The sequence below is a fragment of the Nelumbo nucifera genome, chromosome 2 (genome assembly GCF_055504915.1).
Source record: "Nelumbo nucifera cultivar China Antique chromosome 2, China Antique-T2T, whole genome shotgun sequence".
NCBI classification, from domain to species: domain Eukaryota; kingdom Viridiplantae; phylum Streptophyta; class Magnoliopsida; order Proteales; family Nelumbonaceae; genus Nelumbo; species Nelumbo nucifera.
In genome coordinates this window covers 68,694,976-68,767,064 of record NC_142650.1, presented here as the reverse complement: position 1 = coordinate 68,767,064, position 72,089 = coordinate 68,694,976, and the positions used below count along the sequence as shown (strand labels likewise).

At 39.1% G+C, this 72,089-nt stretch overlaps 2 protein-coding genes across 9 annotated transcripts; both read left to right on the top strand.

Moving 5' to 3' along the window:
• The first annotated feature begins 12,827 nt into the window (after nucleotides 1-12,827).
• Nucleotides 12,828-28,611, top strand: LOC104601456 (polyketide cyclase/dehydrase/lipid transport superfamily protein). 8 transcript variants are annotated; one of them, XM_088898264.1, is made up of 12 exons: nucleotides 12,828-13,407; nucleotides 14,664-14,896; nucleotides 15,058-15,155; nucleotides 15,405-15,513; nucleotides 15,642-15,681; nucleotides 15,883-16,003; nucleotides 16,087-16,179; nucleotides 16,307-16,446; nucleotides 25,512-25,614; nucleotides 26,236-26,903; nucleotides 27,892-27,931; nucleotides 28,333-28,611. In XM_088898264.1, the coding sequence occupies exons 2-12, from the start codon at nucleotides 14,740-14,742 to the stop codon at nucleotides 28,489-28,491; spliced, it is 1,728 nt and encodes a 575-aa protein (XP_088754390.1). In that variant the 5' UTR covers nucleotides 12,828-13,407; nucleotides 14,664-14,739; the 3' UTR covers nucleotides 28,492-28,611. The 8 variants fall into 8 exon arrangements, with proteins under 8 accessions (XP_088754390.1, XP_010263091.1, XP_088754391.1 ...); XM_010264789.3 differs by having other exon boundaries at nucleotides 12,829-13,407; nucleotides 15,883-15,972; nucleotides 16,080-16,179; XM_088898261.1 differs by adding an exon at nucleotides 14,122-14,234 and having other exon boundaries at nucleotides 12,833-13,407; nucleotides 27,892-28,611.
• Nucleotides 28,612-40,725: 12,114 nt separating this feature from the next.
• Nucleotides 40,726-50,404, top strand: LOC104601455 (DNAJ heat shock N-terminal domain-containing protein). Its single transcript, XM_010264784.3, has 6 exons — nucleotides 40,726-41,234; nucleotides 41,493-41,589; nucleotides 41,684-41,773; nucleotides 48,926-48,991; nucleotides 49,480-49,548; nucleotides 49,931-50,404. The coding sequence occupies exons 1-6, from the start codon at nucleotides 40,885-40,887 to the stop codon at nucleotides 50,066-50,068; spliced, it is 810 nt and encodes a 269-aa protein (XP_010263086.1). The 5' UTR covers nucleotides 40,726-40,884; the 3' UTR covers nucleotides 50,069-50,404.
• The last annotated feature ends 21,685 nt before the right edge of the window (nucleotides 50,405-72,089 follow it).

The window sequence follows — 72,089 nt, the reverse complement described above, 5'->3', positions numbered from 1 at the left end:
AAACCAATAATAATACGGGTGATTTTATTTTGGATTGGCCCAACCCAATAATTGATAAGATTTGGATTGGTTTAGATCCAACCCAAAATCGTCCAATTGACAGCCCTACATGTAGTAAAGCCATCAATTCAGCCTTTATGGAATTTGCCACAAAATAAAGAGCCAATAATCGGGTTACCCAAGGAGCTTCCATCAAACAACTTAACTTTATTTCCTTGTGGGGTTCTTTGTCTCTAGAGGACTGTGCTACCTCCTTCCAAGCCCTTAGAATGTCATTAACTATGAAGCTCTGAAAGCAATCCAAAGTTTTAATCCATATATTGCTACCTTCGCTTTTATAATCTCTATTATCTCCTCCACAGTTCTACTCTTGCCATTAAAATCTCTGTTATTCCTTTCCTCCCAAACCACCTAAATGGTCGGGGCCTTAGTAATTCTCCACATCAATCTCCCTCTTTCTTTGGTTGTCTTAGGAAATTTTGGTTGAAAATGTCTACCACCTCTTGGGGAGAGTCCCACCTACAGCCAAAGAGATAACAAAAAAACTCAGAAATACAAAGAACAAAGGAACAGGAGATTAATAATTATAGGGTTTCTCCACTTCTCCTATGAGGAGAGAGGCATGAAATAGGCCTCCTTTTATGCAATTTACCTTTCAAATGAAAGATTGACAACAAAAAGCTTGAACTTTTGGTGGGATAGGCGTAGTCCACACTTCTTTCATTGGGAAGTCCACCCCTCGTGAAGTCTATCAAGTGAGGAAACTCAGATTGTAGAGTCATCCAAGGTAGGATCCAAAAAAGTTTCCTCCAGGATGTCAAGAAGGTTAATCATAGAAAAGCACTCAGTCTCCCTTATACCTCTTCTATTCTAAAACCAAGGTCCTAGCTGATGACCGAGGGAGAAGAAGTTCCCACTCTGGACAGAAATTCACCTTTGAAGTTAGAGAGGGCAAAAAGATCAAGGAAAGGAGTTTCCCCTAACCAAAGGGCTTCCTAGAACCAAATTTTGTCACCCCTTCCCAAATCATAGCAGATAGAACTAAAGAATGGAGGGTATGCCTCGTGAATTTCTTTACAAAGGGAAGTTGAAGTTGAGTGAGGACAGAGTTTAGCATCCCAACCATTACCCTCCAAACCATGAATGCTTGCTATTACCTTGTGCCAGATGTCTCTTTCAAAGGGAAATCTCCATAACCATTTAGATAATAAAGTAGTGTTTCTATTAGTAATGTTTCCTAACTCTAGGCCCCGTAGTTCCTTTAGTTTGCAAACCAGTTGCCACTTAACCAAATGATCCTTACTTTTCTACTTTAAGAATTCTTTTAAATTTATTAAATAATTTCGTTATTTTAACTATTTAAAATTTTGTCATGTTAAATGTTTTGTTATTTAAATATTTAAAAATTTTCTTTATTTTAATTTTATTATGTAATATTAAATATTTTGTTATATTATTTATCTATTTTTAATGTTTTTATTTAAGATTTTTATTTATTGAAATATTTAAACAAATATTTTATATTTTAATTTTTAATTTTTATTATTTGAATAACATTTAAATTGAATAATTCATAAAATTATAATTTATATTGTTACTACATAATTTCATGATGAATTTTGTAAAAAATATTGAATTATTAATAATATGAATATTATTAAATTTATTAATTCACTATGTTTTTAATAAATATTTTAAATTTAGTATATAATTTCATTATAACATTTAAATAGTTTTGAATTTTTTTAATTGAAACTTTCTTTAGATAGATATAGATAAAAAGTGGGGGAGAGGATAAATAGGAATTAGAGATAGTTTAGGAGAGAATCTCTCTACTAAATTAGAGATAATTTAAGAGATAAATAAAAGATAGAGATAATTTAGGAGATAAATAGGAATTAGAGACAATTTAGGAGGAAGTAGGAGAAAGTGATACCACTTGGCTAAATATTAGACAAGCAAATCCCTCTTTCTTTATGGTTGGTAGAAATAGTTAAGCATATGTGATTTCCTTATTGGTTTAATAGGTGATTATGTGGAATTAAAAAATTAAAAAAAATAAAAAATCAGAAAATTAGGAAATAGAGTTTGAAACAAGGAGAGGTATGGTGACATGAATGGACCAATTTTAATATATATATAGATAGATAGATAGATGGGAGAAAGTGTACGATAGACAACCGTGGCAAATGCTTCCCACCAGTAGCATTGAGGGATAGATGTGTGGGCAAGTACGATTCCAGAGATCGAGTGAAACATGTTCTCCAACTAGAGCAAATCTTGAAGTAGACCATAGCTGAACTAGGAGGCGGTATAGGCCACGATCACTATCTCCTCGAAGAAGAACCTGCCCCGTGTATTGATGAATTCGGCTTCAGTCCAAGCACATTTTGTTTGTGCACTGTTAGCACATTTGGAGGACACGCCACGAGTCCTTCGAATCGTGTGAGGTCTAAAGCATGCGAATGGGCTTAAACCCTGTTAATGGTGTTTGGCTTGTTGAATAGTGCTTCAAACTTAGTGGGTACTTAGTGGGTGATTTACTTCCTAATTGTTAGGCATTATTTTGAGTTAGTGGACCATGTTTACCCACTTTCTAGTTTAATTGCTTATTTTTAGCTAAGGTTAGTTTTGCTGTAAGTCTATTTATTTGGACCCCTGACGTTGCTTTTTATGTGAATAGAATTGGTAGTGGCTATGTTTTCAACATAAAAAAAAATTCAATTTCCCAACAATTTCTTTGGTATCAGAGCCAAGTTGGGTCTTTATCTGAGCAAAGGGTAAAGAAGAGAGAAATTATGCTATGGCAAGCAACGGAACCAATTCATCAGCTCTGCCCCAAATTCCAGTCTTTAAAGGGGAAAATTATCACTTCTGGAGCCTCAAAATGAAGACCATGTTCAAGTCTCAAGAGTTGTGGGACTTCGTGGAGAAGGGATTTGAAGACACAAATCCGATCGAGCCCAATCAACGGTTGCGAGAAACCCGTAAGAAGGATGCAAAGGCTATGTTTCTCATTCAACAGGCCCTTGATGAAGAAATTTTTTCAAGAATTGCAGCAGCTAGCACCTCCACTCAAGCATGGGATATTCTAAAGCAAGAATTTTTGGGTGACAAAAAGGTAATTACTGAAACGTTGGCCATGAAAGAAAAAGAATCTATGCAAGTATTTTTATCTAAGGTGTCTGGGATTGTTAATCATATGAAGTCATATGGTGAAAGTGTTAGTAATGAAACTGTTGTGAGTAAGGTTTTGAGGAGCTTAACTTCAAAATTCAATCATGTAGTTGATGCAATTGAAGAGTCTAAGGACTTGCCTACTTATACTTTTGATGAATTAATGAGTTCTCTATTAGCCCATGAAGTTAGGCTGAGTAGATCCAATGAAAAGGTTGAGGAGAAGGCTTTTCATGTTAAGGGGGAGTCTTCTTACAAGGGAAAATCAGAAAATTCAGGAGGCCGGGGACAAAGCAGAGGTGGTTTTTGTGGTCGAGGTCGCGGTGGCGGTAGAGGAAGAGGCCAATTTGGAGATCAACACCAACACAAAAGCACCATCCAATGCCGATATTGCAAGAAATTGGGTCACAAAGAAGTAGATTGTTGGACCAAGCAAAGAGATGAGCAGAAACAAGCAAATTTTACAGAGAAAGTTGAAAAGGAGAGCAAGCTATTAATGGCTCATTCTTCTATTGATAATGTTTTCAATGGAGTGTGGTTTCTGGACAGTGGATGCTCCAACCATATGTCCGGAACAAAGTCTCTTTTTAAAGAACTTGACGAGTCACAAAAAAGTGAAGTTCGACTCGGAGACAACAAGCAGATGCAAGTTGAAGGCAAAGGTACAATTGCCATCAAAACCTCACAAAGTAATGTAAAACTCCTCCATGATGTGCAATATGTTCCTAATTTAGGTCATAATTTGTTGAGTGTTGAGCAATTGATGGATGGTGGATACTCTATTTTGTTTGATGATGATTGTTGTTCTGTCCAAGATAAGAAAACAGGGCATATAATAGTTAGCATTCCTATGGCACAAAATAAAATGTTTCCGTTAGAAGTCTCTGAAGTAAGAAATTGTGCCTTGATTGCTAGATCTAGTGATGCAAAAATATGGTATTTGCGTTATGGGCATTTAAATGTGAAAGGGATGAAATTGTTAGCTCAAAAAAATATGGTTGTTGGGTTGCCAAAAATTGATGGTCTTGATTTTTGTGAAGGCAGTGTCTATGGGAAACAAAGTAGAAATTCATTTCCTGTAGACAAGTCATGGAGGGCTTCTGATTGTCTTGAATTGGTACATGTTAATGTGTGTGGTCCAATGAGTATTGAATCATTTGGTGGAAGTAGATATTTTTTGTTATTTACTAATGATTACAGCCGCATGAGTTGGGTGTATTTCTTGAAATTCAAATCAGAAACTTTTGAAACTTTCAAGAAATTCAAAGCATTAGTGGAGAAGCAAAGTGGGCGTTGTATAAAGGCGCTCCGTTTCGATAGGGGTGGTGAATTTACCTCTAATGAATTTAATGTTTTCTGTGAGGAAAATGGCATTCACAAGGAGTTGACGGCACTGTACACATCGGAGCAAAATGGTGTGGTTGAGCGGAAGAATCGAACGGTGGTTGAAATGGCAAGAAGCATGATGAAAGCAAGTGGTGTTCCTAATCAGTTCTGGGTAGAAACAGTGACAATAGTAGTATACCTTCTCAATATCACACCTACAAAGGATGTCATGAACCGGACCCCATATGAAACTTGGAAGGGCAGGAAGCCACGGGTAAGCCACTTAAAATTTTTTGTTGTATAGCCTATGCCTTGGTTACTTCTCCAACCCGCAACAAACTTGATGAAAAATCAAAAAAATGCATTTTTGTTGGCTATAGCCCTCAATCCAAAGCATATAGATTGTATAACACTGTGAGTGGCAAAGTAATTATAAGCAGAGATGTTAAGTTCAACAAAGAAGAAACTTGGGCCTAGAACAACGACAACGCAATACCTACAGCACCTCAAGTTACAGAAGATGCTAGTATAACCCCTTTGACAGAACCTCCAGAACCAGCTAGTTCATATGCTGGTAGCAGCAGCTCAACCATTCACTCATCTCCCTCCAGCAACAGTAGCGCATCTATACAGAAAGACAAAGCTCGGTTGGTGGCGAAAGGGTACTCTCAGTAACAAGGTGTTGACTTCGGATAAACATTTTCTCCGGTTGGTCGCTTTGAAACGGTGAGAACCTTTCTAGCCTTGGCTGCACAATTAAATTGGGTTGTGTACCAGTTTGATGTTAAATCCGCCTTTTTGAATGGAGAACTAGATGAAGAGGTGTATGTTTCTCAACCTGAAGGTTTTGTTAGTGGCGATGACAGCAAAGTTTACTAGTTAAAGAAGGCATTATATGGCCTAAAGCAAGCCCCACGAGCATGGTATAGCAAGATCGACTCCTACTTTCAGGAGAATGGATTTGAAAGGAGTAAAAATGAGCCAACGCTTTATGTGAAGAAGCGAGCTAACTCTGAATTTTTGGTGGTGTCTTTATGTTGATGGCATAATTTATATGGGGTCTTGTGAGTCTCTTGTTGAGGAATTTAAGTCTTGCATGATGAAAAAATTCGAGATGTCAGATTTGGGTTTGTTGCATTATTTTCTTGGTTTCAAGGTGAACCAAAGTGTAGATTGGATTTTTATTTCTCAAAGAAAATATGCTAATGATTTGTTGAAAAGGTTCAATATGTTAAAGTGTAAAACAGCTCCAACTCCCATGAATGTGAATGAGACACTCATAGCTAATGATGGCACCGGAATGGTGAGTGCAAGGTATTTTAGAAGTATGGTTGGCGGTTTGAACTATTTGTCTAACACAAGGCCCGATATAGCATTCCCTGTCAGCGTTGTTTCTAAATTTATGCATAGCCCAACAATGCATCACTTCGGGGCAGCAAAGAGGATCCTTCGTTATGTTGCTGGAACTGTTGATTTTGGAATTTGGTACTCAAAAGTATCAGATTTCAAACTTTTGGGTTTTACTGATAATGACTGGGCAGGTTGTTTGGATGATAGAAAAAACACTTCCGGCTATGTTTTCTCCCTTGGTTTGGGTGCTATTTCATGGAGTTCAAAGAAGCAAGAGATCGTGGCCTTGTCATCATCAGAAGCAGAATATGTCACTGCAACGGCATCAGTTTGTCAGGCAGTTTGGCTAAGGAGATTGTTAGCTGATTTTTGCCAAGGTCAAGAAGGTGCAACTCAAGTGTTTTGTGACAACAATGCAACAATCGCTATGGCAAAAAATCCAGCTTTTCACAATAGAACAAAGCACATTAACATCCGCTATCATTTCATCCAAAATCTAGTTGCTGAAGGAACAATAGTAATGAAGCATTATGGGACCAATGAACAAGTAGCTGATATTCTTACCAAGTCACTGCCGTGTGCCAAGCACGAATACTTCAAACTCCAGATGGGAGTAACAAGTTTTGAAGCAAGGGGGAGTGTTGAATAGTGCTTCAAACTTGGTGGGTGATTTAATTCCTAATTGTTAAGCATTATTTTGAGTTAGTGGACCATGTTTACCCACTTTCTAGTTTAATTGTTTATTTTTAATTTTGCTCTAAGTCTATTTATTTGGACGCTGACGTTGCTTTTTATGCGAATAGAATTGGTAGTGGCTTTGTTTTCTAACATAAAAAAATTTCAATTTCCAACATGGCTGTCTGTCGTGAGTGGTGTCGCGCATTCGGCTCCTCTCCATTCCTCTCCTATGCTCTCCTCTCCTCTCGTAGATTCACGCTCTCTCCTCTCCTCCGGCGGTGACTGCAAAATCATCACCGCCGGCAACAAACAATCATCACCGGCGGCGAATGACATTAATTGGAACAATAAAACAAGATAAAACTCAAATTGTGCTGGAAACGCTTTAAATCAATCTTAAAACAACCAAGCATGTTCTTATTCACAGGAGAGTCTCAAGGTACATTCTTCGTTTTCTCTTTCAGACATTGGAGCTTCTTGCAGAAGTAGCTGTTTTAGAAGAGGAGGTTGTTCGGCTTGAAGAACAGGTTGTGAATTTCAGACAAGGTCTCTATCAGGAAGCTGTATACATCTCATCCTCGAAGAGGAACACAGAGAGTCCAAAAGATTTATACGAGCCATACCCATGTAGAAACCCGAAAACAGAACAAGACAAGGCTTCATCCACCGCAAGGATTCTACCTTCTATTCCTGGCAAATCTTCGGCTTCGACCCAGTTGGCCTCTGAGCCTATTTCCGATCGAACAGCGCATTGTTCTATTCGGCCCTCAAATGGGAAATAGCCCTCGAAGAAAGCTCATCCCTCATCGACTTTTTCAGAAGATGCGCGGGGAAAAGAGAATCAGTCCTGCACTAATTCGTCAAAGAACAACAAGCAATCCCAAAAGATAGAGACACAAAAATCAGAACCCCAGTGAAGAAGCCCCCCATTGAGAATAGATCAGTAGAGAAGCGTTTGGATCCTCTGAAGCTATAGGTATGTATTTGCCATTTCCAGTGCAGAAACACTTCCCAGATGTCTTCTAGTGCCACAGTAAATTTGAGCATGAGTTTCTAAATGTCTAGCTAGAATGTGGAGCCATAGAACAAGACACAGAAGAACAGAGCGCATCAGTTGTTCTTGAAGAAACAGCACCAGAAGGAGAGAGCGTGAATCTGCGACAGGAGAGGAGAGGAATGGAGAGGAGCCGAATGCGCGACACCACTAACGGCAGACATCACTAACGAGGTTTAAGCCCATTCGCATGCTTCAGCACCTCACACGATTCGGAGGACACGCGCGCGCAAACGGTGCGCGGACAAAACGTGCATGGACTGAAGCCGATCTCTGTACTGATCCTTCACAAGAAACAATGTCGGATGAAATTCAAAAATCACATTATTATCTTTGGTAAAACGAGAGACAGACAGCAAGTTCTTAGTAATCGCAGGTACATGAAGAATATCTTTGAGCAATATTAGTGTTGAAGAAGAAGAAGATTTAATAAAAGTATGATCAGTGTTTGTAATGTTTAGACTTGTACCATCTCTAATGTGAACTTGAAGTTTGCTGAGGTCGTGACTTCAACAATGGCGGCAAGTTTGTTTGGCAATCCCTTTATTTCCTGCAGAAAGGATGGCATGGTTCTGTCACCTTTCTTGAGTACAGCAAGATCATCCCTTATGCTAACAGCCCGAGCAGTAGATTTGGGAGAATAGATTCGTTCAAGAGTAGTCCAGACCAGTTTGCTAGTGGTAGAACCGACAACCTGGGACAAAATAGGCTCTGTGAGTGATGCCAATAACCAGCTTAGCAACAAATGATCCTGTTTAACCCAAGTCGTGTAGGTGATAGGAACAAGCTAAAGTCGGCAGTCTTGGCAGTTACTGGCAGGCAGTTTTGACTGCTATTGGTAGTGCAGGGCTGTTGGGAGCTTAACAAGATGCCAGGTCAATCTGGTTGAGTCACCAGTCCAGCTAGCTAATATGTTTCCATTTTTAGTAAGTTGTTACCATACAGTTGTACTTATAACTACCTTCTGTTACTTCTGTTACTGCTTTTTGTTACTCATGTAAAGAACAGTATACAAGCCTCACTAGGGGCAGAATAAAGACAGCAGATTTGTTACTTTCTCTCGACTCTTTTCTTCCTCAAATTCTTCTTCATCTTCTTCTCTATTTCTTCTCATCCTCTACTTCTCTTCTTCTCATTTTCATTCTCAATTCTTCTGTTCTCTAAAGATTTTGGAATTGATACACAAGTCTGTATCAAGTGGTATTAGAGCTTGATTAGAGGTGTAAATCGGGCCAGGCAGCCTGCAGCCCGGCTCGATGGTCTGTGTCATGCTGGGCTAGGGTTCGAGGTCCATGGGCCGGCACGGCACGACTTAGTGCCATGTCGCCCGCGGGGCCTATAGCAAGCCGAGTGTGGCCCATCCAAAAACTAGCCGTTCCCCCCCCCCCCCCCCCCCCAATGGCTAGTTTAAGCTTTTTTAGGGGTTTTTTTACATAAATACCCCCCTAACAACTATAAACAGTCATATTAGGGGGTATTTATGTATTTTACTTGTGTGGGGGGAGAAAAAATGACATAAATGCCCCCTAACAACTATATAACAACTAGTTTAGGGGGTCTTTTGGGTAAAGTTATAAGTAACTTTACAATAACCAAAATACCCCTCCCAACAACTAAATAACAACTAGTTTTTAGGGTATTTTGGGCAATTGAATTATGATCAATTCCTATAAATTATTCTATCTTCCACCATTCTCATCAAACCATTCTCATACTCGTACACTCTCAATTCTCTGCAATTTGTGTAATTCTGATTGGCTGATTGTCTGATTCTCCATTATCCAATTCTTAAGTCTCAACTTTATTGAAGTTTCAACTTTCAAGAAAAAGGCTTTCTCAACCAGCTCAAGTATCTCGATTTGGGAGGTTTAGAAGTTGAAAGGCTTCAACCGTTGAAATCAAGTTGGGATTCTGAACCGACAACCCAAATAAGTCCAATTAAATTAATTTTTATCTTTTTATAATTAAAAAAAATGGTCGGCTCTTCTAAAAACCGATTCCCTAACATGTTCACCACTGATGATATTCAATCGCATCATGATAATGTTAGCACTGATGCGATTGATATTGATGGAAGTGGAACTTTCACCCCTAGTACCGATACTATGGGAAAAAGGAGGGTCTCTAAATTGAGTAGCCCGGTTTGGAAAGTTTTCAAAGTAGAGGATATTGAGAGGAAGGAAAAAAGGGTAGTTTGCCAAAAATGTATAAAATAATTTAGTTATTGTAGCAAAGGTAGTACGAGTCATTTGAGCAAACATTTGCTCACACATGAGAAGGAAGAAGATGAAGGGGGAGAAACAACACAAACACAAATTGGGAGGGGGAGTAGTTTTGGTACATTTAAATATTCACATGAAAAAATGAGACAAGAATTAGCTAAGTATATTGTACATGCAGTACAACCATTTATATTAGTTGAAGATCCAAAACTTGAAAAATGGTTGCATAATTCTGTAAACCCACAATATAAAAAAGTTTATAGGAATACTATTAGATTGGATGCTTTAAAAAAAATTTATTCATATAAACAAAATTTAATTTCTTTGTTATCAAATCTTAATTCTAAAGTTACAATTACTTCTGATGTTTGGACATTTAAATTTAATATAAGTTACATTTGTGTTACCTACCATTTCATTGAAAAAAATTGGCTTTTAAATAAAAGAATTTTAAGTTTTACTAGGCTTGAATGGCCACATACTGGCCCAGATATTGGTACAAGTATTTTAAATATCTTGCATGCTTATGAAATATGAAATAAATTATTTTCTATAAGTTTTGATAATGCCAGCAATAATGATTCTGCAATAAATATTTTAAAATCTCAATTAAGACCATGTTTAAATGGTAAATTATTTCATATCAGATATGCATGTCACATCTTAAATTTATGTATTCAAAATGCCTTGAATATTATTTCTACTCATATTTCTAAAATTAGAAATTGTATTATACATATTAAAAGTTCAGGGGCAAGAAAACAAGAATTTAAATATTTATGTCAAAATTATGGTTTAAAATATAAACATTTTATATTAGATGCAAAACGTAGGTGGAATTCTACTTATGATGTGTTAGAAAGTTGTATTTCTCATAAACAAATTCTTACTGATTTTTATAATTCAAAAATGCCTAATGATATGATATTTATGGAAGACAGATTTTTTAAAACATTTTTATGATGCAACTAATGAATTATCATGAATTTATTATCCAACTAGTTGTAATTTACCTTATCAATTAATGGTAATTAGTGATTATTTTGCAAAATATAGAAATAATCCACAATTTCAATGTATTGTTGAAATAATGGAAAATAAATTTAAAAAAATATTGGGAGAACATTTCTCCCCTTTATTGTTTAGCTACAATATTAGACCCTAGGATTAGGAAAGATGGTTTAGATATTTTACTTGAATCATATTGTGAAAATATGAATATTGAAATAGGAAATAAAAAAGAAGAAATTAATAATCTGTTATTTGAAATGTACAGTTTATATGAATCTAAAAGTGTAGGAAATATTCCTACGACTTGTACATCATCTTCTACTTCTTATCTTGAGCCCAGTATTAGAAGAGAAAAACTTTTTTATTTAATAAGTAGAAGGTAGAAATCTGCTACTTGTACAATAAGTTCATTTACTAAACTTAATTTTTATTTACAAGGAAATTTTTCTAATTTAGGTGAGGGTACAAATAATTTTGATATTTTAGCCTGGTGGAATGAACATTCAAAAAATTATCTAGTTCTCGTTGCCATGGCATGTGATCTACTAACCCCTCTGGTGTCTACAGTTCCATCGGAGTCTTATTTTAGTACAAGTACCAGGGTATTGGATGACAAGAGAAGCTGCATGAACGATGAAAGCATAGAAATGTGCATCTACTTCAAGGATTGGCTAGATGAAAAAGATAGATTACAAACAAAGGAGGGCTTGATACTACACCTGATATTTCACCTGAAGCATATGATGAAAGTCATGATTCATGAAGTTGACTAGTTGTATGGAATTTTTTATTTTTTCAAATTATTGTAAATTTTTTTAATTTTATTTAATTTACTTGATATATTTTTTTAATTTTTTAACAATGTAATTTTGTATTTTCAATTTGTAACTATATTGTATTTTTTATATTTTATTTCCATTTTCATATTTCATTTATCCAAGTATCCAATGATCCAATCATTGTATTTGTAATTTGTATCATTCAAATTTAAATGAAATAAAATTCCTATTTTTCTTCCAATTTGTTATTCCATCATTCTTATTTCAATTTGGTTAAGTATTTTTTTTCATTTATGTGTTAAATAACTTAGACTTCTTATTTCTTAAATTTTCAAATAGTTCTCAAAGTTCAAAGGAAAGTTAAATATTTTAGTTTTACATTTTTACTTAGAAAAGAAATAAAAAATTAAAAAAATCAGTCTAGCTCAGTTCGGCCTGTAGCCTGGCCCGGCCAAGGCCCGTAGCACGGCACGGCACGGTACGGGCCCACACGGGCCCAGGCCGTGGGCTGTGTCAAGCCGACCCCCAAAATTTTCACCAGGGAGGGCAGCATGACCCACAGGCCGTGCCACAACCCCGTGTTTTGGTCTTTTCCCATTTGGTTGGGAAAAGATCTAGCCACTAAAAGCCATAACCCCAAAAGACGTGAAAAGCCCATCAAGCTATTTTCGAAAAGCTCTAAATAGAGCTTTTCACCTTTTTCTTAACTCCTCTTCGTGCAGAAATACACATGGATAAACACACCTTAACCAAATGGTCTTCAAACTGCTAAAATCTTCATGCAAAAATTCACATCGTCTTTTAACTATCAGAGCTTCGAGAAGATTTTTCAAACAAGACTTACCAAACAGCCCCAATAATTTAATACCAGTTGCGATCTGAATTCAATTTGTATCTTATATAAATGATCTAATTCAATTCCACTATAAACAAATCAAATTTGGATCTACCTATATTCAATTCAATTGGATCCATTTACAGCCCTAGAAGAAAGTGAGGGAAGGATTTAGGTAATTTCCCTCCCTAATTAATATATCAGTTTCGGTTTTGGTAATTTTGACAATAAAATAATTATTTGAAAACACAATAAAGCAGTTATCTGCCCGTTTGTGAGTGAAAGCCCAGAAGCTCAACATGCTTTCATTCAGCCTAGAAATCGACTTTTCTATAAAGTTAGTTTTGGTAGTTTCTTAAAGGCCGCTCAGTGAAAGCCTCCCAATCCTCCCAAACGTGCTCGGACTTCGGAAAACACTGGGAGGAGAAAACTCTGGGCAGATCAACGTTCAACAGCTTCGGCTGTTCTGTCTACAGAGTTGTCACCACGTGAAACGTAGTCCGTACTCTGTACATTCGTGCCTTAACGTGTCGTATCAGGTAGAGACTAAAGACCAGAGAAAGTCCTTTGAACAGCAGAGGCTGTCGAACGTATAGACAGCCAATTATTTACCGGGCGAGTTCATTTGTTCTGCGACCGTGAGTCACAGCCTCACAGAGCTGCTTTGACCCAAGAGTCAAAAGTTTTGAGCTCCCTCGAGCTAGACTGTAAGTTGTAAAGTAGTTTTCTAGGTGAGCCACCGGATGAGACTTGAGTCTGCAATTATTCCAATTGCAATAAAGTTATAAAGGAGCTCTTCTCTCGTAGTTTCCAGTTATACATATTCTTTTTTCCGATCCGTATACAACTGTTTTGCAGCTGGGTTTTGGGAATTTTTTATGCTGGGTCCTAACTTTCATTGTAATCGTGCCTGAAATTCGTTACGGCCGAGACAATTGCATGTTCCGTCTCCGTCTCGGCGTGCCTCTGTACCAGGTGAATTATAATCTCTTCTTTTGATGAATTCTGTGAGATCTGTATCTGGGTTGTGAAGAACTGGATCGCTACGATATTGCTTTCATACGTGGAGAGTTGAAACGGGAGATTTTGAGAGAGCTTTTTTTGAGTTGCGTGTTGGAGATTTTTGCATCTGGGTGGCGGTGGATTTTAACTTTCTAAATTGTCTTTTGTTTAAAATGCTAAAAGATTAAATGGGTAATCTCGAGGGAACTCAACCGTGGTATGTTTCTGGACTCAGAAACGAGTCTTGTTTGGTGCTTCCTGATACATGATCAGATTATCAAAAGGGTCTCCTAAGGACTTCCCTAGGAGGAGAAATCATCATCTGTTCGATGTGCTTTAGTATTTTCTGTGATAGCTGCATCTTATAAAAAAGAATTTTGAGATTTTACCCTCCTTTCTTTATATTGTAGTTTTATATGCTAAAAGCACTCAAGATGGGGCTTTCTGATTTTGAATTTCGGTGCTTTATGTGAAATCTTCCGCTGGGTGTTGATGAATTTTGAGACATTATGGGTATATATATACTAAGAGGTAAGTTATGGTCAATTGTACAGGGGATGGCAATTTGTGACACTTCTAGTTTAAAGAATTTTCTTGTTTTATATTTTGAGAATGCCAACTGCTAAGGAATGAGTTCTTAATGGATTTTTTGTGGGGTGTTTACACTAGTTTCTGTGAAATGTTCAGGGATCAGTGGAGAGAAAGCTTGTTTTGGAGTGTTGGTGTATTTTGAATTTTGACTGCACAAAAGAAACTTCTGGAGCGTGCAGCTTTTGTAGCTAATCTATGATGGGCATTATGTGGGTTTATATTTCAATTATGGCTCACTATCACTACATATATAAACATGCATGGGATATGTCATGAGGTTGTTTCTGTCAGAGTCACTCCTCCCATTTGATGAAATGGGTGGCATTCTTCCTTTGACTTTTGGAGACAACTTTGAATATATCTTTATGATGTTTGGAAGGTCTTATAGTTCTAGTACTAAATTTTCTAGCCTCACATATCTATGATAGTGTATCAGTTAAATTGTTCATCGGGTTTGTAGTTAGCATTTGTTAAAAATGAATATTTTTAGTTTCAACCTCTGTTCTGTTCCTATTGTATGTGTAAATGTGTGTCTTGAAGTCTCTGGTTTTTTTATGTCTATTTCATTGTTTTCTGTTTATCGTTTACATTCATGAAAATCTTTTTTGTTAACATAATGGTTTTCACCTCAAATTCAGGAGATATTCACACTGACTCTAAGAAGGTGCATATTTGCTGTCTGACTTTTTAAGAAGACAAGGAACTCCTTTTGGCATGTCTAGAGATGAAAAAATGAAGACAAAAAGAAAGATCTCAGCGTACCGAGAACAACTGGATAATGCTCTGTCATCATCCAATCTTGCAAATCGGGAATATGTTAAGAATGTCATTAGGAATAAACTCCTATGCTCATCATATTCTGAGAACCAGGGTTGGTTATTGTGTCCTGTTGAACTTTGTTTTTCCTTATTCTGACAAAGGATATACATTGAGGGGCTCTAGTTTAAATATGAGATACTACTTGCAATTCATAATGTAGTCCAAAATCCAAATGTGTAAGCGCATGGTAATTGTCTGTAACTGTGTTTTCAGGAAACACTGAAAATGTTGTGGAAAGGAGAACCATTGAAGTGTCAAATTTTCTTGACATGGTCAAGAGTGCCAGTGAACCACCACATGCTGATTGGAAGGTATATATGCTATTGAGTCTGAGAAATGTTCTTTATATTTCAGTTTACTATCATATCCATTTGTATTCTTTTATGGTTGATTGGTGGACCCATAAAAAGTGATAGGTCCAATGGTTAAACCCATGTACCATTGACCATGTTGATTGACTATTGATATATTAAGTCCTTACATATGTTTATGATGAAATGTTAACACCCCCTCCCCCTAAAATAAGCAAAAAAATAATAAACAGTGGTTTGGGTTGACAGATGAAGGAGGATAGTGAACAGTTCCGTGTTATGTATCGAGAAGGTCCTCAAGGCACTCCATTCCATACACTTCTTGTTGAAGGCTACATGGATGCACCTGTTGATGTCTGTAAGTTGATATTGATTAAGAAGAGCTTGAGTTATATTCTGCATTAAGTTAATTAATTACATAGGTCTATTTGCTTTCTTATTTGGTTACCTGAGAAAATTTTTAAGATTGGTATTAGTGTCTTGCAGGTTTATGTGTTGGATGGGAGTCAGATCTATATGATAGATGGTGAGGATTCTTTTCATCCCTCTCAATGCTTTGTTTTCACCTTTACTAGTTCCTGCATTCACTGTATTCTCTTTTTCCTTCCATTGACCAATAGCTATTTCGCTACTTTCACTAATTAATTAATATTCCTGTTTCTGCTCAAGTATTAAAAGGCACTCTCAGATATGTTGGTGTTTGATCTTCTTTTTGTATTTGCTTTAGGTGGCCTCAGTACACCATTCCAACTTTCAAAATTATAACAACTAAATGTTTGCAAAAGGTCCGAATTGGTGAACAAATATCTTTAGTGAGGTTCGTCCTACAGTTGTTTATTATTTACTTGGTGAGTTATTCCTCTTTAGTGTTTGGCATTTCATTAGTTTGGGATGTTGAACTTTTGTTAACTGTTTGGAAGAAAGGATGAAGGTTTCTTGGCCACTATCAGATAGAGAGGCAATTGTGCACTTCTTCGAGTTGGAGTTCTTTGAAGATGATCTCATCATTGTGCTTCTAAACTCGGTAGTGACTCAAGAATTTTATTGGATATTTTTTATTCACTATAGATTCTGTTTATTCTTTACCGGAGTTCAGTATTTCCAAATAAAAACTTAGGCAGGAGCATTCTGTTTTGAAAATTTTCTTTCAGATCTCTGATTTGGAAAGTATAAATAGAAGCACTCATGGCTTCACCAATGAAGGAATACCCAAACCAGAGGATATAGTAAGGATAGATTTGGTGGGGGGCTTTGTATTGAAAAAGCTTACCTCAGAAACAAGCTATTTTCGGTGAGTTAATTTACCTGTTTGTGAAATCATTAAACCACATCTAATGGATGTTATTGCATCTGGTATCATTTTATTTTAATTTCAAAAGATTGCAAAGGAAGTTTTATTGTGTAGAGGATAGATTTAATTTATTCATTCAAGTTACAGAAGCCTTATCCTTAAATGACTTTTGTTAAGTTTCTCATTGTATGGATTTGATGGGGTTCCAATTGGGTTCCCTTGTAATTTTTTTGAAACCTTAATCATATATACTTCACCTTTTTCTCTCAAGAAAATATGAGGAACAAAAATGACTCTAGAAACTCCAAGACAGCTCTGATCAACCTGATTCACTTCTAGCATCTTCACAAATATGATATGATCAACCCATGTGCAGAAACATCTCTTTAACACTATCTACAATGAACTACATCCATAAACGTCAGACTAATTTTTTCCTATTTTTCTTAAGAATTATTAAAATATGGTGTACTTTCATAAAATTCATGTATCATCACCATAAGTCCTCTTCTATTAGGCGGTTAGATCCTCTTCCCTTCTCAGGAGTGGTAACTGTTATGGCATCTTACTCACCTGTAAGGCATGGTAATGTCAGATCTATAACTCAATGAAGCTAAAAGGTAATATGATTGGAAATGTTCAATAGTTTATGCCCAATAACTTTCATTGATACGAAGTAGTAAACCTACTAGGGCTTTCCAAGGGAGAATGAAGAGAAGAGATGGTGTGAGAAAGAATGAAGAAGAGAAAGATTGGGGAGAAAAAGTGAGACCCATGTCTTGAAAACACATTTTATTGAGGAGTATCTAATAGAATAGTGAAATTATAAGGCTGTCTGTGCTAGAATTACGTGTTAGAAGGACTACAATAATAATATAAAAGACATGGTTGTTAACAGCCACCTATTGTGGATGTGACAGAGTTGTGTCAATATTGGTGTTCACACATGTCTAGCATGTTTGAGGCACTCATTTTGAAGTATCCATGTAACATAGTTGCACAAGTGATGCATGCTTCTTTGAGGTATTTTGGCATTGAGCCCTTCCTTTATGGATGCATGATTATTTTACACCCTTAGGTTGATAAAAAATTAGAGAGAAAAATAAAGTTGAGGAAAAGTTCTTAACGGATATTGTGAAATTCCTTGAGAACTTTCCCTTAACTTTCTGTTTCTCTTATTTTCTATGAAACCAAACACAGACATAGCTTATCTCGTTTTATTTTAATATATCTTACTCATTGTCTATATAAAAAAATCATAGGTCTTCTATAGATCAAGAAAGTGGTAATGATTGAAGACAATGGGTATATGCATATTAGGACTTGCCTGCACAAAAGGTCCATACCATATTGACATGTTGGTACTATTATGTCTTTCATGGTCAAGTTTCAAAAAATGCATAGTCCCTTGACAGAATAAAAACGATAACTTATGATAAATAAAAATTTCCTCTTTCTGGTAATTTAGGAGGAGATGTGAAAATGTTAGTTGTAAATCTCTGGTGTACCACAGTTCAAAATGTGTATTGTCCATCAAGTTAACATGGAGTTCCATTCGGTTTTACATTAGTTTTATTTGGGTGCTTAAATGTTCAAAATTTGCATGTTAATCAAGTTAATGTTGAGTTCCATTCAGTTTTACGTTATTCTAGTTTTATTTTGGGTGCTTTTTAAGGCACATCCTTTTTTTGATAAATTGCATGAATTCTTAGTGAAAAGGCAAAGATTACCCTATTTATAAACTTATATAAATGATGCATAGAAGTACTTTTGTCTTCTAAAACAAGTATTCTTTTATCACTAATTGGGGGTGTGCCTAGTTGATTACAATTACAGTTTTCCCAGTTTTTTTTATAATATAAGAAAAATTATATCATAAAAAGGGAGAACAATGCGAAGAAAGCAAAATAACAGAAAGATAGAGAATTATGCATCTCAACTCTCAAGCAAAAGGCCCCATAGATATGTACAAAATCTGCCCAAGCATGTTTTTAAAGGATAGTAATGTATGGTATTGTATTAAAGAAATAACAAAGTCATGTACAACAAGTTACTATACTCAGGGATTTACAAAAGTTGCCCTTGCTGCACTATATCCCCAACTCCTTTTCAATTGAGAGATATAAGGCTTGTTTGATAGCCAATGACTATATTCAAGCCTATGGCATAGACTATTAAGAGACATTTGCTCCAATGGCTAAAATGAATTCTATCCAAGTAATTATGTCTCTAGTCGCCCACTACTCTGGGCCTCTATATCAGATGGATGTGAAGAATGCCTTTCTTAATGGAAACCTACAAGAAGAAGTTTATATGGAATTGCCTCCAAGGGTGAACCTCCGTAATAGTGAAGGGAAAGTTTGTCGTCTAAAGAAGGCTTTGTATGAACTCAAATAATCTCTTAGAACATGGTTTGACAGATTTAAAAGGGTTATTTTGAAGATTGGTTTTTTGCAATCACAAGTTGATCATACTCTATTCATAAGAAGAGTAAATGGACGTGTGACTATGTTGATTGTGTATGTTGATGATATTGTTGTTACTGGGGATGATATTTCTGGAATCACTCAATTAAAATCCTTCCTTGCTTCTAAATTTGAAATTAAGGATCTTGGTGATCCCAAATGTTTTCATGGGATTGAAGTTGTAAGATCAAAGAAATGGATTTTCATTTCTCAGAGAAAATATATTTCGGATTTACTCAACGAGGTTGGAAAATTGGGGTGCAACGTGCAAGCTTGCTAAGACCCCAATTGATCCTAATCAGAAGTCGTGTGCTATTGATGGAAATGTTCTCCCAAACAAAGGGGTTTATCAAAGATTGGTCGGTCAGCTCTTGTACCTCTGTTTGACTAGACCTAACATATCATATTCAATTGGTGTGGTAAGCCAATATATGCATGAGCCAAAGACTTCTCACATTCAGGTTGTCAATAGAATTCTTGCATATTTGAAGGGATGCCCTAACAAATGGATGTTGTACTCTGACCATGGACATTTGAAGGTTGAGGCTTATACAAATGTAGACTAGGTAAGATCTATTGATGACAAGGATATCTACCTCTGGATACTGTACTTTAGTAGGAGGTAATGTGGTTTAATGGAGAAGAAAGAAACAATCTATTGTTTATCGTTCTAGTGCAGAGGCAAAATACAGGGCAATGGCTCATGGAGTGTCTGAGTTGCTTTGGTTAAAGTCCTTATTGATAGAGATGGGAATTTAGACAAATACTCCAACGAAACTCTACTGTAACAACCAAGCAACTATAAACATTGCTTATAACATTGTGCAACATGACTATACAAAGCATATTGAAGTAGACCAGCATTTCATAAGATAAAAGGTAGCCAGTGGAGAGACTTGTCTACCCTTTGTTAGATGAGAAGACCAACTTGTTGATTGTCTCACCAAGGTAGTTCACAAGACAAAGTTTGACAGTAATTTAGGCAAGCTGGTCATGATAGATATCTATGCTTAGTTTGAGGGGGAGTATTGAGAGTCTATTGTATTATTAGGGGCATTTTAGTCTTTGCCTTATTTTGTATTTGGGCACCCAAATAAGGGCACTATTTTAATTTATTCTCGTATAACAAATATTATGTTTTGTAGGTGTGAACAGTAACTAACACACCATATTAAACTTCTAATCTAACAGCTTTTTGGATAGTAGATGTTTTACAACTAATGGTTTTTAGAACAATTCACATGGATTAGATCAACCCTGAACCATGTTTTTTCAAGTTTTGAACTACTATTTTTGACCTTATCTAGCATGTTATGTTACATGTCTTCCTAATTAGATGAAGTAAGGAAGACCACTAATTCGCATATACTTCTTTCACTTGAGTAGGGGTGAATTTGAGCCGAGCCGAGCCGAGCCGAGCCAAATAGTACGAGGCTCGAGCTCGGCTGAAGACTATTCTACAAGGCTCGAGCTCAGCTCGAGTAAAAAATTCATAAGCTCGAGCTTGATTTTGAGAAAAAAATATTTTATAAAAATAAAAATTATATATAAAAATATTTTTTATTTGATATTTAAATAATTAAGAATTATAACAATTAATAATTATAATAATTTTATTATATATTAAATATCAAATATATATATATATATATATATATTCGAGCCGGCTCGCGAGCCGAGCTCTAGTAGGCTCAAGCTCGGCTCGTTTCGTAATTGAGCCAGTGAATTGGGCTCGAGCTCGGTTGAAACTGAGTCGAGCTCGAGTAGCTCGTGAAAAGCTCGGCTCGTTGCCACCCCTACTACACTTCGGGAATCTTACGGGTATCTGAACCATCATCTAGATTATTGATTATATCTTCACTTCCCCATCATATATCCACATGCCCTATACCCATCTTATACTGTGTTTTCCCCCAATCATAGGAATCATCTACAGCTTTATGGTTTAATTGAAATTTTCCTTCCAAATAAAGGCTTATTTTGGTAATGTGGCTACAAGTTCCAAACTGAAAATTGCCCCATGAATAGAGGGTACTGAGGCAATTTGTGGTGCTCCTGATCCTCAAAATTCCATTTCCATATGGATGATTCCTAGGTTGGGGCAACATGGGTTGTTTCGAGTTTGAGAGTAGCCACTTTGTGCAAAATTGCCAAATGTTAGGTCTTATCTAGTCTATTTCTCCAAAGACCCCAGATAGCTTGGACCAACATTGGGTAACCTTTAAAAATGATTCCTGGGTTATCTTTTAGAATTTAGACTCCTCTAGGCAACTCTGCAAGCAGTCCATGTCTACATATACACAGGCAAATACGGACAAAGAAAGAGGTACAAAGACATAAATATCTATATTTCAGTACAGCATACTTAGGCATCTTTTATAGAGATAACAAATGGACAAAGCAATATCTATGAAATAGGTTGTTAAATATCTTTGTCACCCCATTTCTGTTTCATAAACCATGTTCCAGAGAATTTTAAGTTATAACAGATAACACCCTTTAAAGCTATCAAAGTCACCCATGATGTCATAAACCATTCTGCATTGTCAAAACAAACTAATGTATCATTTTGGACATGTTTTAGGGATAATTTTAAGTTGTTACAGAAAACACCCTTTAAGGTTATCAGAAGAACTCACGATGTCATAAACCATTCCACCTTGTCAAGCCGATATATCATTTTGAACATGTGCTCCTTTGAATCACCAAAACCAACATTGTAGGTCTTTGTCTAAGTAAAATGTACAATTCTTTTTTCTTTTTGAGGTAAATCTTGAAGATTCAAAGAATAATGGTTCTCAGCTAATCTGTATTATGTTCATTAATTAAGCTGTCTTGGTAAAAACTTGGGAAATTGAAACTTAGACTGATTAGTTAGTGTAGATGTTCAAGACTGCTATCAGTCTTGAGCACTAATAAATTTCAGGTTCAAAAAATGAGAGAAAGTATAGAGGAAAGAGGAGAAAGAGTAGAGAGAGAGCAGTAGAACACAAGATTTGAAAGGAATGACAGAATCTCAATGTTCTGCCGCCGCCACTTCTATTTAATATTTATAGGTTATGCTAGTTACATGAAAGGACACATCTGCCATTGGTATTTACATAACACATAAAACAATATAAAACTGAAATATAAATAACAACTAGAATAACAGATTGACCATCAGCTAACCCTAGAATGACTAGGTACATTCTACCCTACGGACAGAGTAGGACCACAGCTGTGGGGCCCACATCAGTGTTCTCTACACTCCCCCTCAAGTTGGGAGTAAATGTTTATCATTCCCAACTTGGATAGATCCGCCTCTAGCTTCTTTCTTGATACGGCTTTAGTGAGGATATCTGCTAGTTGCATACTGGGTGTGATGTAAGGGAGGCATATACTTCTTGAGATGAGACCCTCTCTCGTACAAAATGTCGATCAACTTCAATGTGTTTGGTTCTGTCATGCTGCACTGGATTATGTGCTATATTAATAGCTGCTTGATTATCACAATACAGCATCAGGGGCTTCTCATACTCAATACCCAACTTCTCAAGTAGAGATCTTAGCCATAGGATCTGCTTCAGCACTAGACCGGGAGACAACACTTTGTTTCTTACTTCTCCAAGAGACAAGGTTACCTCTCACAAGGGCACAATATCCTGAGGTAGACCTTCTGTCATCAACACTCCCAGCCCAATCGGCATCCGTATAGACCTCCACCTTCATGTGGTTATTGTTTTTGAACAGTATACCCCTACCCGGGCATCTCTTCAAGTATGCTAAAATTCTTTCTGCCGCAAGAAGATGTGTGGTTCTAGGAGAATGCATGTACTGGCTGACAACACTAACAGCATAAGTAATATCTGGCCGAGTGAGGCAGAGATATAGGAGCTTTCCTACCAATCGCTAGAACATAACCTTGCCTTCGAGAAGCTCCCCACTCTCTGCACTAATCCTGTGGTTCTGTTCAATGGGTGTATCCACAGGCTTGACACCTAACTTTCCAGTTTCTGCCAACAGGTCTAGGACATATTTCCTCTGAAAGATAAAGATCCCCGGTTTGGATTTAGCAACCTCAATACCCAAAAAATAACGGAGTACACCAAGGTCTTTCACCTCAAATTCTTAATGAAGGAGCTGTTTAAGGGACTCAACCTCATGGCTATCATTCCCTATCACCACAATATCATCAACATATACTGCAAGTAGTGTCAAGGAGGACTCTACCCTCTTGATGAATAGAGTATGATCTAACAGGGCCTGTACGTAACCAAACTTCACAAGGGCTAGTCTGAATCTATCGAACCAAGCCCTAGGTGACTGCTTCAAACCATACAAAGCCTTGTTGAGCCGGAAGACCTTCTTACCTGTTTCTGCATCATAGAATCCAGGAGGCAAACGCATGTAAACCTCTTCCTGCAAGTCTCCATTCAAAAAAGCATTTTTCACGTCCATTTGGTATAAAAGCCAAGTGTGACTTGCTGCAAGGGATAATAGGACTCGAATGGTGGTCATCTTGGCTACCGAGGCAAAGGTCTCCAAGTAATCTATGCCATAAGTTTGGGTGAACCCTTTTGCAACTAACCGAGCTTTATACCTCTCAATAGATCCATCTGCATTATGCTTCACAGTAAATACCCATCTGCAGCCAACTGGTTTCTTTCCTTTGGGTAGATCAACTACCTCCCAGGTGTTATTTTTCAACAGGGCATCCATCTCAACCTGCATTGCATCTTTCCATTCTGGGACGGATAGGGCTTCTTGCACTGTTCTTGGAATAGGGACATTGGAAACGAAACTAAGATAGGACCTGTAGGTAGGAGATAGGCGATCATAGGATAAAAACTGGGAAATACAGTGGGATGTAGATGTGGTCCAATGTCGTTTCCCTTTACGGACGGCAATCGGAAGGTCAAGATCATCTGTAGGAGGTGAAATGGCAACAATAGAGGAAGTCTCTGTGGGCCCTGGGACTGTAATACCTGGACTTGGAGCTACAGATGAGATTGGAGCTAGCCTGGACTGCTGATGACCGGGTTCAACATGCCTGCACCGCCTGTGATAGACCCTCAACTCTTGATCCCTCTGGCCACTCTCACCATTGCAGCTCTCATCACCCAATGGAATAGGTAAAGGAACTACCCCACTCTCACTACTCTCCCCCTGAGGAGAAACCCGAGGATAATAGGGTGTCTCCTCAAAGAAAGTGACATCCATGGAGACAAACTTCCTCCCTGAGACAGGATCATAGCAGCAATAACCCTTTTGAGTTTGTGCATAACCAAGGAAGATGCATTTGAAGGCCTTGGGTTCGAACTTGGAGTGATGGGGTCCGAGAAGCTGAACAAAGCAGGTACAACCGAATGTTTTAAGGGGAATAGAAAACAACTCCTCACTTGGGTATAGAAGGGAAAAAGGAGATCTCATATCAAGGACCCGGGAAGGAACCCGATTAATAAGATATACCGCTGTGAGGATAGCATCACCCCAGAAGCGAATAGGGACATTGGAGGTAAACATGAGACTTCTAGCCACCTCCAAGATGTGCCTATTCTTCCTTTCTGCAACTCCATTCTGCTGAGGTGTATGAGGGCAAGAGCTCTGGTGTATAACCCCATGATTAAGAAGGTAAGATTTCAATGGTTTAGCAAAGTATTCCTTTGCGTTATCAGATCTAAGAACTTTGATCTTGGCATCAAATTGGGTTAGGATCATTTGGTGAAAGTTTTGGGTCAGGGCAGGGACCTTATCTCGTGAACACATGAGATAAACCCAAGAAAAACGGGTATGGTCATCAACAAATAACAAGAAATATCTGTACCCACCTCATCTCGTGATACCATGTAGATGTTCAAGACTGCTATCAGTCTTGAGCACTAATAAATTTCAGGTTTGAAAAAGGAGAGAAAGTATAGAGTAAAGAGGAGAAGGAGTAGAGAGAGAGCAGTAGAACACAAGATTTGAAAGGAAGGACAGAATCTCAATGTTCTGCCGCCACCACTTCTATTTAATATTTATAGGTTATGCTAGTTACATGAAAGGACACATCTGCCCTTGGTATTTACATAACACATAAAACAATATAAAACTGAAATCTAAATAACAACTAGAATAACAGATTGACCATCAGCTAACCCTAGAATGACTAGGTACATTCTACCCTACGGACAGAGTGGGACCACAGCTGTGGGGCCCACATCAGTGTTCTCTACAGTTAGTTGAGCACAAGTGAAAGGTTAGTTGACCTATCTTTCCACCATATATATCAAACTTACTATAATGTAAGTGATAATATTTTCCATGGTTATGTAAATTTCTGGACAAAAATACCCCTAACTAAAAAGGCAGACAATTAAACATAAACCTTGAAAACAATTTAGGTTCAGCAGACATGGACTACAGATTGGAAGAGAGTCATAATTGAAGGACTATTGTTGTGCTTGATTCAAGAACCGTGATGATATTGAGATAATCATGGACAAATAATGTCAAGAGACAACTTATTTACCATATATACATATCAATATGTATCACCATAGTATACATATATTTTTTAGTTGTTGTATTGGTTCTTATTGAACATGCCTTTCATCTGGATGTTTTCTAATTTTGCAGGACATTAGCAACCATGGATATCAAGTTGGACTTTGTTCCGCCATCATTTATTAATTTTGTATCAAGGCAGCTAATAGGAAGTGCTTGCAAACTCTACAAGAAGGTTGCATTTTCATTTATGGGATAAAATTTCTTTGAATGGTCAATCCACAAGACCTTGGCATATTCTTTTCTTTTATGAAAATACACAAAGAAGAACCATGTTCCATGATTATTGTTTCATGTTGTTCATACTGTTGCATAGAGAACATTCCTATGCCAACCTCCATAAGAATACCATCTTCGATCCGTGTCAAAGTAGGGGTGCAATTTAGGCGGGCTTAGGTTGAGTTTTTGTCAAAATTTGAATGGGTCGGCCTGAAGCCCGAGCCCAAAACAGTGCAAAATGCTAACTCGAGCCAACCTGAATTGCACCTTCAACAATCTCATCTGATTGATTATCACACTACAAAACAAGGAAACAAAACAAAGGATGCAGGGTCCATTTTGGGCTAGAAAATCTTATAACCAGAAAACTAATTTAGTATATAGTCCCCCTTACTGATTGAGTCATTAAGACTGCTTTCAGACATTCCAATCAAACAGGTGGGACCAATGGATTGGATATTCCAGGTGGAACCATTGTACTCTGGTTTCTGGTTAATAATTTAGTTAAGTTAGATCATTATGTGGTCATTTGACTGCCATTTTTGTAATAATACTTTCCAAATTGTTGATGTTCCAGGTAGTTTCTTCTGCAAAAGTTGACGAGAAATTTTCCAAAGCCTTGGAGGATCCACTCTATATTTGGGTGCGTCAAGGTCTATATTCTGAGAATAAATTGCAGAAGGCTCCGGAAATAGAAGCCATGAAGAATGAGAAACCTCTATGTCTCATCCCTGAAGAACATAGCAACAGTACTTCCCAGGCTCATGAACAAGTTTTAGACCGGATGTTTCTTAATGATGATCATACAATGAAAACTCCACAAGATGATAAATTAGTTATAGACGAGACATCTATGGATGAGATCACTGAAGAGATTGAGCAAGACAGACAAGTAGTGGATAATAGCAGAGGCAAAGATTTTTCTCCAACAAATTTGATTCCAGAAAAATGCCTTGTCAACAAGAAAAAGAAGGGTTTTATAAGTACAGAGGTGGAACAAGCTCTTGGTATATTAGATCAAGCAATTTCTATGGTTCGGAGTGGTGGATTTAGCAACCAAAATCGCTCCAGTTCTGGCTCCCCAACCCAAGAATTTCTAGATTTGGAAGAGGATCAAGTGGCAGATGTAATTTCTTCACAACATGGAGTCAACTCAAGTGTAGTTTCTGTTGAGGCACCAAAAATGGATAACATGAATAAGTGCATAGAGGAAATGACTGCCAGTTCTGATGTCCAGAATTTCAGGTAGTAGTTCTGTACCAAGTGTTTATAAGAGTTACTCCATTGCTAATTGACAATTAGACATTGTTGCAAAAACTAATCAAGTGAGAAAATAAGCTCTTATTAATCCATATTTTGTGGAAAAACATCAGTTGCTCCAATTGTATCCAAATACAAATTCTAGGAAAAAGAATATCACATATAGATTTTTGGTATCTATAATTCTATATTTCTATCTATGATGCTATATATGGGTACCTAGTTACCTACATGGACAAGGACATGAAAAACAGAGATATGACTTTCCATTTCCTAAAATCATGAAACTCTCCATGTGCTAAGCGTCATTTTTCAACATTTGTGTCTTGCCAAATTTAATGCTCTAGAGTACATCTAGATGCATCCGTCCACTGTAATATTGGGTGCATATCATGTCCAATGCTGGTAGGCAGGCATGTGTAGGTATCAAGGGAATGACTAAGTTTTTCTGTCTTGTAATTGGCAGTTTGCATAATGATGCTGTCACATTTTTTTAATCACTCTTTTTATGTTCAATTTCTTCATCCTTGTTTTTTGTGGATTGGGTGCAGCAAATGTCCTCTGCCTGACCAATGGCATGGAAGTGCACTTGTTATAAATTAAGAGGGATTTTACACCAATCAAAAAAAAGAGGGGTGTTATGTTATTTCATGTTTATCAATGGGGAGATCATTAGGCCATATGCAACTTTAATTAGATAGCATAGCTACCTGATTTTAATTGCATTAGTTTCTTAATATTTTCTGGTGAACACCCAGAGTTCAATAGACTTCAATAGTTGGCATCATTTAACTGGGTTGTTTCTTTCTTCTTCCTCTGCATTACCTTCCGTGTGCCTTGCTGAACTTGTGGAATTTTACTGCTGATTTGTTGTTTGAATTTCTTCAAGCATATACTAAATTTCATTTAATATGATAAGTACACAAAATATTGATTATATTTTCTCTTGTTTGTCTACTCTTCCAATTTGCAGGCCTTTAGGACCAGATTCTCCCAAAGTAAATCATAATCGGGTAGCTCCATTATCTCCAGAGAAAAGTTTCTCAGTTTTAGTAAATAATCAACAAGTTGCTTTGAATTCCTCTCATGATGGGAAAACAGAGCCACCATTGTTAGATCATATAAATAAAGATTTTAAAGAAGGTAGTGCCAAGGTAAATGGCATCCACAAAAGTAATTTTAATGGTGAAACAGAGAAAATAAAGCATCAAAAGGTCTGTTGTTTACCCTTCATTTTAAGGCATAGTGGGTAGTTTGGCAGTACACTTGTAACAATTTATAATTACCCTTAATATTAAATTTCAGTTTCTCTTCTACCCAGTGTTGTAAATACAATTTCTCCTGAATAAAGGAAGGTTATAATTCTATCCTTTCATAGGATTACAATTTTCTCATAAGATTAAATGGTTTTCAGGTAAAGATGCAACAAATTGATGGTTGGGCTGCTTTGCCACTACAAAAGATTTTTTTTTCATTTATTTTTTCTCAGACTTTTTTGGTGAACATTCTCGGACTGTTTAGTGTAATTGATTTAACATGTATTTCTTTTATGTTCTTACTGTACTTAATGTAAATATACATATTCACAAACAAATACTTCAGGTACAGAGTCAGGTATTATGCTTCTGTTGTAATGTAGAACCATGTGGTTTTTTTGTAAGTTTGATTCACAGGCAGGGATCATTTTGGACTACCACTTTTATATCTAGCATTTATCAGGTATTATTTTCTATTGCAATCTTTCTATACATAGAAACTGGGATTTGTTTCTCAGGCATTAAGGTTGAGAATTCCAGACACGCATATGTGAATATGCATGTGCACATTCAATCAGCAGTTCAACAGGAACTTACGTGAGATTTATACTCTTGGGGACAGAAATCCTTTGATCTGAGATGCTTGCTGTCCTTGGGGGATTTTAATCACCAATTTGATTTTTATACAGTGGTTAAAGTTGAGTTCATACTGTGGGCATTGTCGGTTGTTGATGTAAATACTTGTAGATTTACTATATGTAGAGGACCTGTGTCTAGTGCAAGTTGAACCTGAATTGTGGGCATTCCCGAACCAAAATACATGCAATACTGTTTGATAGTTCTTACAGAAGTCTTTCAAATCTGCTATCTCATGATGGATTATATGCTAACATGTTGCCTCCAATCATTTACTTAACCAATGCTTTACTAAATGCTCATTTTTCCACCAAAGCATTCTCTGCCGCTGAGCTGCCAATTGCATTTCCCTCTGCTACCCAGATGGATCAAGGCTTTCCAGAAGATATTAACTCCAATGGTATCTCTCAATTTACCAACTTTTAGGAGGTCAGGTTCCAGATTCCCATAATTTAGAAACCCCAGCTCGGCAGCTCCTTTCTGCATCTGCCTTGATTTTGTGCACTGGCATGCTTCACTTTTATCCCTAGTTAAGTTGAACTGACCTCCTCGACAACAAAGTTCTTGGGCCTGATGTGTTTTCTGTGGAGTTTTTCAGACATTAATGGCTAATTGTAGGACCTTCAGTTATTGCGCTTGTTCCAGATACTTATGCCACTGGCCATGTGCACTTTCACCTGAAGTTTGGAAGAGGACTTGTATTGCTTTATTTGGTGGCACCGTTGTACTGAATGTTTTCATGGCAAGTGATATTCAATAACAAAACAGTCCTAATTTTCCTGGTGTCTTATGTTAGAAAGAAAATCTTGATTGTTGAGAAATATATAGGTGTTGGAGATTTGTACCTAGGGCTCAGTTAAGCTCAGTTTGAAAAAGTACAAATACATACAAAACAATACAAAATATAAGGTTTTGCACTCTACATTTTGTATTTGTACTCCTTCAAACTGAGCCTAGTGGGCCAAATCTCTGGAAATGACTTGCAAAAAATCAAAGGAAAACAAATGATTTCATTATGAAACGATATTCAATAGGACAATGCTTAATTCTTCTGGAATTTGGTTTAACTTGGAAAATAAAAACTTATTAAGAAATACATGGGTATCACCAGGTTTGAATTCAGATTCCAGAGGACCAACACTCTCGAGGAAAATGACTTGTGGAAAATCAGAAAGAAATGCCATTTCCCTACTACTACTAAATTGTAAAATGTTTGTTTTTCATGTCATTTTACACGTTGCTGGAAATTTGTTTTTCTAGAAATATCCTTTTCACCTCATTCTTAAAACACCGGTATGAGGTCTCACCGGTGTCTTCTGCATCTCTTAAGCATTCTCTACTGTTAAATTCAAACTTGGAAGTATCGATGTGGCCACTTTGGAGTTTTGAACCACACTGGGAGTGTTGACATGCGGGCACTTTTAAAGGGAATATCCTTCCTAGGAGTTCACATCGGCGCCTCACATGCACATCTCGACATGCATTGGGAATATCTTCCGAAGTTGTCAATAGGAGATGTTTTCAATATACAGTTGGGATGTGCTGTGGGGCCTGAATGCTATCTCCCGACCTAGAGAGAATCAGGATTTTCTCTTTAAAGAAGGCACCCCACAACACATTCCACCATATATTGGGAATACCTTTCCACGAATTACAACACATAAGTATGGGAAATGTTTCAGATGTGCAGCTGGAACAACGTCTTGTGAGGTTAGTGTAAGGCGTGGACTCTGCAAGAGATAACTTTGTCTGGGTTCAATTCTTGAATCTTAAAAAAAAAAAAGAAAAAAGAAAAAAAAATCCAAGTGTATTGCCCCTTTGAATTGCACAATACACAATTTTCTATCACGAATATCAATACTTTGAACCTTGCATTTACATTTAAGATATAACAAAATTTTATTTTGTATTGATTTAAAAATTAATGTATCAATTCAACTGATATTTTGTCATATTTTTCAATATCTTTTTAATATTTTTTGAAACAATAGTGGACTTCCCGGTATCATATTGTTATTAATGGAGCCGAGCATATTGGCCTTTAAAAAGCATACCAATTAGGATTTATGCGATGCACAGGTTTTATTAAGAAAAATTGATGAAGGAGCTTTAATCAAACGATGTTCATCTAAGTCTTTTTTTTTTTGTGGGGGGGGGAGGGAGAGGGGGGGAAGGAATGTCTAGTTTATTCAATGATTCATTCACAATTCAAGATGCACTTTAATGAGTGGCTAATTTCCTTTACTCTAGATAAATCTGTATTATTTATTTGTATCTCAATGCTAAATTTTTTTATTAACTTTTAAAATTTTATGGTTAATAACTATTTTTGTATTATTTTTAGGTAAAAATATTTTTGGTTTGTAATTATTTCTGAGTAAAGTTGGTTAGGGCCTTGGTATTTAAAGAAAATTAATGCATAACATCAACATTTTATATTTGTGCTAACAGAAATAGCATCTGCACCTTTCCTCAAAACAATATGAGAGGTTTTTGTTAACTTTAAAACATATATAGAGGAGGTTCACAGGAGAGTTCAGCTTCTGTCAAGTCAACGTCCGTTCAAGTTTGGCTTCAGTCAAAGCGTGATGGGTTTGAACACCGTCGGGGATGGTAAACGGGCGTTTAACATTAAGGCCGTTAACCATCTCTCGTTCAAAGTAATTTTGTAAAAAATCTTTTGTTCTCTTCTTTTTTGTGTCTTTTTATTCTCCACCCAAACCAAACCTTTAGTTCTGCTATCCTCTCCAACCGGCGAAGGCAAAAGGCATCATCGCTGAAGGCAAGCTTATTCCTGCAACCGGCGACAGAGGTTTAGTATTTCTCTCACTGCGGTGGTTCATCTACAACTGAAACCCCAAAAGGCAAAGGCATCACCGGCGAAGACAAACTTCTTCTGGCGACCGGCAACAGAGGTTTAGTGCTTTTCTCCCTGCGGTGGTTCATCTGCAACTGATGGCAAAAGGCATCAACGGCTTCATCTGCAACTTTGTGCTTCTACGGCTTCATCTGCGGTGGTTTTAAGGCATCAATGGCATGTGAAATACATAAGACTCCAAAAACTACCAAGTTCCACAAGGCAAAGCTGCAGTTGAGCTTGTTTCGGGAGCTTCATCTGGGATACAAACAGCAACAGAGCTCAATAAGGGTACGACCTATAACTTGGAATTTGTACTTGGAGATGCAAACGACTCTTGTGTGGGAGATTTCATTGTGAGGGCGCAAGCAGGATCTACGTCGATGAACTTCACGATGCAGACCAACGGAACCGGCTTGGCCCAAAGCTTCCTCATGACTTTCAAGGCAGATTCAGCTCTAACAAACATCAGCTTCGTTAGCCTAACCACGAGTCAGACGAGAGATTTTGTGTTTTGTGGTCCTGTGATCGACAACGTGCTCCATTTGGGCTCAAACCACAAATGCGGAGTTGGGTGCTGTTTTTATGCCTGGTTTTCCTCGTATATGTTGTATAGATTATTGAGAAGTAGAGCCAAATCTGAATCTGTTTTCCCACTTATTATTATATATTATTGTTATTTTGATATTGAGAACTTGGGTAAAGCATAGCTGGCCTGATTCCTTCGCCTGTAGAGATTGATTGGATCTCATAGGTCCAAAAACCTTTTATAAATTGCACTCCTTCAAAGGTTCTGATGGATTGATTGAAAGAGAATGATTGGTTTAGCAGTTGGCTGATGGACATTATTCAATAGTTCTGGCCCTGGGTTTTGACAAAACAAGTGTATGGATAATGCGTTAATGTGGATCAACGAGATCCCCACTGAAGGAGTGGAATCACAGGGTATTAGATATAAATGGGTAGTTGTATACATTGAGACCCTGTTTGGGTACCAGTAAGGAAAATGGTAATGTTCTTCAGTTTCAAACAAATCTAAAATCTGAACTAATTTCATCGCACGCTTCTGTTACCAATCATCAGAGGATCCATCTTCGATAGTGAATTTATGGTATAGTAATAAAAATCATTTCGTTTCGTGTAGCGCCTTAACTCTAAACAACGTTTGCTTTGAATTACTGAAAATATTGAGACACTCTAAAGTCTAAACAACGAGTGCTGAAAGCCTGAAACTGGGTGATTGTCTTTCATTTCAGAATTTTAGGGACCATGAAATTTATTAGAGAAAAAATGAGGGGAAAAAAGAACGATGATTCAATTATCTGCTCTCTCATTAAGTCATGATTCATTAGCGCACATTACTCATAAGTTAGATAATTCAGACAAGTTCTAGAATTTCAGTCCATCATAGTGCAAATTTTCCATTTTCTTGTCATATGAACCCATATCCTCTCTGCACTTGCTCACCCCTTCCGTCAACTTGCTTTTGCTTCGCTTTATCGTGTAGCTCATTGATATCTGCACACACGACCAGATCAAACCATCTCAGAGACAGATTTTCAGTATGTTGCTGCCTGGACATCCACCTCTTTCAGTTACTTTCATGATCAGGGGTATAAAAATTTGCATCAATATCGAAATGATCGAGTAACAATGAATATGATGGCATTGGAGCTCGTCCTCTGTCATTATACTATTATAGCACCCAGAATTCAGATCGCTGTTCACAATACTTGATTGGCTTTAACTTTCCCAAAGTTGGTGACATGCTTGGCATATGGCTGAGCTGTCAACCAGAGCCAAAGTTCCTATTTGGCTGATAGAAGGCAAATTAAGCAATAATTTACATAAGAGAAGAAAAAATAATTAACCCAGAAATGATTTTACATAAGAGAAAAAAATAACCCAGAAATGATTTTAAATAAGAGAAAAAAAAAACCCAAAAATGATTTTACATAACCAGAAATCATTTTATTATTGTTCTGTTCTAAAATATACCAAAGTAAAATGTAGTCGTTGCAGATGAAGTCGTTGATGCCTTAAAACCACCGCAGATGAAAGCCGTTGCAGACGAAGCCGTAGAAGCACAAAGTTGCAGATGAACCACCTTAGGGAGAAAAGCACTAAACCTCTGTTGCCAGAAGAAGCTTGCCTTCGCCAGTGATGCCTTTGCCTTTTGGGGTTTTAGTTGCAGATGAACCACCACAGGGAGAGAAACACTAAACCTCTGTCGCCGGTCACCGGAAGAAGCTTGCCTTTGCTGGTGATGCCTTTTGCCTTCGCCGGCTGGAGAGGATAGCAGAACGAAAGGTTTGGGTGGAGAATAGAGAGACACGCAAAAAGAAGAGAACGAAAGGTTTTTCACAAAAATACTTGGAATGAGGGATGGCTAACGGCGTTATGTTAAACACCCGTTTACCACCCTCGCACAAATGAGGAATGCATACGCGTTTATGAACACATGTCATCCTCTCGTAATGTTAACTGATCACACTTTGACTGAAGCTGAAGCCCGTCCATTCAAACAGATTTTACAGCCTTGTATCGGAAATATTTCTCTACTCATGTGTTTTATTTCATGGGGAAATATTCCTGATGCAAGATTGCAAGAGGCTGTTAGGAGGGAGTGAGCACTAACTTGCCCTGACTGAAGTCGATCTCTTCATAGGATTGTCAGAAAACCAAGGAGGTTTTTATAGCTTTTCCTATTTTTAAATAGAATTTAAGTTGATTTTAAATTACTTAAACTATATTTAAGATTAACATTTTTTTTTAATTTTTCTTTTTATTAATACTTATTGAATTTAATTAATTATATTAAATTTTTATTTTTCCATGGAATTTAAGTTCATTAGTAAAAGTTAATGATAAAACTAATAATTTTTAGATAGTTTTGTATTAGTTTTATATTAATTTTAAATGGATATTAGTTTTTAATTTATATTATTACTTTTTATTAATTTATTTATTTTTATTATATTAATAAAAATGTTTTTGTCAACAATAATAATTAATAATTGTTTTATCTTATTTAAGTAATTTAATAAATTATTTTTACTATGGTTAATTAATTTTTATTATTTCAAATGGAATATAAATGGATTTAGTTTTTATGATATTTTGTTCAATGTTTTCAACTTGCATTGACTTAAACGATTAAACCATTTGAACCATCACTTAACCTTATTTCTAATTTTGGGTTTCCTGAAACCTATTATTTTGTCAAAAACTGTTGATTTGGTCAAAACCCATTCAACCTAGGTGGTTGAATCATTGACCCTTTTGATATAGTCTTTGGGTCATGGGTTACAATATACAATGTATTGAAAAAACTTCTAGAGAACTTAACTTTGTGCTCAATTGCCTAATTTGAGTGATCTTTTTTTATTTTATTTTGGATAACTTTTCACGATCTTTACAACCCCACTAAAAAAAAGCTCATTTGTGGTCTCAAATTTTAATTTTCAGCTTTTTTATTTAAATAACTAAAAACTAAAATAAAAGTACAAATTGAACATAAAACAATATACATACACAAAATGCAATTATGTTATATCATATTATATATATACAATGGATGATGTGTTGTCCAACCCAAATAGTTGACCATTGACCTGTGACCTAGAGGCAAAAATTATTCAGCCTCTAAGTCAATTTTTAAAACACTGGTTTTATTTGTTGAGTGAATTAAATAATATTTATTCTAAAATATAAATTACTTAATTAATTATCTTTTAAATTGAAGTAGAACTATAGATTATTTAGCCTAAAAATATGTCATTGAATATCTCCATTTCAATATAATTATTTTTATTGATAATTATAACTTAATATAAATATATCTAATGTATATAAAATTATAGTTAAAATGAAAAAGATATAGACATAGATAAAGTTAAATCAATTTTAGGCAATTTAATGGAGTAATGAAGAGTGAAGATAAATAATGGCATAATTAATGACAAGAAATAATTAAAGGAGTTAACGAGAAAGAGGAGAGGGAGTTAATGATAAATCATAAATCTTATTGGCCACTGGAGTTACTTTGTTCAATTTTAAAATGAAAAAAATAAAAAAAAAAACAGAAAAAAATAAGTGTTTCTCAAAAATAACCAAAAAGGAGGGAAGTGCACAACTTAACACATTCCATTTTAATATATATAGATATAGATTTGTGGCGTTACAAACTGATGGAATGGAATTAGGTGTACCTAACAAATTTGAGTCATTAATAATCAAATTTGAATCGGATTATCGGATCATCAACAAATCGAACTAAAAGTAATAATATTATTATAAAATATATAAATAAAATAAACCAAAAAATAAGTTTAATATTGTATGTCATAGATAAGATGATCGGAAAATAACATTTCGCCTTTTGGGTAGAGGTGTAAATTGGGTCGTGCTACCTGTGGCTTGGCACGATTTTGAACTGGGCCTAACCTGACCTATTGATCCATCGGCCATGACACGATTGTATGGGTCGTGCCAAGCTTGGGGTTTCAAGACAGGATGGCGGGCCAGGCCAGCAGAGTCCACACTGTCATGTCGTGCTGCCTGTGGCTCATGGGTTGGCACGGCTTAGCCTGCGACATGACCCATATCTACTTATCTACCTCTCTCTCTCTCTCTCTCTATCTATCTATCTATCTATCTATCTATCTATCTATCTATCTATCTATCTATCTATCTATATATATATATATATATATATATATATATCCCTTTAAGTTTTAGGAAATTGACTAACTCTATCCTATTCTTTATTGTTGTTCAAAGTACCATTAAGTTTTGTGACAATTGACTAAATCCTCTTGTCATTAGTATTCATTAATGGAGAGACGAAAAAGACTATTTTATCCTTCATTCTTCTTTGAATTTTCAAAATTCTACCATCTACATGTTAGGTCTTTCTTCTGTCCCTTTGCTTTCTTTCATTGGTCAATCCACCCATCTCCCTCTCTATCTAACTTGCTGATATGATATGATACGCCCCGTATGGTTTAAAGTATTGATACGTCGTATCATATCTTTTGAAAATGATAAAATCCTAGATGCTTGTTTCCAGGGTTTCGGAACCCCAACTTTTTTTAATTAAAAAAACATGTTTTTAGCTTCCCAAAAAAACCAAACTTTGAAAAAAAATTAAAAAAAAAAGAGTTTCGGACGTTTCTAAGTACCGATATGATACTGCTGAAACGTGTATCGTATGGATACTTTAACCTTAATTTAATATACTCTAGAGTGTAGACTTTAAAGTTGAAAGAACTTGTTGGACTATAGTTTATTCGTGTGTGAAAGTGAAACAAGACATCGGAATTCCTGCCGATGTTTGGTGGTTCTGAAGCATTATCAAAAGACGTGAATCTTTTGTTTTCTTCTCCCGTTAAGAATTTGGAGGAACTACAGTCAAAGAGCAGAGAAGCCATGGATTCAGACTCCACCTTCATCATCATAGTAGCACATAACTAACAAGAGCTAGGCGCTGGTATACTAAGTTCATTGTTTGCATTTTTTATTGGTTTTGGCTGCATTTGGCATTCCTTATTTTAAGGATTTATCTCATTTTTGCAGTTAAAAATTCAGTATTCACGGGGACATTTTAACTATAAAATAGAGAAAATCCTTAAAATATGGAATGCCAAATGTAACCTTAGCACCAACTTAAGAATCCTACTCGTTTAGAGCTTTTCTATAAGAACTCTGCTCTTCAACTGAGAATCCTATCCATTAGACCCTGAAGGCAAGGTTGGGGAACATCTTATGCACAATTGATTACCTCAATCAGCCTTCCTTTCAATTCATCGACATTCGGATAAATCGGATATCATAGGTCAAATTCAGATATTATATTCTGTTGTCTTCTTAATTGACATTCACATAAATCGAATATCATTATGACCTCATTGGATTTGAAAAATATTTGAATTTGATTGATTATTTAACTATTATAATTTATATATAGAATAATTAAATTATATAAGTAATTTATATATTTTATATAAATAAAATATTTATTTTATATATTTATTAATTATTTAAAATAATTAATCATAAAATATTCCAATATTTAATTGAATTAGAATTCAAATATTAATTTTCAATATCTATTAAATATCGAATTGATTTGAATATTTAATTTTTTAATCGTATTCGAATTCGGATATTGCCTAATTCAATTCGACTTTCGATCGTTTACACCCGTACATAGACTTAGGGTAGTTTGAGGTTTTTGAAATGTCTAAACATGCAATAACAATCACATGAGAATCTTTTCAACCGAGGAAATGCTAACGATAGGGGAATGTGGGGGGACTTGAGAGTTTAGGGTAGGTCTTTGTTATAAATGAAATTTTTTAGATAAGGTGGCGTTTGATAATACTTATCAGATATCTAATATTTGAAAAATGTACAAACTGTTTATGTTTAGGTCTAAACACAAACTTTACTCATAAAATGTCTAAAATGGCAAGACATGATCCAGTCACGTTAGACACGTTCAAGAGCCTAGCCAAAGTCCTAAATGGTCAAACTTTTGGAAATGATCCTTGTTGCCCCTTCTTTTAAACCCAATTAGGTTCGGGTTCATTGAAGAAGAAATAAAGGAGGAAAGAAGAAGAGGAGGGAAACCCATAACCCTATTTGCATGGGCAAAATAATAAAATAGGTAGTTATTTGGAAGAACACCCCAACACGAATGCTCTGAAAAGCAAACAAAACATATTTGTTAGGGCTGAAAATTATTTGCTTAAAACCAAAAAATTCGATTCAGTTATATTATAATGAAATTTGGTTTTAGTCAAAACTTTCGTTTCGTTTTGTTTTGTTTTGTTTTTTTGTTTTTTTTTTTATTTTAGCTATTTTGGTTTTTCATTTGGCTAATTTGGTTTTAGTTTATTTAGTTGGATTTTAACCGAGTAAACTGAATGATAATTTATAATTGAGTTGGGATCTTCTGCCAACAAAACATGTTCCAACTTCTTGTTGATAAACATTTTTATGATATCAGTTGATTGGTTATACATTTTTCCGATATCATGTCTTTCTACCTTTTTATTATCATGCTCAAACACAAAATAAGTACAAAATATCAGTAAAATTGGTTTGAACTTTATATGTTTAATAGGGATTATCCTAGCTGAAGATTTTACACTACATTGAACTTATGTCGTTGATTCGAGTCCATTCAAAATTTAATAACTAAACCTCGACCCAAGCCTATCCAAGTTGAAGCCTAAATTTTTTACTAAAATAGTCATAGGTTCAAAGTCTCCCAAAAGTAGAGGTGCAAAATGGACCATGCTAGTTGGCATGGCACAACTTGCGTGCGGCCTGTAGGCCATCCTCCCTCCCTTGGGATATTTTGGGGGTCAGCCCAATATGGCCCACAGCTCGAACCCACACGGGCCCATGTCGGGGCACGGGTTGGGCTGGTCTATCAGTCAAACCTTGGGCCAGGCCGGGCCAAAGCTATTTACTTAAAAATTGAAAAAAAAACTTAAAATTTTAGTTTTATATGAATTTTGATGTATACAATTACTTATATATACAATAATTAAATAAAATAGTATAATAAAATTGAAAACAATATATATTTATGGGTTAAACTATGATATGGCAAAAATATGACATCTGAAAAACTTCTGACGAATCAACTAGAATCATAAACATGGTAGCCAATTAGGTGTTATTTATCAAAATTCATGGATGGGTTTTGTTTGGTCAAAATTCTTTCCATACCATATCTTTTCCGCATCATAGATTTTCTCATATATCTATATACAAGCAATTGTAAATATATATATGGTAAAATTCCTGATTAGTACCCTGTACTTTGGCTCGAGTGACAAAATGTGACAATCCAATACCTACCGTTAACCAGTTCGTTAATCAGCTGTTAAGTGACATTTGAAAAGTCAAAAGTGTCCTAAGAATGCCATCTAATTCTCTTTATCAACCGTCTAAACATTGACAATAAAATGAATAGTCCCAAATTCTAGATTCTTCTGAACAACCACCAACTTTGTTGAATAGAAGAGGCTAGGATTTGAGACTATTTAGTTTTTTGTCAATGTTTAGATGGTTGATAAAGAGAATTAGATGGCATTCGATGGGCATTTATGACTTTTCAAATATCACTTAATGGCTGATTAACGAACTGGTTGGTGATAGGTATTGGATTATCACATTTTGAAAGTTCGAGTACTGGATTGTTACATATGTAGAAGTGGGAAACTTCCATTATAGATCCATTCCTAAAAATGTAGAAAATTAGGGGTGAGCATTATTCGGTTAAAACAAAAAAATGGAACCGAAAATTTTGATTTTGGTTTGTTTGGTTCGATTTGTTCAGTTTTTTGTTAATTTGGTTTGATTAATTTGGCTTTTGAATATTTCGGTTTCGGTTTTTAGAATTACAAATTTGGTTAATCAAATAAACCAAAAAACCAAACTTTAGTATATAATATGTAATATATAATATATAATATGTAGGATATGATATATAATATATTATATATTTATATATTAAATAAATTAGTATAATGAAATTTGATTTCATAATATATATAATATAGAATATATTAGAAAAATTCTGTTTTAACTGAAATAACCAAAAACCAAACTGAAAATTTCAGTTTTGGTTATTTCGGTTTTTCTAAAATTTGGTTTCGGTTTCAGTTTTTGTTTTTTAAGTTTAGTTTTTAAAATTTCAATTTATTCGGTTCGGTTTTTAATCGAATAAACCGAATGTTCACCCCAACATAAAATGCAAAAACGATTATCCACAACCACTTCTACCTATATTTTCAATCAATCTCAATTAATCATTAATTATTATGATAATGATTATAATAATTAAAAAAATTAATTATAATAATTATTATGATAATAAAATCATTAATTAAATACTTAATAATAACAATAATAATTAATTAACTAAATATTACAATATAAATAATCTTTAAAAAATAAAGAAATAATAATAGACTTAGTACGAGGTCATTCTCTAGTTAAATATAGAAAGAAAAATACAATCATACACGAGGAACCCGAGGGTTTCGTAGTTAACATTGCTAATGAGTAATGAAGTTCGTTTTTTTTTTTTTTGTTTAATAAAAAAAAAATGGTTTCAATTAACCTCTAACCGTCGACTGTGTTCCGGTGTTCTTAGAAATCAAGCTTCTCGACATCGAACACCTTCAAAACCCTAAAAATGTCGAACAGAAAGTTATGGACTTCGGCTCTCTGCATACTGCACAGAAGATTATATTCAAGTCCTCGTTTCTCAGCTGGTTTTCATCTCAATCTCGAATCTACTAGTGTTTTCTCATGCTCTCCTTATCATGCTGGCAAATCTATTGTTTCTGGAAGCTGCAAAGGTGGTTTCATGGCAAATTTTAAGTTTTCCGTCAGGGGTTTCTGCTCGGAGCCAGTGGTCGGAAGTGTGGATAAATGCTGGAACTGTGGCACTCTGGCCATGTCGAAGCCATTTCTAGCTTGTGAGTCATGTAAAAGCGTTCAACCAGTTGATCCATCCATCGATTATTTTCAGATATTTGGGTTGTAAGTATCCAAAAAAGAATTGCCGGTTTAGCTCTGTTGATTTGCTTGATTCTTTGAACATTGTGAATCGTGTCATCAAGGGAATCTAGGATTTAGTTGCAACATCTGCACATATAATTCTAATTTTTTGGATATATCTATCAATATCTCAATGATCATTATACCAAATCACCATTTTTTCATGAATTGGGTAACAAAATATAGAATTATAAAAAGGAAACCATGTTTTGAATAACTCATACTTTTAAATTTGAACAGGGAGAAAGAGTATGATGTAAAGGTAGACAATCTTGAGAGCAAGTACAAAGATTGGCAAAAGAAATTGCATCCTGATTTAGTTCACTCAAAATCTGAGGTTTATTTGGACGAGTTCCAAATTTCTTCTTTTTCAAATTGTGGTCTCTCTTGTTTTTTATTTCCTATTTTTTATTTTATTTATTTTCTCATAGAAAGAGAGAGAATATGCTGCTGAGCAGTCTGCTCGGGTAATTGATGCCTATTACACTCTTAGCAAGCCATTGTCAAGGGCAACATACATGGTAAGGCGACTTGTTATTGTCAGTCTCTATCCTTTGTTATTTGTTAATGACCCCCATCAAGAAAATACAGATTGTAGACTTGGAGAAACCTTAGAGGTTCTTGTTGTGATGTCAGTTTTTATATGTTATGCTTTAATTATGGGAAAGACAGTATTGCAACAGTTTTATTTTCTTTTGTTACTAGTCTGAGGTAGTACATTGTTGCTATTGTGGAGAGGTACCAGCTCGTGCCCCTCCTTTGGGAAGGCTGTATTGTAATATCTTGTTGATTTTATTGAATAAAATTCAATCATTTATAAAAAAGAAGAGGTAAGGTAATAAATTCATTAAAAGGAAAATAAAATACCCTGTACGACTAGATGCTGTAATGGGGGAACATACAATGAATTAAGCCACTATCCTTCAACATTAATAAACAGATTTACAAAATCAAAGTAGGAACTATGGTTTGAACTGTTTAAGTTGATCTGAGCTGAATACCAGGAGAATAATTTGCCCACAACTTTATGCCATACATCCTCCACCTGACTACTTTTGTTGTGAAAAATTCTAGAGTTCCTTTCCTGCCATATCAACCACCACACAATTCCTGGAATCATTTTCCAAACAGCCTTCCTTCTTTTGCTCAAACCTTGAATGTACCACCCCTTACAGAAGCTTTCCACTGAGTTCGAACAACATCCCTTAAGGGCAAACAAGCTGTAGACCTTCACCCAAATCTTATAAGAGAACTCACAGTGTAATAACAAATGGTCGATGGATTCATCCACCTTGTTACATAGGACACACACTGGCGAGTCAATTTCTACACCCCTCTTCATTAGATTGTCTTTAGTCTGAAGCTTCTTGAGGAAAGCCAGCCAGATGAAGAATGCAATTTTTGAAGGAATGACTTTGCACCAGATTATTTTCATAGGGAAATCTTGATCTTCCTCCTTAGTGAACCTGTTATAAAATGAACTCACTGAAAACTGTTTGCTCTTCCCATCCTGCCACACTCTTCTATCATCACTGGTATAGTCAATACTGGTACTATAAAGCTTCTGCAGCAGCCGAGTGTAATGGTCAATCTCCCAATCGTTTAAAGATCTCCTGAGAAGAATGTTCCACACACAGTTGCCGTTGGAGATCTGCATATACTCCACCACTTTTTCTTCCTTGTCCACTGCTAATGCAAATAACTCAGGGAATTCATCTTTCAGAATGCTACCTTCACACCAGCAGTCCTTCCAAAACCTGACTTTGGTTCCTTTCCCCACCTCAAAGCTGTCTTCCTTACTGAAAGAACTGTAAATTCTCTCAATCCCTTTCCAAACTGAACATTCTTAAGTTTGACTTGCTTCACCTGGATCCCAACCCTCACTTCTTAGATTATATTTTGCTTTTATGACTCTTATCCATGTTCTTGTTGGCCAAATCTCCAAAGGCCAAAACCATTTACCAAGGAGGGCAATGTTCAGATCTTTCAATCTTCTAATCCCTAATCCGCCATTTTTCTTATGCTCGCATACCTTTCCCCAATTTACAAGATGAACCTTCTTATCCTCCTTCCATCCCTTCCATAAGAATCCCTCATTTTCTTTTCAATGGAGACTGCCATCCTGGATGGAATTGGGTACATGGATAAAAGGTAAACCGGAATAGAAGACATCACACTCTTAATTATTGTGAGTTTACCCCCTTTTGATAAGTATTTGGACTTCCATGATGCCAATTTCTTATCCACCCTCTCTATTATAGGCTCCCAAATAGATTTTGCATTGCATTTTGCCTCTAGAGGCATGCCCAAATATTTTATGGGTAATTTTCCCACCTTGCAACCATAACTATCTGCCCATCTTTGCAAATCCCCCACCTCTCCAACAGCCGCCACATCACTTTTATGGATATTTAAGTGAAGTCTAGAGGCTTCTTTGAACCATCATAAGGTTTCCAAGGAGTACTGCAATTGCTCGCTAGAGGCATCACGGAAAAAAACAGAGTCATCAGCAAACTGAAATAGAGGAACCTCTAACCTTCCCTCCCCTACTGTAAAACCCTCCAGAAAACCACCTCTAACTGCTCTCAAAACGACAGAACCAACTGACCCATTGCTTCCATCACACACAAAAATAACAAAAGGGATAGAGGGTCCCCTTGTCTCAAACCCCTTGAACTCCTAAACTGACCACATGCCACTCCATTGACTAAAATTGAGAATGAAGGAGTAGGTTATGCATACCTTCATCCAATTTCTCCATTTGGATTTAAAACAGTCTCCTCAACATGTAATCCAGAAATTCCCAATTTACCTAGTCATATGCTTTTTCCAAATCCATCTTACACAAAGCCAGCTCTCCCACTTCCTAACCAAGAGTCTATGATTTCATTTGCCACCAAGACCCCATCTATCAATTGTCTTCCTTCAATAAATGCCCCTTGGAAATCAGAAATGATCATGCTCATTACTGGTTTCAGTCTTCTAGGTAAAACTTTGTACAAAATTTTGTAAATACTCCCAATGAGGCTAATTGGCCAAAAGTCTTTCAAGTATTCGGCCCCTTTTTTCTTGGGTACAAGAGTGATAAATTAGAATTTTAACTTCTTTTCCCAAGCTGCAGAAGAGTGAAATTCTGTGAAAACTTTCATAACATTCTCCTTTAGAAAATCCCAGCATCTGTTGAAAATTTTCATTGTAAAACCATCAGGCCCTGTAGATTTATCTCCTTTGGTCTCATTTATAGCCTCCCACACCTCTTTTTCAGTGAAATTTCTTTCCAAAATTCTATCTTGATCATCTGATATACCTCTAAACTCCAAACCATCCATCTTTGGCCTGCTTTTCCAGTTCTCCTTATACAGATTGTAGAAGAACTGCTTTGCTGCCATTTTAATGCCTGTATCCTCTTCTACTGCTTCCCCATTCACCACCAGGTTTTTAATTGTGTTCTCACGCCGTCTAGAATTTGCCGATTTATGGAAAACCAGGTATTTTTATCCCCCTCCTTCAGCCAAAGACATTTAGATGCAAGGTTCTAAATATCCATACACCCAATACTCCAGTAGGGGCATATCGGGCAGTATCGATACTGTTTTTTTTATTTTTTTTTTTATTTTTTATTTTCAAATCTGGTTCAGGGGGCCAGTTTAAGGTTCCTCCACCCTCTGAACCGGTCAAAACCCTGATACACCCTCTGTAGGGGCGTGTCAGGGTGCTCCCGATACGGACCGATACATAACGATTTTTTGAACCTTGTTTAGATGTGTTGACTGCAACAAATTGGAAATATCCAATATATCTGGTATTCGTGAGTACAAAAGATTTTATGTAAGTAGCATATGGAAAGGTTAACCCATTTTGATGCCATGATTATGATATTTGGGGAGACAAGGACATGGTCAATCAGTGATTTAAAAGGTGCACCTAGGCACACAGGCGAGGCGCATTTTAGGGTATGCGCCTCACCCGGGTCCTAGGTGCATCCCTTTCAAAAGGCGCACGCCTGGTGCGCCTAGGCATGCGCTTGATCAGTGATTTAAAAGGCATGCCTAGGCGCACTGGCGAGGCACATTTTAGCGTAGGCGCCTCTCCCAAGTTAGGTGCAGCCCTTTCAAAAGGCGCATGTCTGGTGCGCCTAGGCGTGCGCCTGATGCGCCTTGCACCTCAGCCCAGACATGTGCCTTTTAAAATTCTGCGTTGTTTGCTTTTTTTTTTACCCTAATGGCTGGGCAGGGGGCTTCGCCCCCGAACCCCCGTGCCGCGTCCCTCAAGGCAAGCCCAAACAAGTACATGTTAGGGTCTTAAATTCTTAGTTCGCTTGCTCACTGAAGCTTCGAGAACCCCCTTTTTGGTAATGTTGTTCATTCATTCATCCTACTAAAATATCTTCTTAAAAAGCAATTAAAATTATAAAATCATTATTTTTTGTGTGGGAACTAAGAATTTAAGACCCTAACATGGACTTATTCGGCTTGCCTCGAGGGGTGTGGTACAAAGGCGACTCATAGAATCAAGAATGCAATATGTTTTGCATCACATTACCTACTTGAAGTAATGCAATTGAGGAAAAAAAGAGATTGTGGGTTTTACATGCTCGAAAATGCTTTATAAGTTTGCTTTTATTTTTAAATTTTCATTTTAATATGCTTTACATGTTATGTTTATGTATTTTAATTTTAGATAATATGTTTTTTAAAACATTTATTTTAAAATTTAAGTTTATATTTTTTATTAACATTATGTTTAATATTTTTTGCATTTTTTATAAATTTTTTGGCTTTCTTTTTTAATTTTCTAACTTTTTTATTTTTAGATTATTTTTTTGTAATTTTGCAACTTGCTTCAAAAAGGTGCACATCTCGCCTTGCGCCTCAGGCACAAATTGGCCCTTGCACTTTCAAAACACTATGGTCAATAAATTACTTAAAGAATTTTTACTGTAGGACCATTATGACTAGTAAAGTTGGGAAATTGAACTATAACAGGATAAACTAGTGAAGTGTATCTTGAAATCTTAACTGGGCATTTTTGTGTCGTCTTATGGATATGGGCGGAGTTGGAATAATTCAGGGACATCTGTTTGTATATGGCATAAAGTTATTCAACATCAATTAAAAAGATGGATTGAGAGTAGACTTGACCCATAATATAATAGAAGTTTCCATTTAGACAATAAGTTTGATCCTTTTGTAGATTCAAAATTTCAAATAAGCTTGACTATTTTCAGTGATTTTTTTGGTAGTAAAATGAAAATTCATTACCAAGGGTATATAAATCATGAATAAGTTGCTGACATTTTTGGAAATGTTGAGGGATCTCAATTGATTTTTCAAGTAGGATCTAGTTAGTGTTTCAAAATTGGTTTGGAACACCATTCTGGCAGCTGTACTTTGGGCCATGGTTTTCAAAACCGGACCGAACTGGATGGTCGGACCGGAAAAACCGGGAACCGGTCACCCGTTTTCCCCCCGAACCGCTTTTTCCCCAAAACTGTTGATTTTGGTCAGAAAACCGCTGACCCAGCCGGTTAACCGTTCGAACAGTTTTGATCGTTTTTCAATTTTTAAAATTTTTTAATTTTTTGTCAGAACGGGCCGGCCATTCGGGTCTAACGGTCGGACCGTTCGAACCAGTAACCAGACCCCTTACCGGTTCGGTTTTAAAAACCATGCTTTGGGCTATTTGGACTGAGAAATAACAGAATTTTCCATGCTAAAACTAAAAGTCCAGATGAAATTGTGCAGAAAGCTGTGGGCAAGTTATTGTCTTGGGTGTCGATGATGGAGGAATTTAAACATCAGAATTTGCGTCTGTTGTTTTGTTCTCAGTCTTGGATGAGATTGTAATCTAAGGTGGTCCTAGGCAGCCTTTAATGGCCTGGGCTCTATTGTAATGTTTCTTTGAATGAATAAATTACCTTACCTTTTACAAATATATATAAATATATATATATATATATATTGGCTTGTAGGGTATGCATTGCCTAAATTGTTTGAAGGGTAAAAGACTTGAACCTCCCCTGAAGTTTAAGATAAATTACTTATACCTTCCCTGTGATTTTTGAAAGGATTTAAACCTCCCTTGTCATAAAAAGATACCATTACATTTAACGGAATCAATGAAAAGACTTCAATGCCCTTCATTATTCTTTAAATTAAAAAAAAAATTGAAGAACCAGGATGGATGGCTCTACTGATAAATGAGGTAGTTGTGACTACAAAGTGATAAATAAGAAATCTTCTAAACCCACAACATCACAAAATCAACAGAACAACAATTGGACCCTTCATTTTATATTAATTGTTTTGTTTTAGGCTCCTCTACTTTGTTATCATCGTTGATGGATTTGAATTTGATGGCTATTGAGTGGAGAGATTGGTGAAGATAAAGAACAGGTTTGAGTGCTTTAACAAATGGATTGAGGTGTCAGAGTTCAAGTGCAGGTGCAGAAGTCTGCATAGAGCACAGTTTCTGAGACTAGAATGGGATATGGGTTAAGATGCACAGCATATACTTTATTTCAAGGTTATGGGTTGAGATACAATTTCCAAGGCTAACCCTATGATCAAGTCAAACAAGATTAACAAGTTCTGGGACTAGAACAGAAGGCTTCAGTCCACTCGTTTCATCTTTATTTGCAAATGATACTTTATTCTCTCTCTTTAAATTGAAACCGGAAGGATTCAATAATGATTTGATATTCCTTTTCTTAGTGGAAGTAGAAATTGAATAACATGGTTTTGTTAATTGAGAAATATTTTTTTACTAAAATAAGGGTTCAGGAATTGTAAAGGGTGGAAATTCATGGAACAATTTGGTGTTAGTTTGTTGCAGAACACTGGTCATCTTCATTGTTAACTTTCGGTCATTTCTGGTATGACATTTTATGGAACAATGGAGGGGTATTGTTTGGTGCTTGGATGTCACATTCTGTTCGGTAGTATGGGAGGTTGGGGTTCTTCTGTTGTAGTAGTGTTATTCCACCTCTTGATCTTTTCAATGCAAATGCAATCATACTTAATCTGTGAAGTCATCTTCTTTTTCTATCCAATTCTGAGATTTATATAGAGAAAAGGATGGGGCTTGGGAGATAAAAACAGGGGATTCACCAGGATTTTTGATGAAATAAAATGCATACCATCTCCGGTGGCAAGAAAATGGTTCCTAAACACAGAGGAGGAATACACTCTTACGATTTCCTGTGTTTTTGAATCATGGCCAAAGGGCAAATTTAGGATTTTAAAAACATTTCAGGCACAAGTTATATAATATACAAACAATCTTGATGGGTTTTTATCGGGGGGGAGGTCTTTGTCCAATGACATCATCCAACAGGGGAGGTCTCAGTCCATTTTGAAAAAAGAAGGGTGGTCTTAGTATTTAGTATAAAGTCTGGGGAAGTTGAAGTCTTTTACCCTTTCTTGAAATAGTTTCTTTTGTTTTTTCCCAAAACTGGCACCTCACTTCCTTCAGGCATGCATCACACCTTGTGCCTTGGGCTCTAGGAACTCCTTGCACTTCCGTTGCAGTTCTCATTTTTTAAACACTGCAATTTAATTACTTGCTGAACTTGGTTTCTAAATTTCTGTTTGTCTTTGTATTTTATCCTCACCTAGTCTCCATTCTCATGAATGGAAAATGATAATGCTTACATTCCTTTTGGCTTTTGACAGTTGAAACTTGAAGGTGTACATGTGGATGAAGAAAAAACCATTTCAGAACCAGATTTCCTAGCAGAGGTAATTTGAATGATGCTGACCTTCCTTTTTGTCTGAGTTGGTTGACTTGGTTCCTTTGATGCTATTGGCTTGTTCCAAATCAAGGCTTGTTCCCTCTCAACTTGGTTATTACATGTATGACTAACAAATGAAATGGATGCCACCATCAAGAGAGACCACATATGCAAACAGAAAACCTAAAATCAAATCCTTGAGCTCAACAATTTTAGTGAACCAAAAGCAATAGCCATTTAATGATGCATCCTGGGTTATCTGAATTTTACACTACAAGCTGTTGGAATAACACAAAAAGGTCCCATTAAGGGAAAAAAAAAACTTTAAAATTTGAATGCTATTTGAAGAATAGTGGAACGATTACAGATATTTTATGTGTTTCGTATATGTAATTGTACCAAGGTGGGTTGGGGCTCAGTATAAAAAAAAAAAAAAATAATTTATTTCTCGGTTTTGATAACTTCCATTGCTGAGTTTTAACAAATTTGTTTCAGATTATGGAAGTCAGAGAAGCTGTTGAAGAGGCAGAAGACTCTCAGGCATTAAACCAAATCCAGCATCAGGTGAAATTGGCTGAATTTTCCAAAATAAACAGCTCATTATCAATTTCTGTGATCATGCAAGTGGTTGGAGTAGATACTGGCCCCACTGAAGACTGAACCACTTGGTGATTGTGGCCATATGATTGGTTAAATATGGTGGATAGTCTAAAAGAGGCCATTGAGGCCAGATGTTAAAATCACCCATCCAAATTAACCGATTGAAAAATCCATTATGAAGATCCTTTTCAAAATAATAATAATGAAGATGCCCTGAAGGCACCATATTCAATTGATATCAAAAAGGCCTCTTTTTCCCATTCTACAATTATGTATTAATTTAATTTAAATGGGATATATGCAGCTTGTATTTACCATCTTTTTTCCCCTTTTCCATCTTATTCAGATGCAAGGGAAACTAGAAAGTTGGTTTAAATCCTTTGCAAATGCATTCAAGAACCAAGAATACGAGGCTGCCGTAACTTCAATTCAGAGGATGACTTACTACGAGCGTGTGAAGGAAGAGATTCTAAAGAAGATGTGATAGGTAATCCATTCAGTGATATGTTGGCTAAAGCAGTGACTAAAAAGGCCATTGGATACCCAATGTTGATCCCAGCAATCTAGGGTCTAGGGTCTTGGGAGGGGTAGATTGGATGTGGTACTAACCTTCGGCATTGTTTTGTAAAAGTGGCCAATCTCAGACTCAAACCTCACACTTGCTGGCCTGAGATTTTACCATTACACCGAGTATTGCCTCAAAATTAGTGATTAGATCATGTTATTCTTTTGCCCCTTTTTTCTTTGTTAACAATGTTAAATTGTCTTTTCAACATGTATTTAAGATATATTAATGCAAATAGTCATTTATTTCTTTAAAGTATTACTTTTTTTTGTATTTGATGATACGCCCAAATCCCCCATAGGGGCATTTGAATAGCACGGTACAACGCTAACAACCCCCTCCCCAAAGGGGCAGCAGAGGGAATCGAATCCTCGTCTCTGCTGGAAGCCTGGAACAAACCAGCTAACATAACAACTGAACAACTCATTAGGTTGCATTTGGAAGGGATGTAAAATTTATATCGGTTGTTATAGGCGTTTGGAAGGAGCGTGTAATTATCATCGACGTAAAACTCTACTTCGACATAAAACTCCACTTTAGTTCAGTTGTGTACATTTGGACGGAGTAGACATCAAGCATAAAATTTTACATCAATAATCGATGTAAATACAACATCGATTTTATCGATGTAAAACTTTACACTTTTTTTATCAAGGTTTTCAAAATGTAACAGTCACCTATTATACGGTTTAATGTAAAATGTTATCAGTGTATTTTTATACTGATAATATTTTACATCGGATCCAAACAAAGCTGATGTTGCGCAATCCGAGCACTCCTAACTGGTAGAAACTTGGCTCCTATTTGGCAACGGACGGTACCTGAAAAGAAGAGGAAGATGAAGAATTCCCAGGGAGCTTGCCCGACGGGAACACTCCGATGCTTAAGTCAGGGCTTTGAGAGAATATAAGGAAAGCTAAGAGTGCAGATAGCGCGGAATTGAAGATTACCTTTGCCCCTTGGGGGTTGGGGCTCTTTTATAACTAAAATTTGTCGAATCAGGCGTGATCACCTCTGTTAGGCCAGGCGTAACCGCCATTGTCTCCCTACCGTAGCCGTTAGTGCTAGAGCCGAGGTGGCGGCCGCAGGTAGCCGTTTGCAGGGTACAGACCTGTCAGTCAAGAGATATCCTTCAAAGATGGCAGGCATGACGCCGCTTGGCACGGGACGTGGGCGCAGCCCCCGGGTTCGGCAGGTATTGTTGTCAGGTAGATATTTCCTGGGTCACTAGGCTATCTTGAGTCAAGCGGTATCTTGCCGAGCTACCCTGTGCCGAGGTACTGGTAGTGTGTTGAGCTGCTTTCTACCTAAGGTGTACCCTTGGAAGTTAGGAGAGCCAATGGCACTGATCCGAAGTGTTTCTACTTCGGGATATCTAAGTGCAAATCGAGGTGCTCCCTTCTCGGGAAGGGCTTAAAGCTCGTTGGGAGGAGCTCGGGATCTAGGAGGAGCTCGGGGCCCCTCGCTCGGTGGGAGCTCGGGGTGTCCCATCCTTAGTAAAATTCAAGATAAGCTGGATGTTAATTCCCGACGAGTTACCTAACTCGTCAAGTTGCCAGGTTGAACTCGGCGGGTTCGTCACACCGAGTTATGGTCATGCTGCCATGCTGTCACGCTGAATCGTCACTTGCGCCAGGTCATGTATACGCGTCCCCATGCTATGAGGTCGGGCCAAATCACCCTCCATCAATTGCCCCCCACTCCCCGTGCTGGGGGTTCTGACCCAGTGCGGGGAGTTCACGGTGCGCTAGGTGGATTTGGCTCAGTGCTCATGCCACCTTATCAGGTGATTTGTTGGTCAGACCGGTTTACTACTCGGCTCAGTGCTCATGCCACCTTATCGGATGTCACGCGATCTGGACTTCACGAATGCCAAAAAACGCGCTAAACGGATTTTGCCTCGAGGATCTCGTAGCCGGTTTTCCTGAGAGCCGATAGATCGTCCTGATATTGACCGCTGATGCCCGGGCGTAGCGGCTATAAATAGTGGGGGACCCTGGTCATTTTCCTTGCCATAATTCTTCTGCGTTCACTTTGAGCTCGCGTCTGAGGTCTCTAGCTCGGGTCTTCCAGCTCGTCGGTTTCCCCAGTTCGGTTGCGAGGCACGGATGGCCACGGGTAACTTGGCGTCCACCTCCCACCGAGGTCGGATGCCGGATCAGTTCGGCCCTTCCACCATGACGCTGGAGAGACTTCGGTATCTTTTCCAGCATTACAACCTTCCTAGGGAATATTCGTACAGTTTACCTGCCGGCAACTTCCCTTGGGAGCACGGTCCAGATGACATCGTGATCTTTAAGGAGCAACTCATTGCCAAGCTCCGTCTTCCTCTCCACCCCCTTATTGTTGAGGTATTGAAACGCTTCAACGTCACACTGGACCAACTCCACCCGAACTCTATTCGCAATGTGGTTAGCTGAGCTCGGGTTCGATTACAAGGACTATATCGCCGAGAGGAAGCTCATACAAGCCGGTTTGAGCCTGGGTAGGTTTACTTTACTTTAGCACCTTGCTCAAACGGTTAAGTATTTTTGGGTTTACTAATGCCGAGCTCCGTTGCAGGTCCCATGGAAGAGGAGAATGTCAAGGGGGAGAGACTCTTCCGCCAAATGAAGAGGAAGAAGTGAACTGCCAAGAAGGAACACATCGAGCCTCCATGGGCCCCCACCCTTGAGCCCGAGCCCCCGCAGGTCCCCACTTCGGAGCCCGAGCTCCCTGACGCTCCTCCTGTCATTGACTTGGAGGAGGAGAACTTACCACCTCGGGAGCCCGAGGTGACGGCAGAGCCTGCCATTGAACCCGTTGAGGCTGCTACTGAAGTTTCTGAGGAGCCTGCTCACGCAGCCGAGACAGCGGTTTCCAACTCGGGGAGTCAGGAGGAAGGGCGTAGCATCCTGAACCCCCAGCGCGGCCTTCAAAAAAGCAAGGAGGCAGTCTACCCTGAAGAAGGCAGAGAAGGAAGGGCTAGCCCGCGAGAGGGACAGGCTGAAGGCCGAAGTGAACAGACTGAAGGCAGGCCAGGAGGCCTTAAAGCTCGAAGTGAAGAGTCTCAAAGAAGACAAGGGGATCTTAGAGCATGAGGTGGAGTAACTCAAGATTGATATTGAGGAGAAGACCAAGATCTTCAACCAGGTCATTGAGGAGGTGAAGGTCCAGGGCGCCATCAACTATGTCAAATCGGATAAGTTTGACGACGTGCTAACCAAGGCCTATCGTAAGGACTTCAAACTCAGCAGGTGGTTGATAAGGCATACATACCCCGACCTTGATATAAGTGCCATCACCACCTCGCGAATCACGAACGAATTGCCCGCCAGGCCACAGAGGACCCAGATTCCGAAGAGGAGGGTGGTGATGAAGAGGCAGATGTTGCCGACCTGGCTGATGCTCCTGAAGAGGTCCCAAGCAAAGAGGATGAGCCCCCGAAGTAGTCTGTGCAGTCCTTATACCCTTTTGCAGTTTTTGTACTCTGAGCCTGCGAGCTCAGTTCTAACTTATTTTCTTTTCTTTTTTGCTAAACTCACTGTAAAAATATTTACTCAATGAAATTTGTTTTCCTACCAAGTGTCGTGCACTTTTTATTTTTACTGAAGTAACTGTTTTATCCGAACTGTTAAGTGTCCGGGGTAGGAATTCTCATATGTGGTCACCCCAAACTACCTCCCAGCAAGGGTTTTGTGATGTGCACCAAGGCAAGCGACATAGGAAGGCATATGCCCGACCTATCCACTTGGTCACTTAAGTTAATAGTTGTCCCAGGCGGGTCCAACCTGTTGTACACTGCGGTGGGCCATGCGTCACAGGGTTTGTACCCGAGCCGCCTGCCTTCTCAGTGTACAAAATCCCTGCTGATGCAACAACAAAGTTATGCACAACACCGAAGTCCTTAGCCTGTTCGACCTTTCAGCCCTTTGCTAGTTCGGTTTTTCAGTGCCGAGGTTATCATTAGCTCGGCATATTGGCCCTCAGGCTCTAGGAGCAACTCGTGGTCCACTCAGTTCGGTAATTTATGGGTAATATTGCCTTAGGTTGACAATATTCCATGCTTGAGGTACTAGTTTCCCTTCTAGGGTTTTGAGCTCGTATGTTCCTTCCCCGAGCACCCGTTTTACTCGGTAGGGTCCTTCCCAATTTGGCCCGAACTTATTAACACCGGGCTCAGGCACCATACTCTCTGCTGGTAGGCCGCAGTCCTAATGTATGTGAGGTCCCGTACCTCGTCAAACAGGTCGAGGTTGGTGCGTAGCTCGTCTTCGTTTGCTTTGTCATTATGCGCTTCTAGTCGTAGCGTAGGGACTTCGATCTCTGCCGGGATAACTGCCTCGGTGCCGTAAGTGTGGTTGAAGGGAGTCTCTCCTATCGCCGTCTTCACCGTGGTCCGGTAGGCCTATAGAACACTGGGCAGCTCGTCTGCCCATAGTCCCTTAGCTCGGTCCAGGCATGCTTTCAATCCACGGAGAATGGCTCTATTCGTGACTTCTGCTTGGCCATTTGCTTGAGGGTGTGCTACCGAGGTGAAGTTTTGCTGTATTCCCATGTCTTTGCACCAATTTTGGAATTTGATGTCTTCAAACTGCTTACCATTGTCGGAGATCAATACCCGGGGTAGTCCGAAACGGCATACTATGTTCTTCTAGAAGAAGTTTTGTACGTTCCGAGTTGTAATCATCGCGAGAGGTTCAGATTCTACCCATTTGGTAAAATAGTACACTGCCACCACTAAGAACCTTCTCTGCCCTGTTGTCGGCGGGAATGGTCCGAGTATGTCAATCCCCCACTGTGCAAAGGGCCACGGGCTGGTAAGATATTTTAAATCGACGGCAGGCTGGTGGTGGATGTTGGCGTGCTTCTGGCACTTGTCACATCTTCTAACGAGCTCGATTGCGTCTGCCTTCATTGTTGGCCAATAATACCCCTGTCGTAGCGCTTTCAGAGCGAGAACGCTGCCCCCCAAGTGTCCACCGCATAGGCCCTCGTGAGTGTCGCGGAGTACAAGCTCGGCCTCGAAAGGTCGCAAGTAGCGCAGATAAGGGAGCGTATAAGATCTTCGGTACAATCTCCCATCTATTATGACGTACATGGCTGCCTGAAGCTCTACCCTTTTGGCGGCATTACGATATGCAGGGAGAGTTCCGTGTAGCAGGAAGCTCACGAGCGGATCAATCCAGCTCGACTCTGCTTGAACGACGGGAGCGACCTCCTCTGCCCCCCCCCCCTCGAGAACGCTAGGCCGAGGTAAGTTCTCTATATACACTGTTCTCATGGTGTTATCACTGGTGCTGGCTAACCGGGACAGGGCATCGGCCTCAGCACTCTCCAATCTCGAGATCTACTTAATAAAGTGAGACTGGAAGTTGAGCAGAGCTTTTCTGACCTTGGCTAAGTAGGCGATCATGGTCGGCTCGCGAGCTTCATACTCACCTGTAACCTGGTTGACCACGAGCTGAGAATCACTGCAGATGACAATGTGTCTGGCCTTCACTTCATCCGCCAGAGCCAGCCCGGCTAGTAGCACCTCGTGCTCCGCTTCATTGTTGGATGCCACGAACACGAAGCGTAGTGCATACTCCAGTTTCATGCTGCTTGGCCCATATAGAATGATCCCAGCTCCGCTGCCCTGCTGGTTTGACGAGCCATCCACGTGAAGGATCCAGGGCTCCTCATCCCAATTCGCACTCGGTCTGACTAGGAGAGATGCCACACTGATTGCTTCTTCACGGTGCTCAAGCTCAACCGGCCTGGGAACCTCGGGCCCGTCCAAACTGGGGGCCTCACGTTCAACCGGCCTGGGGGCTTCAGAGCTGAAAGTGCATTCCGCGACAAAGTCCACCAAGGCTTGGGCTTTGATAGCAGTCCGCGGCTTGTACTAGAGGTCATACTCGCTGAGCTCGATGGCCCACTTTGTCAACCTACCGGAGACCTCGGGCTTGAGTAAGACTTGCCTCAGAGGTTTATTGGTAAGGACGACGATAGTATGAGCTTGGAAGTACGGACGGAGCTTCTGGGCTACAATGACTAGTGCATAGGCTAGCTTTTCGATCTTTGGATACCTTATCTCAGCTCCCTGCAACACCTTACTAACATAGTAGATAGGTCGTTGGACCCGATCTACTTCTCTTATTAGTACCGAGCTAGCCACCTCATCACTTGCCAAGAGGTACAACTCCAAAACATCGCCCTCCTCGGGTCGGGTTAAGACCGATATGTTGGCGAGGTACTTTTTGAGCTCGTCGAATGTGAGCTGGCACTCTTTAGTCCATTCAAAGCCTTTGCTCTTAATTGCCTTAAAGAAAGGCAAGCAGCGATCTGCTGACTTGGACATGAAGCGACTCAGGGCGGCTATACAGCCATTCAGCCTCTAAACTCCTTCAATTTTCGGGGTGGTCTCATATCTAGGATGGCCTTAATCTTTCCTGGGTTGGCCTCAATGCCATGCCAGTTAACGATGTACCATAGGAATTTACCCGAGGTGACACCGAACACACTTGTTCGGGTTCAACTTCATGTTAAACTTACGCAAAATTTCAAAGACAGAATGCAAGTCTTGTATTAAATCATGTGAAAACTGGGTTTTGACGACCATGTCGTCTACATAACATTCCACTTTTCTACTAATCAATGGCTCAAATAATTTATTTACAAGTCTTTGAAAGGTAGCCCCGGCGTTTTTCAGTGCAAAGGGCATGACCTTATAGCAGTAAAGACCTAGCTCGGTTACAAAAGTTGTTTTTTCTTCTTCAGCTGAGTCCATCCTAATCTGATTGTAGCCTGAGTAAGCGTCCAAGAAGCTCAGCAACTCATGCCCTAAGATCGCGTCCACCAGACGGTCGATCCTGGGGAGTGGAAAGCAGTCCCTCGGGCAAGCTCGATTCAGGTCAGTATAATCAACGCACAAGCGCCATTTACCGTTAGCCCTTTTTACCAGAACGGGGTTGCCACCCAGCTCAGGTAATGGACTTCTCTTATAAAGTTGGCCGCGAGGAGCTTCCCGACCTCTTCATCGACTGCTCTCCAGCGTTCTGGGTCAAGTTGCGTTTCTTCTATCTAACGGGCCTAACTACAGGATCAGTATTAAGTTTGTGAGTTATGATGCTAGGGTCAATGCCGGGCATTTTTGTCACGGACCATGCGAAAACATCTAAATTTGGGAGTAAGAAACTTACCAGCTGGGATCGTAGGGGCTCTTGGACTGAGACGCCGATCTGAAGCGTCCGGGCTGGGTCCTCTACTGAGGTTGGAACGGAGACCGTCTCTTCAGTGGTCACAGCTCGCTTTTCGCCCTGCTCCGTAGGTCGCTCCAGCTCGAGGTCATCGGCCATCTTGGTTTTCCCCTTGAGGGCGGCGACGTAGCACTTGCGGGACTCAAGCTGATCACCTCGCGCTACTCCAACCCCGAAGTCCGTGGGGAACTTCATTGCCAAATCATAAGTGGAGACCACTGCTCGTAAGGCATGAGTGATCGGCCGACCTACTATGGCATTGTATGGGGAAGGAGTCGCGATCACTAAGAAATCGTGGTTGAGCCTTACTATGCTCGGCCAAGTGCTGACCTCCACAGGTACCGTAATTCTTCCCAAGGGCCTGACTTCCTCTCCACTGAAGCCTACCAAGGGGGTATTTGCGGTCCTCAGGTCGGTCTCTTATAGTTGGAGCTTGTCGAACGCGGCCTTGAACAAGATGTCCGCCGAGCTGCCCGAGTCGATGAGGATGCGCCTGACTTCAATATCATTGATCTTCATCTTTATAACGAGTGCATCATCATGAGGGTAGTGGCCCTGCGCGCGTCGTCCCCTGTGAAGAAAATTGGGTCTTCTGTCCTTGACCGCTTTGGGGGATTCTGCTCTTCCCTGGTGGCCTCACAAGTTGATGTCCGAGCTGCCACTGAGGTGCAGCCCGCTACGATCGAACCTCCGACTATTAAATGGATGGTCCCCTGAACTGGTTTCTCTTCCGGGGGCTGCCTCAGCGAGTGCTCTGCTGGCCTGCTGCTGGATTCAAGAGCATCTCTACTCTTGCCAATCTGCTTTATAATTATTATTATTATTCTGTACAAAATTTCTCAAGTATCTGTGACGGATGAGATCCTCTATCTCATCGTGGAGATTTTTACAGTTCTCGGTACTATGACCATGGTCTTTATGAAAGCTACAATATAAATTTTTATTCCTTTTATTGGGGTTTCCTCTTAGACGAGGTGGCCACTTCACGTACGGGGCGTCTTTGATCTCCATCAGGATCTCAGCCCGCTTCGCGTTTAGGGGAGTGTAGTCAGTCTGTTCTGCTATAGGAGCTCGGAAAGGCTGATTTGGCTTTGCCCCCCGAGCTAAGTCTTTCTTCTTTCTGCTGTCCCCTTGGTTTGAGGGCTCACCCTCCCTCTTTCTTTTTTCGGGCATGCCCTCGTTTTTCTGGTTGATCTCCTCCTCTGTCCCTATAAACCTATCCATGAACTTCAGGAACTCAGCTACAGTCGTGGGCTGGTTGACAACTATGTGCCACTTAAACTCCTTGTGTGTCACGCCCCTCTTGGCTGCTATAAGCCACACTGCAGGGTCTAGGTGCGGTATCTGTAGGCATGCATCGTTGAACCACTTGATATAACTCCAGATGGACTCCCCTTCCCTCTGGACAATACCAAGGAGGCTCTCTTCAGTTCGCGGGCATCGCTTGCTGGTGACGAAGTGAGAAGTAAAGGCTTGCGCAAACTGCGCCCAGCTTCTTATTGATCCGGGTACAAGATTACAGTACCATGTGCAAGCCACCCCTTTAAAGGTGGTGGAGAAAACCACACACATGCAGGATTCATTGGCCCTCGCTAGGTGCATCTGGGTTGAAAGGCATCAACATGGTCATTCAGGTCGAACGACCCGTCATACTTGTCTAGGGGCGGAAGCTTAAAATATTTGGGCATGGGGACAACAAGGAGTTCGGGAGACAAGGGGGATGGTAGTGAGAGGAGCGGAGTGGCTTTTACCTTGCCCGAGCTTACCTCTTCCTTGCCCTTGAGATTGGGCAGGTTGTGGGTGGCAGTTCGGCGAGTTCGGCGACGCCTCCTTTGCTTTCTAGCGGGCTCTGCATTGGTGCTACTCGCCTCAGTGTGATCAGGGATAGTCTTTGCAGGGAATGGCTCAGACTACTGATGATGGCTACGGACGAAGGGGTCTTGCCTAGAATCTGCGGCCAGGACCTCGAACCGGTTCTCTACAAGCGGGGACCCGAACTCTGAAAGCCGAGGTGATGCAGGTCTGGTAGGCTGGGACCCTCCCGATCTGACTGCTCGCGATGAGGCCGGGGTAGTTGGTCCCTCTTTCCTGTCGTGGGAAGAGACTTGACTCTTGAGAGGGTTCTGAGTTTGGGAGGTCTCACCCCGGTGAGAAGGACGCTCATTCTGACGGCGAGGTCTGGCTTGTTGTGAGGCTGGGTTCCGAGGAGGAAGAGGTTGTTGAGCCTGAGGCAGTTGAGGAAACTACTGCTAGTAGTGGTACTGGGAGAATTGGTGTAGAACTTGCTACTGGTAGAGTTGAAATTGCTAGAACTATTGCATTTGGGCTTGCATTGCTCGCATGCATTGCACCAGGTCGTCGAGCTGGTTCTGGCTGATCGCCGGAGGGACGATAGAGGGTTCAGTGAAAGTTGTCCTGACTGAGAAAGGAAGAGGGACATTCACGGGTGCCGCTGTCTACGGCACGTTCAGGATGGGGACTCCATCAACAGAAAGGGGGACAGTGAACTGCTCTATACACACCGTGGGGACTGGGAGTTGTTCCCCGGCAATGTTCATCTCCGTGCTACGTCCGGCGTTGCTGGAAGAAGCCATGGATGTTGAGGTCTGTCTGAAAGTTGCTGAGATTGGAGAAAGGCCTTTTGAAGCTCTTCCCATAGACGGCACCAAATGATGTTGCGTAATCCGAGCACTCCTAACTGGTAGAAACTTGGCTCCTAGCTGGCGACGGACGGTACCTGAGAAGAAGAGGAAGATGAAGGATTCCCGGGGAGCTCGCCCGGCGGGAATACTCCAATGCTTAAGTCAGGGCTTTGAGAGAATATGAGGAAAGCTAAGAGTGCAGATAGTGTGGAATCGAAGATTACCTTTGCCCCTTGGGGGTTGGGGCTCTTTTATAACTGAAATCTGTCTCCCTGCCGTAGTTATCCATGCTAAAATGAGTTTATCTTAGTTTAATCTAACTTAATTAGGCGTAACAAACATGGGCCGAATTGGTCTGTGTAATGGCCCACCAAACCCTGGCCTAGATCCAACTTTGATCACTTATATAGTGATCCAAGGGGTGTTAATAATCACCAAACAACCATAGGTTCGGCCTGTAGACACCCCATTTTTGAACCCTTCAGTCTTTCTATAGTACTTTAAGCTTCAAGCATGCTTTAGCCAACCTCTCAACTGACCTAGGGGCATTTTTGGAATTTTATAAAAGTTAGGGCCTCAAGAATTCAATACCATAGGTATGTAGAGCCCAACAATCTAAATTCGACAACACCAAGATCACCCAAGTTTGACACGGTTTCCCCTTCATCCTAACATCCAAAGCTGAAACCGATTCCAATCGCCCGATTGGAGTCATTTTGATCATGAACCTCATTTCACATCAAATAATAAATCTAAGACCATAGATACATAGAGCCCAAAAATCTGAATTCGATGACACCAAGATCACCCGAATTCACCATCGTTTACTCCTTCATCCTAAGACCCAAAGCCAAAACCGATTTCGACCATCCAATTGGATTCATTTTGATCCTAAACCTCATTTCACATCAAATAAAAAATTGAGAGCATAGGTATGTAGATTCCAAAAATCCAAATCCAACGATACCAAGATCACCTGAATTTGAAACCATTTACCCCATCATCCTAAGATCCAAAGCTGAAATTGATTTCGGTCGTCCGATCGGAGTCATTTTAATCCTGAACCTTATTTCACATCAAATCAGAAATCGAGACCATAGGTACATAGAGCCCAGAAATTCAAATCTAGCGACACCAAGATCACCTGAATTCAACACCATTTACCCTTTCATCCTAAGACCCAAAGCCGAAACTTATTCTGATTGTCTGATCGGAGTCGTTTTGATTCTAAACCTCATTTCACATCAAATTAGAAATATGAGACCATAGACAAGTAAAACCCAAAAATCCAAACCAATGACACCAAGATCACCCAAATCCAACACTATTTACCCCTTCATCTTAACACCCAAAACCGGAACCACTTCTGATCGTCTGATTGAGATCATTTTGATCTGAATTTCATTTTACAACAAATCATAAATCCAAGATCATAGGTATGTAGGTCCCAAAATTCTAAACCTGATAACACCAAGATCACCAAAATCCGACATCGTTTAACCCTTCATCTCAAGACCCGAAGTCAAAATCGATTCTAATCATTTGATCAAGATCATTTTTTATCTTGAAGCATATCTCACATGAAATCTGAAATCCAAACTTGTATATGAATAGAGCTTGAAATTTTGAATCTAATGGTACCATGATCGTTCAATTCTGACACCGTTAGCCCCTCCATATTGAGACCCGATGCTAAATTCGATCTAGACCTTCCGTTTGGAATCCTCTTCACTACAACTTCGAACCTAGGGCATCCCACGACCAAACCTTTCTCCCAACCGACCAGTTAGGAGCCTCCAATCAATCAACAATCACCTAAATTTAGAATGTCCAATTTAGGTAAATTGGTGAAATCTTCCACTCATTGTCTTGATTGATTGAGAAGATTTCTACAAAAACTGTCTTGACAATCCATTCTCTCAATCAATTTCCCTCCAAAAAGAGCCTAGATTTTCTACTCATTTTTTCTACCCATTCTCTACCCGCCTTTAATTGCAACCACACTTCTCTTAATTCATAATAGAGATGTGTGGCTCCAATTCATGGTAAAGAGTGGATAGGAAAACTGAGTAGTAAATCCCGACTTCTCCAAAAACCCTTTAAACCTCATCCATTTATCCCCCCTTGTCTCCTATCTCAGCCCTCCATTCCCCTCCCAAAAAATCTATAGATACCCTCCTTTCTCACATTCTAGACAAATCTAGCTTAGAGTGAGAATACCCCCTTTGTCTCAAACAGCCCCATACTTTCCTAACCCATGCCCAAACTCATGAGAAAACCTCCATCACATCCATAAAACCCCTTAGGTCAAGCCCAAACACATCCTAACCCAAACACACACTGAAGGAATGGTAGGATCCATCTAATGGATGCCAAAAGGGTTGCGGAATGGGTGGCCGAATTTCAAAAATTTCCTACCTTCCTCCGACTGGAAATCGTATTCCCTAAATTTAGAATACCATATTTAAGGATCTTATTTGAACCATAATCGAACCAGATCTGAACCACAAGGTAAAAGGGAGGATTATACCTGATCCAAAGAAGCAGTATCTCCCAAAGTTGGTGTTCACGCCCAAAGAAGAAACCAAGATCCGCTCCTACTGAAGATGACACTGCTGTGGATGGAACAGAACCAGCAGGGTGTGTCCTACACACTGGATCCTTCGCAAGAATCCTCTAGAAACTCTGAATACCGAATCCTCTTCAGTCTTTCTTGCAAGACTGATGTCAAGAACTGATTTCTTGACTTCCTATTGTTGCAAAGATCGAATATTGCAATAGTGGATGGCGGCGGCAGGAGGAGAACTCCAGGGATGAAGATGGCTGAACTGCTTTTCTTCTCTCTGGAGTAAGAATGAGATCTAATCTCAATTCACAGGGAGTTTTCTTTCACCAAAACCCTAGTTCGAATTCTAATGTATTTTCTCTTGTTTTTCTCCTCCTTTCTTCTTGATTAAGAAACCTCCTAATTAGGAGTTATCCCAATCCAAATCTATATTTGGATAGGGGATTATCTTAATCCTATCTACAGATTAAGTTAGTTTACTCCTGATCTTATCAAGAGGTTACCAGATTCAAATCTAATTTGAATTTGGTCTCCTGAAGTGGATAAGGTTAAAGGCTCAATCATTTTACTAACATTAATCTCAGATTCGCCCCATAGATGGGTGATCATATCAGCCCAGCTCGAAATGGGCTTTTGGCCCATTAGATGCTCAGTGTTTAATTAGTTTCCAATCTACTGCCCAGTTGGGCTTCTTTGTATGGCGTGGGACCCAAGCATTGATCTACACACCAGCCACATGGGTTCGGCCCAGCCTTTAATACAAGGCCCAGCCGAATTCACTGAAAGACTCAATAAACCCCTGAGTCCATCATATGGACCCTATGGACCCAACACTTACATTAAGTGGCCCCTGGGCCAAGCTATCTTATAAAAACCCAGGGACTGTGGGCAGGTGCAAGATTAGCCCATCAAGTACTACCCTAAATGGTCTTACACTTAACCTCTCAGCCCGATCATTACCCTTTGTCCGACAAAGGGGCTGATCCTGACACTATGATCACCCACTCAGATGAATTCTCAGACTGTCCAAACATACCCAGGTTTTGATCCCCATCTAAGGATCTCACTGATTGGCATATCAAAGACAGCCCGATCCGACACCTAGTGAAATGTCATAATCGAGTCTAGGGGTCAGGTGTAACTTTCCAATTTTGCCCATCTGTCTCCAAGGTCCAGGGCAATACTGGAAATCTGGTCCGGTTCAAGGATTCAAGTGATCTCATACTGCATGTGCCTTGGGTCTTACCCTGGTGGCTGAGACAGGCCATCCCAACATTTGGTGGCACACCAGTATTAGCCTTGGTAGGATAAATCTCCCCAGACTTATCCAACGGCTATGAATATTTAAAACTAACACGAGTCTCTATAAGTGTCCGGTTTTAGGGTCTTATACAAAATTAAACCAAACAACATGAATCAAACATGCACTTTATTTATTTCCACTAAATAACAAAAGTACATCAAATCGGATTGAAGCTAAGGGCATACAAAACTATCTAACACACACAATCAAACTTAAAGATATTACCCTATTTTCTGGCCTAGAAACTCAAACTTAGGGTAAACCCATGCAAACACCCCACACAGCCATTATCTACGCTCTAGACTCTCTCCTCCACCATCTCTCACGTCCCTAGGGTCGCCCCCATATCAGCATTGCAGTCCAAGAAACCCCTAATTCGTGCTTACAACCGTGGAACTAAGCAACAAGCAGCAGAAAAGTTATAGGGATTCAACAGTCTTCCTCACCACCTGGGCAACATACCACATCAAAGAATGAATTAATCACGGATCCATTATTCTTGGCTGCAGAGTTCTAAAGTTGGAAGAGTTGTCTAGGTCGTTAGATCGACGCATTTGTTCTAGCCAGGTGCATGCAGCCCATTGAATCATTCCCAATATAAATATGTATCCAGCTTGCTGCCTTCCACCATTATATTTGGCACATCACCTCATAGCATGTTCCCTGCCCACCCTCCCATATCCCTAAATCAGCCTTGCATAGGTAATTGTCTAGTTCAGCCCATTGTCCATCTATTTAATTCACTTATAATTTTAGGCATTACACTCTCCTTTTTAGAATGTTAGGTTGCACTTAGAAAGTTAAATATGGCGCTATCATTTAATCAACTTTTCATTAAAAATTCTTGACTGCAAGGGAATTCTTCTAGGCTTTAAGGTTGCATATAGTATTTGTTTAGATGCATGTTAATTGAATCGACTCCATTTGCAATCAAACTTTTAACTCTCATTAGTAAATCATCTACTTGTTTATTAATCTAAGTGTTGAACTGTTTTGTTCGATTCCTTGTTAGAATCCTTTTTAATCAATTCAGTCGTCATCTTTTAATAGATTAGGTGTTTCTACTCTTCTTCAATCTTTTTGCCTAAATGATGGTTTGCTATTTTCTTTTTTTCTTCTCTTTTTTTGGTCGTTAGCTATTGCAACTAGTTTCAGAAATCCCCCTTCTTGGATCACATTTAATCTCTTTCCTTGGTCATTTGTTGTTTTGGTTAAGTTTGTTTTTAGCTAGTTTTGTTCATTAATTAGTTACATCGTCTCATGTCTATTTTGTTAGTTCATCATTTCATGCATTTGTTAATTAATTTCTTAGTTATTTTAATTTCATTGCTTTGCCCCAAAGTGTATGTTTTTTTAAACCCAAAATTATAAACTTTTCCTTGGAATATTGGTGAAGTAGAGGCTGGTTTAACTGAATGCGTGTGGGGTGCCTAATACCTTCCCACACCATACCTTGGTCCCCGGACCCAAAGAATCTCTATCCCCATTTGGCTACAAGTCACCAAAACAAAAATGTTTTCTTGAAAAATCATTGATTTTCCTAAATTCCCATTTCCCAAAAAATTTAGGTGGTGACTCCACTCCATACTCCATTTTGTCCTCCCTCCAAGTCAAGTAGCCACACGACCCAAGTAAGTTGGAACAAAACTAGGTCAAATCGGCCTAGGATTTGATGCCCAAAACATGCACCAATCCACATAAATTATGAATTGAAAATTCTCAGTTATAACTCATAATCATATCAGAAAATAAACAACAATTAATCATAATTAAATAACTAGGCCTGATAGTGTGATGGTTCGAATTCAATCCAAACGAATGTAGGAACCATCGAACTACTATTTCTAGATCGGCCTTCTTCTCTTTCTTTTTCTCTACAATCTCCAGCGAACCCTAATTTCTAATGCTTGCATAAGAAAAACCTAATATGTTTATTTCTAGAAAAGAAAAAGAATTAATTACGGACCAAATGATCAAATTATCACACGGTGTGCATGAATCTTGCCTCTACAAAAAATTTTGATCTCCATCACACTTTTAGCCCAAGAATTCAAGAATTCATAATAGAACAATTATATAATATATCAAAAAATATAAAGATTAATTTTCAGATTATTAGCCCAAAATCTAATAACCAAATTCTTAGTTTTTCATGTTGACTAGGTCAAATCAGCTAGACTAGTTATTACCAATTTGATCTTTCTTTCAAATTTGATTCGGTTCAATTCAAGAACTGAACCATATGCTCTGATACCACTGTTGGAAGGGTTAGAATCCATCTTATGGATGGCCGAACCATGCTAGATGGTTGGGTGAAAATTCAAAATTTTTTAACCCTTGCAGGAACCGATTTCCCGGTGAATTTGAAAACTGAATTTTTAGGATCGATCTTGTACTGAACCGGGCCAAATTTGAAACCAAATCAAAAGGAGAAATTATACCTGATACGAATACCACAAGCATAGATCCCAAGGGGGAATTTCACGCCCAAATCAGTCCTAAAACCAGCCTCCACTAAAGATGGCGCAGTGTGTAGGTGAAGCCAGTTCAACAACACTATTTTTAGCAAAACTATGATCCAACCTACTTGAATTGAATGAAGTAAGTGAGTTTGATTTTCTTCAACATTTTTCTTGTAAAAACTAGAAGAAAAACTAATAAAAAATTAGTTCTTGAAAGCCTAGGTCGTAATAGGGTTTCTTGGGAGATAAAGAGAAGAGGAAAAAAACAAGAGAGAGAGAGGTGTTCTAGTTTGGTTTGCCCTCTTCTTCTTTTATCTCCTTATGGAGCATTCTCCTTATCAAATTAGGAGATTATCCAAATTTGACTTGGATCTGGACTCTATTAAGAGATAAGTCTTATCCTCTTAAGGGGATAAGTGCTTTATACCCATTACAAAACCTAGATTCGACCCATAGCACATGACAAACAACTTACTTAATCTTATTAATTACAGGCCTTATGTTCATTTACTTCAAAGGCTCACGACCCAAAGTGTTGCAAGGCCACTTTAGACTTGATATTGTATGGCGTGGGGCCCCACAATGATCTCACATAAGCCCACATGAGTTTGGCCCAACCTCTGAAAGAGGCTAGGCCAAATTCATTACTTAGGGCAGTGAATCCTTGACCCAATCAGCATTGGTCCATTTTGGGCCCAACATTTACACCTAAATGATCATTGGATGCAGCCACTATATGAAGACCCAAAGATACTGGATTCATGTAAGACAAATCCCATCAGGTAATCAGCCCTATAATGGTCTCTTACACTTAACCTCTCGGCCCATAATAATCACAACACTACCCAAAAGGGAAAGACCTCTCCCCTGGCTGCAAAGTATAGTGTCACACTTACTCAAATGAATCCCAAGATTAAAACCTTTTATAAACCTTTTTCATAAAATAGTAGTATATAACATATAAATACATTTTGTAGAACCAGATTTCAAACATAGGTGAAATCCACTACCAGCAGTTTAGGTTTCCATCAGAGAGAGTATAAACCTTGACATTCACTTTGTCCGACAAAGGGGCTAATCCTATCACTATAATCATCCACTCAGTTGAATTCTTAGACTGCCCCAACATACCAAGGTATTTGACCCTTAATGGATCTCACTAGTAGCCATATCAAAGACAACTTAGTCTAACACCTAATATAGTATCATAATCAAGTCTAGGGCTATGTGTAACTTCCCAGTTTTTCCCATCTATCTCCAAGGTCCCAAGGTATAATTAGAAATTGGTCTGAGTTCAATGCTTCTAATAAACACCCATTGGTTGTGCTTGTGGTTTAACCCTAACAACTGAGACAAGCTACTCGAACTCCTTGGTAGCACACCAATGTCATCCTTGTTAGGATCAACTCCCCAAGTCTATTCAATGGCTGAGAATATTCTAAACTAGCACGAATCTCTTAAGTGTCCAGTTTAAGGGGGTAATACACAGAAACATACCAATATTGACAAGAAATAACAATGTACTTTATTCATTTACAAATAAATATTTATGTACATCATTCTGATTGGAGCTAAGGGCATACACTATCTAACATGTTGGATGAAAGTTAGAGAAGCCTTTCAGATTAAGTCATTTAGAAGCGACCAAGGATTAAAATTTTGTTACATATCGGAGCATATCAATTGATATGTGTCATATCATGGCCCCACTGAAATGACCCTACACAAAATTTTTTGGGGTCCCACCTATTTCAAGGAGTAGATGTGCCTTAAATTAACCCCCTTGAACAAGTTTCAAAGAAAAAACTAAAGAAAAGAAGGGTGAGTTTCAATATAGACCGATACACCCCATCTGGAATATTGGGTTGTATCAATATTTTGAACCTCATAAGCAATCATACTTGTACGCATATGTATGCAAATACAAAGGTCACATCTAGACTGTTGGAAAATAGATACAAAAACAAGTTCAAAGATGATCCAAATTGGAAGACCAATGCCTTGCAAAATGAAAAACTAAGGCCATATAGAATGGAAGTTTCTAAGTGCTATGAAGCAAAGAAATGAGCAATTGTTGGCATTAGACTTGTTCATGGGTTGAGTAACCCAATGGACCATCTAAGTTGGGCTTGGACAAGATATCAGGCCCGCAGGTTTGGGCTTTATAAAAAAAAGCCTGGATATATGTTATATAATATAAAATATTTTTTCTTTATTATTCTTATCATTCTTCAAGTAATAGTGAGATCTTTCATTATTTTTAGGTTTTGAGGTCTTTAAATGTAAACAAAGTAGTTTTTTATTGAATAAAAAAGAAAAAAATCTTTTTTCCAATTTTTTGGTTGGGCTCGAGCTCGACTCAACCCATGAATAGGTCTAGTTGGCATAGAAGGGGTTCATGCACAAAAATATAATAGGTTGTGTGATTGTTGCGAAGCTATTTTAAACATGAACCCCAAAAGTGTGGTGAAAATTGGGCTTGGTGAAGGATTTAGAGGCTAGTTTCAGAGAATTCTCATGTATTTGGTTGCTAGGAAGAATGTTCTTAGAGATGGTGTCACCCTATCGTGGGGCTAGATGGATATTACTTAAAAGGAATCACATTTTGGGAAAATTCTACATGTAGTTGGCTTGGATGGGAATAATTGTATTTTCCTAATATCATTTGCAGTTGTTGAGGCTAAGGTTAAAGATGCTTGCATTTTGGTTCTTGACTTTGTTCAATAAAACCATTGGAGGTCTAGAGGAGTGTTAAGGTCATGGCTGAAATGGCCCTGCGAGACACGTGGCCGCCCAACTATCGACCTGCCACGTCATCCTAACTCGACCATGTCGGCCTAGCTCGGCTGAGCTACGCTACCAATGTGGCCCCCCATCTTATCCTTCCAGCCACATCAACTACACGTCATATGGATGACCACAACTACAGATAATGAGGAATAAGGAAGACGACTCCGCTGGGGATTGAGACTCTATCCTGAATACCTCGGTGGCTAACCTCATCCCGACAACCCCGGAAGACCAATCTGACCAAGACACGGATCTTTGGATATAAAAAGGTACTCCATGCTCGAGGTAAGGGATCCCAACTTTTGAGACCAAAATTGCTATTTAGCTCAAACCAACATCCTTATAGCTTGGCCCGACCACCTACCACCTCCTATTGACTTGAGCGTCGGAGTGCATACCCAGGGATAACTCCTCAGGCCTCTGACTTCTGTTTCCTTGATCACAGGTCTTGAACCGCGGCATCATCCTTGTAGCTCGGTCCCACCCTGCCAACAAGGACTATCTGGTTGCTCTCCTCAATTCGTGCACCACCTCAGATTGAGTAGCATTAGATTGGCGTCATTTGTGGGAACCTACAAAAAGCCTTTCCGAAAAATTTCTCGCCACGCAGCTTCAAAGTCGATTAAGATGCTTTAATAGTCTGAATGATTAGTAGGTCGTTCCCCGTCTTGGGAGAACCGACATCATGACTCCTCGCAGCCTTCGGCCACAATAGATCCAGTGCAATTCCAAGCCATGCAAGAGAAGGTCGATAAGATCTTCGAGTTCATGCAGACACTGGGGTCTGTCGTGCCACCAAACCGGGCCGTCCCCCCTCACTCCCCGACACACACGAAGGACGATCTGCAGACCGAGGACCCCAAAGTGCGTCAGTCAGACGTGAGGGGAGAGCGGTCCGAGCGAGTGAGGCAGGACACGACCCGAAGGCCCGCCTCTACTGCCCGCTCCCGTGGGCAGGACCACCATAGCCAGACACGCCAGTCAGCATGGATCCCTGTCAAAGAAAGGCTCGGCAAAAGGACACCGCCCTTTGTGGTCTCTATCGCTGAATCGAGCTCAGTCAAGGATCACCTTATGTGACCTAAGAGGGAGGCCACACACACTGCAGCCCTGGACAATAGAGATGCTAAGATCAAAGAGCTCCGGCAATGATTGGAAGAGCTAGAATGCACTCAGACCCACAAGAGCGTGACGCCCATCATGGACCAACCTGCACGGTCCACCACACATATCACCAAGGAGCCACCCTTCGTCCAGGACATCGTGGACGAGATACCCCCTGCTGGATGGCGAGCCCCCCAATTCGATTAGTACGACGGGAACTTCGATCCTTTCGACCATGTCACGGCACTCAAAGCTCAGATGATGTTACACAATGCCTCAAAGGGACTAATGTGCAAAGCCCTTGTAGCGACGCTGCAAGGCCCAGCTTTGGCATGGTACTCCTCTCTGCCACCAAGGTCCATAACGTCATGGGATTAGCTAGAGACCCAGTTTCTGGCACAGTTCACCGCTAGCTAGAAGCATTGGAAAACTTTGGCCAGCCTCATGCAGATCCGACAGAAGAAGGCAAAGTCCCTTAGAGATTACCTAGCGAGGTTCAACAAAGAAGCACTCCAAGTCAGAGACTTAAACTAATTAGTCGCAATGACGGCCATACAACATGGGCTCCACCCTTCCCCGTTCAACTTCTCCATCTCCAAAAATCCGCCTCAAACATTGTGCTAATGAGCCACGTGCAAAAGTATATTAATGCTGAAGAGGCTCAGGCATAGCTTAGAGACGAGGATGAGAAGCCCAACAGAAAGAGGAGAGAGATCGACGAGCGAAAGTCTAAGATGTCGGTCAAAGATCACAAGAGACAGGACCGCCAGATAGACCATAGACCTTGGATCCTCCCCACCGACCTACCGGAATTTCACGCCGCTCAATATTCCGCAGTCTGAAATTCTGATGCAAATCCATGACCGCAACTATGTCAGGTGGCCTGAGAAGATGAAGACGCAAAGTAACAAGAGGAACCGAGACAAATACTACGAGTTCCACAAGGACCATGGCCACAACACGTGGAACTGTTTCGATCTGCGCAACCATATTGAAGACCTGATTAGGCGCGGTTATCTCAATGGCTTCATAGACAGAAGTGAGAAATTAATTCAAGAGGAACGAAGGGCGGATGAAGCTCAACAACCGCCGCCCCGAGGCCCCCCAACCGGCATCATCCACGTCATATCAGGAGGAGCTGCCGTCGGAGGGGAAAGCAGCTCGGGTTGGAAAAGATATGCTCGACGGTGCGAGTTCGATGACTGAGGTCACGGGAAGAGGCACGACACATCTATCACCTTCACTAATGACGACCTCCGAGGGGTCCAGACACTGCACGATGACGCCTTGGTCATCACGGCCGAAGTGGCCAACTTCGAGTTGTGGCGGATCCTAGCCGACACAGGAAGCTCTACTGACGTATTGTTCGAAGATGCATTCGAAAAGCTTGGCATCAATAGAGAATGGATAACACCAGCCATCACTCCCTTGATGGGATTTTCGGGAGAGTCCCACCAGCCCACTGGGAGAATAACTCTTCTCCTCCTAATCAGAGACGGCGATGTCACTACGATGACTATGATAGACTTCATCGTGGTGCGTTGCCCTTCCTCCTACAACGCCTTGCAGGCCGTAGTCTTGACATACCACCTCGCCATGAAAATTCCAACCAAATATGGCATAGGAGTGGCACACAGAGACCAAAGAACAGTGCGAAACTGTTATCAGCTCTCCTGTCGAGGACCACGTCCAACCGCTGAGACGCTAATGGTGGAGGCTTATGACCTACGTGACGAGGTGAAGGCACAACACAGCCAGCCCGTGAAAGACTTCGTCCAGATCCCCCTCTACGAAGAAGATCCTGAAAAGACAGTCCAGATCGGCTCCCTACTAGACGACCATCTCCGAGAAGA

Coding starts and splice junctions, on each gene's coding strand:
- LOC104601456 (XM_088898263.1), top strand. CDS start 14,740: ATGTCTAGAGATGAAAAAATGAAGACAAAAAGAAAGATCTCAGCGTAC. Junction 15,682..15,882: donor TCAGATCTATATGATAGATG/GTGAGGATTCTT, acceptor TATTTGCTTTAG/GTGGCCTCAGTACACCATTC. Junction 16,180..16,306: donor TCATTGTGCTTCTAAACTCG/GTAGTGACTCAA, acceptor ATTTTCTTTCAG/ATCTCTGATTTGGAAAGTAT.
- LOC104601455 (XM_010264784.3), top strand. CDS start 40,885: ATGTCGAACAGAAAGTTATGGACTTCGGCTCTCTGCATACTGCACAGA. Junction 41,774..48,925: donor TGTCAAGGGCAACATACATG/GTAAGGCGACTT, acceptor GGCTTTTGACAG/TTGAAACTTGAAGGTGTACA. Junction 48,992..49,479: donor AACCAGATTTCCTAGCAGAG/GTAATTTGAATG, acceptor AATTTGTTTCAG/ATTATGGAAGTCAGAGAAGC.